Here is a 72,089-nt window from a genome sequence, read left to right on the forward strand (position 1 = left end):
TTTTATATATACTCATAAGTAGTGTTGCGATTTATAGACCTACAATCTTGTGTATAATTGTACATTAATTATTTATACTGGTATTACTATTGTTAAATCAAACCAATGTATTTTAATGTATTACTGATAAAACTGAATATAATATAATAATATTTAATGGTATTTTATTTCAGTATCGATGTAAGGTTAAATAAATTAAAAAGTGAATATCTATAAAAGGAAGTTAATATATGAGTTAGTATTAAGAAACTTTGCCCGTAAACTATTTTTGATTCATGTAGAGAAATAAAAATAATGTTAATTGTAAAACTTTAAGTTTATTATAATATAACAAATCTTGTCCAAATCAACAGACCTATGGTTAGTTCGTCGGCGCCGTGACGTCACATAAATACGTCATCGGCGAGCGCGCGACTCTCGGCTAACACGCCGGAGTTCTCGTCCTCGAAAGTGACCATCTTGTCTCGCCGAGCACGCGCGCGGTCGCCCAGTGCGTTGACGCCGACTGCCACCAGTTCGCTAGCACCTACGCCCGTGCAACTCAGATTGAACTCGCTCAAACTGCGTGGCACGAAATACTCCACGCATCTCTCCGCGTGACCGGCAGACCGGCGAGCCGGGGTATTCCTTTGGAAACTCTCCTCGCCGTACGCCGATGATTTTCTTCGCGGTAAACTGTTGAACTTAGTCGGGTTCGCACTATCAATCTTGAAGCTTACTTGAGCCCGCTTCTCGTGGCAGTTTATAGACGGCACCTCGGCCGTCTCTCTGTGTCAGGAGACGACGGCCATGGAAATATTTTCATCGCATTTCTCTACACTATGCACTGCGCGAGTTTTAGAGTTTCCTGTACAGAGGGCGGTAAAACCGCGGAGAGCCGAGCTCATGTCCTCTTGAATGAGATTAAAACACATAGCTACCACTACTATACCCACTAGAATATATATACAACACACGCCTATGGCGATGTCCTCCGCCTTCGCGGACACGGTGCTGGCGTATAACCCAGGCCTTAAATTTCCGAAGCCTATCGTCGCGAGACTCGAAAAGGAAAAATAACATCCATCTATTAAGTTCCATCTCTCCGTCGTGTGAAATAAGAACGTACCTAAAGCTATATATAGAATGATTAAAAGTAAACTAAGTAGGATTGGCACTCGCGTGTGGTCCCGGCACGTCCAATGATAACCTCCATTTAAACTGTCCAGATTTAAAGCGGCTTGAAACGGCGTTCGCCTTTGACGATCGTAAAGTTTTTCTTTTCTATCACAATCGACAAATTGCTTGCACTCGACGCCAGGCAGAGAGTATCGGCTCAGGCAGTCCGCTTTTGAATGAAAGTCACCGCTTTTAAGGCGCGCTGGGCAAAGTTTGGAGTAGAGAGAGCGGAAACTCCTCGCTAGCGCCTCGCCAATAGTCGACAGGTACAGCATTATTAGTGGTATGCCCACACATGCGTACAGTATCGCCGCTACCTTGCCTACTGACGATTTTGGAGTTACGCTTCCATGTCCTGAAACAAAGGTACCTTTTACTTTTATTGTCAAAGCTTGTATAATGTAATAAGATGTACTTGCAATAAAATTAAACCAGTTCCTAAATTCTAACCTAAAGTTTGATTGCTTCATTTTAATAACTTATTTATCTTTATGTTGGTTTGTGCAAAATATGATGAATTGTATTCATTCTAAATTTTAGATTAAATGAAAAAAATATATAGATATACAACACAAGCTTTTAGTTTTTCATTAAATAATTAAAAGACACCAATTTACAATAGGTTAAAAATAATTGGTGAAATAAGGCAAACAAAAATATTTTTGATTGAAATTTCGAGTAACTTTTCATTTTGAGTACTCACCGATTGTTGTGATCAAAGTAAGTGCGTAAAGAAAACTGCCAGCAAAAGTCCAGCGATAGTCTATAGCGTCATAGTGGGTCGAGATACTCGGTGTGTCTCCAGTCTGCATCGATTTCATTAGAACCCTTTGAAAATCCATCAACTCTTTGGCAGCTAGCTTCGTCCAATTTTCTTTATAAAGAATGTTTAGGTCTTCTGTTATAGACCAGAGGCGTTCGACAGTTCTCGAACGGAGGTCGCCACTCTGCGACTGACTTAAATTCGGTTTTGATGCTGCAACTGATGTCTCTTCTGGTATCGAGTTGCCTTCTATAGCAAGAAATAGAAACCCTCCGAGCAAGTTGTAGGTTAGAACCAGAAAACATATCGCCAGACAAGTGAGTGGTGACGCGCGTCTTTTGTGAGCACATCTGCAGCAGAACAGCCGTGAGTCTTCTCGGCGTGAGATAAAACAGCAATTGGGTTCGTCGATTATGGACGGTTCGTTTTTTCGGAGAGCACGCTTGGACGAGTCCCGGCTGCCGTCCTCTACCATGTTGATCATTGGCACATAGCTTACCGCACTTTGTACTTCTTGTGGTGTATTCGCTTCTTCGTTCTCAACATTCTAGATACTCGTTACTCGTTGGAAGCTGCTGGAAGGTCATCTGTAACAATGAAAATAATTTAATTATTTTCTTTGTTTATAAGACGCATTTTAATTGGTACCTAAATCAAATTAAAAGAAATTATTTCTGTTCAAATAAAAATTTAGAAATCTTCGAAACGCAAATCGTAAAGGATCATAAACTTAAATAAAAGTACATGATTCAGAATTATTTTTCATGTCAAAAATCACAAATTAAGAAATAACTTATGTCGATTTGATGGTAAGTTGATATTTAAACTGGAACATCGAACAGTTTGAGTATTCAAACAAAGAGACATTACAGACCCTCGACCGAGATCATAGCGTTTATTAAGCTGTTAAACTATAATTACGCAACCAAAACTATACAGCTGTGCTATTATTTCGGATATCTGACATTCCTATAAAGATAGAACTAAGTACTTAATATTATTATTCATTAATCAAGAAGCCGCGTGAACTAGCTTACATAATCTGTCTTAAATATGATATTATAGGTGGATATTAATAAAAGGGAAATAAAAAAGGGATTTTCTCGTCTTAATTTTTAATCAAAATTAATTACGCGCAATGTTTTTTTATATAAATTAAAACTTCAAGTCAATATTTGAAACAAGCTTGAAAATTATTCTCTCGTGTAAAAACAAAAGATAACTCCCCAAAAATCCTAAAATAATATCTATAAAACAAAAACAAACTCGAATTGGAAACCGTTGATGCAAAAAGTTATGTCTCCGAGGAGCGTGTTCTCGACTTCATAAGCGATCCACGTATTCAGGAGCAAATCGAAAGTTACATTATAAATCGTTGTTATTCCACATCACGGTACGAGCACTAGTTTATGTTGTAAGCAGCTGTGACAAACATTTTAATAATGCACGCGCCTCATGTGCGACAACCCAGATTTAGAGTATAGAGCTCCAAAGAAAGATGACTCGTTCCGTACTGAAATATAGATCCCAATAACCATATGAGATATAAAGAATTACACCATCGAATTACTAATACGCTATACACGATAGAGGCTTGAAACAGGAGGAGGGATTATGAACAATAAAGCTCCCCGACTGTCGATGCATCCACGTAGGCAATCTTCAAACAATATAGTGCTTATCTTACATACAGTTATAATTAATGCTTGTGATGTGAGTACAGCACTTGTCCAATGTACGTTAATGTTATTGTATAAATAGACATTAATGTATTACAGTATAAATAGATAAAAGTGAGCAAATTAAAATATAAGTAAATATATAGACAAGCGCGGGTAATCTCTGTGGAAATTTATTAAATATTTTTCAATATTTTCGTATTAGGTACTAGAGTATTAGAACGAATTAACTCGTAGTCAACGAGTTTACTCACACGCGCTACAGGATTTCGTTGGGAGACTTGCAAAGTTTATCCGTTATGATATGACAAGCTGTGTGATATAATTAAGAAGAAGTCATGATTCCACTCCACTCTAGATGAGCATAAGCTTATGTAGAGTGGAGTGGATATAGACTTGAACAAAATATTGCTGATTCAAACCCAGATAATGGCAACTCAATGTGTTTGATTCGCGTTTATAATTCATCATTCGTATCGTGACGGCGTGGTAAGATAAGCAAAAACTTCCTTAATGTCCAAATCATCTTCCTAAATAGAAGAGGTCTCAGCCAGCAGAATGTTTTCAGGTTGTTGTTTTACTTTATTCTTGGGTAACCCTCGACTATTTCACTAGAGTTAGTAATATTTTTAAAATTTCTATTTGATCTTAAAGAGGATGACAATCTTATTGGAGCGAGCAAGCTTTGGGCGATTGAACTAGGAAAAGCAATTAAGGGGAATTAGTGGGCAGTGGAGTATGAACGATTGCTTGTAACGAAGTTGTGGGGACGATCCGCCTCCCTCTCCGCAAACTTGACAGCACTCGTAACTGCATGAATATGTATTAAGAAGTAAACTTGTGTGAAGTTTAGGTTCGGTCGAATGTTAACTCAATCTATGCACTGGTTATGTGGTAGTTTTTTGTGTCCGAAATAAAGAATTATGTATACGTAATAAATGCAATACTTAAATGGATTAATACTTGCTAGTCATGAAAGAAGCTACTAAATAATAAATATTTTATTGTTTTTTTTTTTTATAAGGCAATAATAATTCAAATGACAACTATAGTCTTCGGGAACTCCTCTAGCTTAGAAGCCCGCAATGGTGAGCCAACCGTCAGTACCGGTAGCATGCGCGAACGATCCTGCGATGCCCCCTGAAGAGACGGAATAGGTACGGCTGGTTTTTAGTAAGTATGGGTAAGTTGGGGCGCATCAGTCGTGCTCAGTACCGGCGAGTCCCATACGAATTTATTAGCAATCAAATTTCTCGAGCCTGTCGTCTCTCACTCATCTCATCAACTCACTCATCTAATTTACGTAACATATTCCACTAACTAACCTAACCACCCACTTTGCAAAAATATAATCTAAGAGGCTCTAGTGAAAGTCTATGATGATGTTTAACTTGGTCAACCCTGTGACATTTAGTCGGACGTGTAATCAAACTAATCTAAGCTCCTTCGATATTATATCTCAAATCACATACACAGGTCTGCAGTAAATTGTGTAAAATTTGTAGAGTTTCTTCTGAAGCGCGTTGGTGAACGCACCATTTACTATTTACCAGTAAGTTAAGCTAATTTGAAAACATTGAATATCAAACAATACATCGTTCTAAAATGATGACCTGCATGTAAGGCAGGAAATTGGGTCAGTATTTTAAACTTACACTGCACTGACAGATGCGATGAAAATAACACAGAGTTGTAGACACGTAATTTAATATTGATGAAGTATTCAAGGCAATGTAAGCTGCAGAATGTTAATGTACACTCGCTCTGAAAACAGTAGTTGTTCACATGTTTCCGCTTTCAGCGCGTCTATTCAGTGACGTATATTTGAAAGGCGGTGCCTTCGGGCAAATAATCAAAGATGAAAAGGTTTCCTTCGGAAACGTGTCACGCTTTCTCTTATGTTTTTACCAACTAGAATACCAATAAGTCAACTTTCTTGTCTTAATTTTACGACCGAGTGAGACTAAATTGAGTGTTGTAATTCACCTCAAAGGGTACATCAGAAAAAGACATTTTCCAACATAATCCAATTACTTTAGACTAGAATGAAAACTGAAACATACGTGTAATGTTATTAGAGATTAATTGTATAATAATGTTTTTATACTTGCCGAATGGGCATAAGGTGTAAAATATATTTTTGGGATATTATTACATCGAATGCCTAGTTAGTCTAGTGACTAGTTTGTTTGACACTAGATCATCAAGAACTAGGTTCGAAGGTTCTGTCTCTATAATAAATATTATTAAAATTGTTGTTATTTTTTTTCAATTACAAAAAGCCTGAGGATGAGACCACTCTTATCAGACTGTAAGAGTGAAGATACAAAGTGCACAACAATATCGCCCCTGCCGTTGGCTAGTTTCTGCTTTTAAAACTATAGCTGATACACTTTTTTTTATATAAGATTTATTGATTTGCATAATATTTACTATTTATTAATTTTACTGTGAGGTATTTTAGAGAAAGGTAATATTAGCAACTGAATATCAAAATAGTTCAAAATTAAGCTGTATATTGTACTAATAACTAACTTTACTAATAACTAATATTTTGTACTAATACTTTCTTTATTGTATAAAAATAAAAATTTGAATGGGAATTTTCTCGAACCTTCGAGAATTAGAGCGTAACGGCGACTCTCTTTATTACTATCAGTCGTTTTATTGGATATGGTTCTATCACGATTGTAAGAGATTCAACTTTCATACCATATTCCATTACCATTAGCACATATTTTAAATAAGTTACAGTGATACCACTTTTCTGATCGTACTTTTGACTCATAACCTAAGTTGATTCAGGTTAGGTTAATTGGTGTACTTGGTGGTAGAGCTTTGTGCAAATCCGTCTGGGTAGGTACCACCCACTAATCAGATATTCTGACGCCAAGCAGCAATACCTGGTATTGTTTTATACCAGTTTGACGGGTGTGTGAGCCAGTGTAACTACAGGCACAAGGGACATAACATCCTAGTTCTCAAGGTTTGTGGCGCATTGGTGAAGTAAGGGATGGTTAATATTTCTAACAATGCCAATGTCTATGCCAATGTCTGTCTGTCTGGGCGGTGGTGACCACTTAACATCAGGTGGCCCATTAACTATGAAGTAAAAAATAAAAAAAATGTTTTGTCTTTGCTACAGTCAACAAAAATGAATACCACTTGACTATGTGGTCTTTGCGCTCTACCTAGTCAGTACCACTAGTACATATGGTGTGTAGTACTCTAACTAACAAATGCCACGTACATATATAAAAATAGAACAAACCTAACGTAATAAGGAGGTATGTGTTTCGTCAAAACTACTTTTGACCGACAAAATAAGAGCTCCGACTATAATGTTGTATACACAAATTTTTAATACAACGTAGGTGTAATGTAATTACTATTATTCTATATGTAATGTAATTATTATATTAACGATGTTTAAATCATAAGTACGTTTTCGAAAGCAGTCGGTGAAATGTTATTTTGCAATAACGACGACCCACTCGTATAACTGAGGAGTGTTTCCTCAACGCTCGAGTTGTGCCGCGCTCGTGTTTCAAATTTCTTATAAATTATCCGCGAGAGTGGTTTGCATTATACTTAAATATTACATTTCTCCTTATCGTGGCTTGTAACTAACTGTACTAGCTATCTCATTTGACTCCGTCTGTTATTGATTGTGTTTCAATCAAAAGCTTAAAAGGAAATTAGTTGTGCACTTATTAATAATAATGTATTATTATAATATAATTTTTTCCAATACAGTAAAATCTCGTTATCTACTTTTAGAAAATAAAAAGCAAAGTATCTAAATGTCCCACTGCTGGGAAAATATAATCTCTGTTCTTAAAGTAGAGAAAGAAGTGAGTAGAGAAAAGTTTGTTTGTTTGTTTCAAATCGAGCTTAAATCCAAGCATCTGTGTCCACAAAGTATACTTTTTAATGAATTTATTGAATAGTTTTCGTGTTATATATTTTTTTTAATTTGTTAAATGTAAAGTTACATGTTGGGGTTTTTTATTTTAAATTTATACCAATCTCACAAACGCCCTCTGTTTGTATGCAAGCGGGAAGCAGAGGAAATAAGTGTTTATTTCTAGTATCAATTGTATGATTATCAGCGCTTATGGCATATTTTTGTATATTCTTCCATATAAACAATATCATAAATACAAAATGTATTGAGTTTAGAGTCAAGAGTAACATCTACAAAGACTGTCGACTCAACAAACTCAGGTCTTTTATTCTTCAAAATAACCGCCGAAGATTGTAACTTAACTTTCAGCACAGAAAATAACATACGTTTAGTCTTTTTTTCATTTAGGACTAGATTATTTTTATCAAACGAACCTAAGACCTGCGACAGAGCTTTGCTCTCACCGTTGTTTATTTTTCTGTCAAGTTTCAATATTAGAAACGTATCAGCTGCAAACAATGTGTCGCAAGTCTTATTAACAAAAACGTTAAATCATATACATATATTAAGAACAGCAGGGTCCCAAATTTGACCCCCGTGGAAAACCCATTCGTGTAAGAGGTCCATTTGATTTTGCCCAGTTAATAACAAACTTTAAAATTATTTAAATAATATATGAGGAAATTAAGTCTAATTCAGGGTTTTTGATTCCATAGTATTTAAGTGTTTCTAAATAAATGTCATGTGTAATGCATTCTAAAGCTTTTGTGATTAGTCACAAAAGACTCCAATAGCATTCCGTGATCTCTCCCAAGTATCTGAATAAAAGATACACACGCATTAGTGATAGAACGACCCTTGCTTAATCCAAACTCTTTAAAAAGCAAAAAGCTTGTTCGAGTTTAAATATAATTAATTGATTTAGCATAATTGTTTCAAAAATTGATTTAATATTAGCAAGGTTGAGCTCGGTTACAGTTATTTAAGTCCTTTTTATAGACTTAAATAATGGAATTACGATATTCAATTTAAAAAAATCTGAAAAAGTACCAAATTCTTCACATTTATTACAGACTAGCTGTGAATTTAAGTTTTTGCTGTTTTTGAATTTAAGTTATTTGGATATTGTAACGTGATTTTATTTTTATTCTATATATAATTCTAAAATAAAAGTTACTGCTTAAAGCCTAAGTTACTGCTTATTACATCCGCTATCTGCCGGTGAAAGTCCCGTCGAAATCTGTTCAGCCGTTCCAGAGATTAGCCGGAACAAACAGACAGACAGACAAAAATTATAAAAAAAAATATTTTGGTATATGTACCGTGTTTTCATACATATGCCTTTGTAAAATTGGGTTATTTTAATATTACAAACAGACACTCCAATTTTATTATATGTGTAGATAAAAGATAAGAAAATAGCTCGTTCATAATTTTGACTAATAAATCGCTATGTCGCCGTTTTTTTTATATTAATGATTCTCAGTAACGTAACGATTAAGTAAGCCTAGGGCGTTAAGTTATTTAGTGTTGTTTACAGAAATATTTGGAAAATATTCATAAAATTCGTTGATATCTTTTACGTCTTCGTTCGGTATAGTCCGTTTATATTACGGGATACTTGCTCTACATCAAATTTCAGTTTGTCTGATTTAGATTTTGTAATTATGGTATTAATAAATTTAGGATTACGGTCATATTTCTTAAATTCGTTCGTACCATTTATTCTGATAACTGGATTTGTTTACTTTGTTGGAAGGTGTTACAAATAAAATTTCTAAATTTAAAAATGTTCTACCTACTGAAACACATTGGCCTCAAAATAAATAAATAAACTTAATATACTAAATAAAATAATAACATCTAAAGGAATTGTAGTGCACCTGTACACGTGCACGCTGCGCTCGTTCAATTTGAGTTCGTCCTTCAAACTATAATGGAAGTGCGATGGATGTGAGGAACCGAGTTAGCGTGGAAGTAATGGATAGTGGCTATTAAAGTACAGTCAAAGGCGAATGTTTCCGAACGCGGATATTTGAGCACACGAAGTCGTCAGGCACTCGCGAGCGAACACGAGGTGTAATGATGCTTTGAGAACTCCTGCAACAAGTTCACCGTTAGCCGCACCGACTACAGAGCGACTGCTTCCCTTACATTGCCTTTATTTAGATTATATGGAAGTTTGTGAAGTAACTTAAGATACTAGCTTTTATGTTACATTGGACAAAACGCGTTAGAAATAATATTAGAATTAACTTCTTGACATAGAAAGAGATATTTTTCACTAAATGTAGTATGTACATGTTTTGTATGGGTTATGTATATGTTCTGTTTATAATATTTAATAAAAATAATTCCATATCACATAGAAATCGTGCAATGTTATTAAGCTTTATTTATTTTAATAATATAACAAACAAAATATATTTTAAATTTTATATTCGATATAAAAGCTATCGAAGCGACGTAGTAATCGTATAAAAATGTTAAAATAATATGCATTTTCACCCTCGTTAACGAATTGAATATTTCAACGAAGTGTTTAGACGTAACAAGCTATTGTTCACTTCGCAAAATATAATAATGTCTCCGTAGAGTCGAATAAAATAAAATAACAAATAAAAATGTTATCAAAATATTCGCTACTATAAAATATAAGGATAGATTGCCTGAGGAAAAAATAAAGGGGGAAAGAACAAAACGAAGCGAGCGGTGCCTCCTCCATCGACTGCTTTGTTTGCGGCGGGCCTCGGCCGCTTGAAAGATATCGCTATTCTATCTCGAACGCATTGTCTCAACATCTTCGCGGAACTTTCCGCGAGTGACGACGGAGTCGCTAGTTTATCGCACTGTCCAAGACGATACGAAATGACGCCTCTCGAAGTGCGCCACCGCTCATGCTTACATTGCGTATCGTTTGTTCTGTTTTATGAGCCATTCCAAGTGTTATACGAGACTCGACATATTTCAAACTGCATGAGAGGAAACATTTTGCAAGGTTATTCATATTTTTACGAGGCTCAGGAATATTTTATTTCACCATTTGAAATTTTGACTACGAGGAAATATAAAAGCAATTTTCTCTGAAGTTTTGGACAATTATTGTAATTACTTTTGTCCTGATGTTCTCTCCGGTTAGACGTCATTTGATTTCATTATTCGTCTCCGCTAAAAAATAGTTTCTACTGACTGCAGCACGCGGCTCCAGCCAATTCGATGACTTTGCATTACAAATACAATTAAACAAAAAATATTACATGCGAACAAATAAAATATAAGACAATTTAATTATGTTGTTCTTATATATCTATATATCTATAGTTCTTTCAAATTATTGAATTTCTTACAAATAATTTTGATTCATTCTTAAAAATATTAATCTTCTTTTATATTACTTAGTTACTAAAAGAAATATTTGATTTTAACCTCCTAAAGCGACGATTCATAACTGCCTCTTCTTCATAAAAACTCATTCAGCTTTTTAATAAAGTATATTGTGATTTGATTTAATAATTTATTTACAAGCGATACTATATATGTATATGTAGTATTTTTCAGAGCTCGGTCGTCATTCATCATCATTGTCAATAATGTATCGTCAGCTTCGTGTCCTACATTTGCCAACTCATATCCCTTGTATGAGTCTGTCTTACTGCCAAGGCGTACCAAATGTCAATACATATTTCACATCAATACTGCAAAAATCGTAAACTGTTTGAGGACACAATTGGCTTATACAGCAATGGAACTCATAGTCGTTTGAGCTTGTTTAGGAAAACAACGTTTTCGTTTTTAACACTCGTGAGAGACATGCCATGTTGTAATCAACATTGCGTCGAACATCAAATGTTAGTTAAATTAATAAATAACTGAGTTACATGGGCAAGGAATTTCTCGAAACTCGTCAGACTGTAACTGGAAATTCAATATCGTCGGCATCTTAATTGATGGCAGTCTAGGATCAATCTCAAATCTAAATTCGTTGGCAATGACGTAGCGGGCTCGGGCCTCGATTGCTTGTTTAACTTCAAGTGAGAACGTCTAATCGTATTCATTTGTGACTTTATAACATCTTAAGATCTTTTTTATTTGAATGCTTAAATACTTTTCATATAAATAATTCAATGAACAGTATGATTAGTTTGCAAATTTGTTATTTGGTATTTGATACTAGCGACCCTAACGACATTTGATTTTATTTGAGCAACAGTTACTTACATTATTATATTAAATATTATCATAAATGCTTAGATGATAAAAGATACTTAAATAAATAAAATGGTGGACTATCCGAATGGACAGCGTCGTTCGGATAGCGGGCTGTAACAGAATAACTTCGACCTTGAGATTTTAAATACATGTTTCACAATAAATTATTATTCATATTTCTCTCTTAATATTTTCTAGCGCACTTTTCATTTTCTTTATGTATATATTGCACCGGTCAGCGAGCGCGGATCGCTAGGATAATATAAACTTAACATTGACAATCGTACACAGCAAGAGTTGAGGTTATCTAAATTAATTGCAGATAATGGAATCACCCGAGTCGATCTCGGGCGCGGGCTCACGAAACCTGATCGAGAGAGTCTCTAATGCCTCTTATACTAGAAGAACTAAAGCGATTAATAACTCGTTAATCTGTTAAACTTATCAGATTACATCGAAGCGAAGCAGCTCTCTCTACCTGCGAGGTGACGCCTTGCTCGACTAATGACGTTTTTATCACTTCGAGGTACGGATGATGGGAGAGAAGGAGAGGTAGGAGGGAGGCGACGATTAACAGACAGGTGGACTTGGTCCGCCAGAAATTCGGACAGCGTGTTACGCCTAACTTTCTCTCCGCGCCAATTGAATACTAATCAGTCTCGAAAAAAGAAACGAACTCTGTAATAATAAGGAGGGAATGAATTTTTATGTAACAGGAAAATTATTTATATTTATTCGTTTCCACGGTTTGTGAGACTTTGAATTTATTACGCTTTTTAATTAATTTCGTTCGTATCGCAATGGCGGAAGGACTATTTTGCTTAAATCATTATTATAATGAAATTATCTAATAACAATTACGTTGTTTTATTAAAAAAATTAAGTGCTAAAAAGATTTAATTTTCATAATAGAATAATCCTTTTATAACAAGTCGCTTTTGTGGTGCACGTTGTGTGGTCACTAAAGCCCGTCAATACAGTTTAATTTTGACACCATCAGTATTGACAATGACACCACCTACTACGGTTAACATTATGCCCCTCCAGCTATTAAGCCTCATAAAATCTCATTGAACGTTATTATGAGATATCGTATTCACTGTTTGGTGAATAAATAAAGAAGGATACCACGCAGATGAGCTCGTGAGTTTGTTTATAAATAATAACGGAAGATTATTAAAATTATTGATTACATCGGATTGTGACCGCCGCTTCTTAATATTTATTAGATGTCTAATCTCATTTAGATTGGGGAAATCGTAACGATTTCCTGAGAAAATGTGAAACTCGTAAAAATACATACATTACTCCTGGTGGTAGTTTGTAGTCAATAACACTTTTTTGGGCGACGTCTACCAACATGAACCACCAACAAACACTATTGCTTAATTAAAAAAGAATCTTGCTTGCGGAGCTTATTAAGGTGAACACCGTCCCACGAGCTTTACAAGCTCGTCAGTCCTTTGTAATGTCTGAAGGCTTAAATTATTAGAAGAAAATATTTACAGTATAATATTTTGTATCAACGATACTATAGGTATAAAATTTGCGAGTGCCATATTGACGCGTTGGCATGGTAATAGAATACATCAAATATTGAAAAGAATTGCTCCTCTGATATTATGAGATAATTATTTGAATATTAAGGTTTCGTACATTCTGGACTAATTGTTTTATATCAAAAAAAATATTCAAGTTGTAATAATAAAAAAATAACCCATACATGAGCGTTTTGTGTTCAAGAATATTATAAAAATAAACTTTTTAGATAATAATACACTCTGGGGATGAAACGATCACCGTCAGGCCATTTCAAAAACTAATCTAAATATGTTCGTTGGAAACAGCAACTGCTAAAAAAAAGTTAAAATACCCGCTAATTTGCTTTCGCTGGTTCTTTCCAGATGTAAAAGGTTTGTTAGACGCGGCGCATCAACTGGCGCGCGCTGAGGATACGGGCGACTCGTTTGCTGTGACGGCGAATGGTATGACGCTCTCTTATCCCGTCCTGCTCCGTTTACGCCGCCGCTCCCTGCTCCCTTGTGTGTATTTGGCGCGTATACGATATACTTAATAATATTATAATAATGAGAAATATATATCTATTGTAGTTACAGAACCATGGTTTAAATGTTACTCGATACTTATTTGTCGTTTTTCTTTGATTATAAATTATTTTGTTAACCATCAATTTTGATATTTCAAGGCAGGGTGAGAGAAGTGACGGCGACTCAAATACTGAACCTAAAAATCATAATTTCACATTTCACACTCATCCTTAAAACAGAAACTCACAATTGTACTGAATTGAACAAAAATAAGCATTGCTATGTGGCTTTAGAATATATAAAATAATAAACCTAACTTTCGCATGTCATACGATAGTTTGGAACATTGAAAATCGCCTTTCTGGATTTTCGTCACGAGGGTTTTAGACAACGCACTTGTATACACTCGCGTAGTACACGAGACCCGACCCAAGATAACGGGCTTGCGTGTTAGTGTCGCCTATAAGAGACAATGTACGCTATTTGCTGATGATATCGAAACTGGTCGTTAAGTAGATGGCCCACAAACACGAAGAAAAACGCACACCCACACCACACGCACACTTACGCATTTTTGTCAACGTTTTATTTGAAACTTTCAGTAAGCACTGTACGAGCTATGTACATACATTGTTGTCGAACATCGTGTTATCTTGTTTTATGTTTTATGTTCAAATATGAAAAATATCAATCCGTTAATATTTTGTAATAAAATTAAATACCTTTAACAATAATAGTAGTCTAAAAAGGAAGGAAGGAAAAAAGTCTACAAAATTTTATTCAGTATTTGTTAACTTAGAGATTTAGATTTAGTTTTTAAACTACTCTCAATTACAATTATCACGAGAATTATGTTGGATATGATGAAAACGTCCTATCAACTGATTTCAGACGCAGCGGCTAATAAATAAAACATATATATTTTTTAATTTAATTCAGACCACAATGAAAATATTATTATAATAGGTTCACGTAATAAATGCAAAAAAGACCAGCTAAAATTAGCAGCTTCAGCTACAAAAGTTATTAAATAGCATTTGCAAACTACACCTTTCTTAATGAATACTGCGCTGAAAGATTCATATTCCCGTCCAAGTAATCCCACTAAATGGAGATTCTACCCGGAGAGTATTCAGAAAATCAAACTTAATAGTCGACTTGGAAGCATTTACAAGACATATCGGCTACTCTGAAACTATGTCGTAGGGACAAGTTTCAATGACTTATTTTAACTTTAAATCTGATTACGCCGTCGAGATGTACAGGGTCTTTTGATGTCTGACCATCATTCTTATATATTTTAAAGTTTAATTTAATTTTAAAACATTTTTGAAATGGTGTTTGTCGGAATATATTATATTCGTGAAAACCTTGAATGAATCAAATTAAAATGCTTCTCCGATAATGTATGTACCCGGAGAGACAATAATTTCAATAACAGTGCGGTGAAGTGTTTGTAAATTATAATAATGACTTTTAAACGCTCGAACAAATAATACAGAATATTAAACCGTAGTATTTGAGTTCGACCCCCGATCTCATAGGAGAATAGTCAATTACGCAAGACATATCATAGTGCGTTCTCTATTTCCCAACTGATGAGGCGACAAGCCCGACCCGACAAGAAAGAATTCAGGCGCAGGACCGTCGGTTTTAGGTGCTTACCTAGACACGAGATTGTACTTCCAACTTCAGGCTTCTACTGAATTTTTCGACCGAAAACATATATATATATTATATATATATATATATGTGTGTATAATGTTTTCGGTGTTATATATATATACATATTAATTAATCAGCTCATATAGATTATATCAACTGATAAACAAAATCACACTTACACCGATTATAATCAACCAAGCAAATATAATACAAACATTATCGACTCTCTGAGAGCAAACTATTTGTTGTCTGAATACAATTTATGACACGACTGACTTTGTAGCATTAATCGGGTTACTTATTAAGCCGAACAAAATTCATTATATTTCTGCAACCGTCAGATATTATAAAATAATGATAAATTAAAACAACGAAATTATAATGAATAAAATAAAATTATATTCTGAATTCTATTTCTCATTCGCCACATATTTTTAATTACTTTTCACCAAAATTGTTGTACTTTATGCGGAAGGCTGTTCAACTGACCTTTACAAACAACGGCCGTGTAATTCTCGACGAGAAGATTTTAGAATAGTTCCGTAATTTGTACTGTTTATAGATATATGTAAGTTGTATTTTAACTTAAGCAGTTCGCTATTTTTATGCTTCGCATTCGCATCGTATTCGCAATTAATTTTAACAACTTTAAGCAATTATAGAAACCTTGCGCCGTCAGCACAACAGTTACCCATTTTCCTTTCGTGGAGACGCTCACACGAGACTTGGTACAAATTCGACAAACGACGTAAAAAGTAACGTTTAGCGTGATGCGATGCGGATGCGGCGAGCGACGAGCGTCGTAGAATTGCAAAGCAGGCATTTACACGGAAGCGGCGCGCCGCCACGCGTTACTTGCTCGTTAAATCTGTATTAAACCCGAATAATGTCGACCGGTTTTGTCGAATATGTATGAAGTTTTTGATATTGTAATTGCTCACAATTTTGCGCGGCGTAATCGCCGTTTTCAGGACTTATTCGTGTTTGAATTCAGAGGGCAAAATATTAAAATGTATAACGACTTATTTAAGTTATCAATGCTACCTTAAAATTAAATAATGATCTCGTACAATAATATGATTCATAAAGTGCGATTTAATGTTTTAAGAATAGACAAAGTTCTTAGTAAATAGATTTCTTTGGTTCTGAGCCAGAGATTTATTTTTTCTCCCGTTATCGCATTAAGCCAGCTCTATGAGGAGGAAACGATTAGTGGGCAGGTGTACTCGCCGCGGACTTCGCTACTCGTTACCTACGTGCGACCTACTTTACCATTCAATATCCGCAATATGACCGAAAATCCGTGATTTAGTCTTGCTTCACAAGCTCTTTTACGAGCGAAAAATTTAAATCAATAGTAGTACCTGCAGATTGCTAAAATATTTCCTTTTTTGATTTATTTTTATATCACAAGTTTGTACTCGGTCACATAGCATAGCGGTCTTGATTTGTCCGAGCAGTGCACCGAAGCTGTGTGTATATTTGCCGGAAAATTGTAATTCTGTTGCAACTTTGTGGTGTAAAATGGGAAATATTTTAATGTACTGAAGAATGCCTGCACATTTTGTAGTTTGTTATGCACGTTAATAAAATATTTGCACCGAGCTATGCGAAGTATTGTTGGTTGTGCAAAATACCGGCCGCTCTTCCGCGTTCTGTATACAATTCTCTGAAAATGTTATTCGTATAGCTTTTGCAAATATATTCATATTTTTTGACAATGTGGCCTGAGTTTTGCACGACATCGTAGCTTTCTAGAATATTTTATCTAAATTTAATTCAGAGGATTTCTTGCAAGTCAAAAAACTCAAAAGGAGTAGTTTTCAAAAACATAATATGACAAAAAATAAATTAGGAAGGCTGATATGGCAAGAAGGTTTGAATAAAGCTGCTAACGGCACGGCACCTTATTTACAGCGCTACAGTCGCATTTTTTAGTATTTTTTTTTATATTATATAGGTAGGTGGACAAGCACATGGGCCAACTGACGGTAAGTGGTCATCACCGCCCAGACAATGACGCTTTAAGATATATTAAACATTTCTTACATCGCTAATGCATCGCCAACCTTGGGAAATAAGATTTTATGGCCCTTGTGCCTGTAGTTACACTGGCTCACTCACCCTTCGAACCAGTACAGTACTGATTACTGCTGTTTAGTGGGTGAGTTGGTGAGCGGGCGGTACCTACCCAGACCGGCTTGCACAAAGTCCTAACAGCAAGTAAACATAACAGCCAGGTCCTGTTTGGCGGTGGAATAAATGTTAAGTGGTGCCAAATAAAAGAATTGCAACAAATATGTATGTATTTACCAAATATGAAAACGTGATTGTGAGAAAATATGTAATTTCATATTTAGAGACAGAGATATATCATAGCTCAGTGTTTTTCCGCTGTGTTTATGAATACACATGTATTCTATTCTGATGCCTTTATACCTAAAACATGCCCTTTAAATTGAAGCCACGAGACCCTTTACATAGTGTAATAGAATAAAACTATATAAACAAAATTAAATATATCCCTTTCGTCCCAAAACGTCCCTTCCGTCTCTTAGCAGTTCTTGCGAGTCAGCAGTCATCTCCATAAGGGCTGTTAACGCGTCGTGAAGCGTGGTTGTGTGAGTATATTCAACACATGTGCGTAATATCTAATGTATGTATATGGTATATACGAGTAAGTGTTAACTGACATAACTTGTCGGTGTGAGATGTGTGTGTGAGGGTCGACTCGGGTAATTTCCCGATGACATCGAAAGCTGTTTAGGAGATAGCTTTTACACGAAAAAGAAACATAGGCAAGTCTGTACCGCTGTTATATATTAGAGGAAAGTTTCTTGAAACGAGACTAGTCTCCACACCACATCGAACATATTAAATAAGATAAGCCACAGAGTTAAGCTTTTTTATATAATCTCAGTAGATTATGAGTTTGGATTTCTCAATAATATTTTAAATGGGATCTAAAATGCATGAAATATTATTTCAATAGAATGTATCTTGGCAAATCATTACATACTTGTAAGTTATTAGCTTGTCCCAAATCGAATGTAATAAGGAAAAAAGTATCTCATCAGTTTTTAATTACAATATTTCAAAAGAATATTTAAATTTGGTAAAATTATATCAAGTTTACTACAACAATTGTAATCTCGTAGCATGTGTGCTACATTCGTAGACGTGCTACAGCGGTAGAAAATATCACGGATTCTTTTCCTCAATTAACTATATATATATAACTGTTTTAAGAATACAAATCACTGTCAGTTGTATGTTATTATTGTCGTTCCAAGTATTTGTTTAATTAGCAAAACATTAAATCCAAAGCTAACTCGAGTGACTGTAAACAGCTCGGATTAAATAAATTACTCACATCCAGAGACTACGTTGCTCTAACTTTGTAAGATTTGATTGTTTTTGGTTCAGTGTAAGTACAATTGATATTTTTAATTTATGTAGTTCAGTGTGACGGATCCGAGACTTTCCTCAGAAGGAAATATATATATATATATATATATATATGTGTGTGTAAGTGTAAGAGTAATGAAATAGACAACTTTGCTTTTGCACAAATTTGTGCAAAAGCCCCCAGGACTTGATATTTAAATATACAATTTAAATTTAAACGGAACAGAAGCATAAACATTTTGTTATTATACACTTAGTATCAACAAGGTCTGAACTCAATTACAACTCATACAAATAAACAACTAAAAGTTGGCAAGCGTTAATTTTATCTCGCGTCTACTACTCACTAATTACGTGCAAATGTAAACTGTGTAAGTTTTGACGTGATGTCAAGAGAGACGACGAACTTACACAAAGTTGCTTGTTTGAAAAGGCTCCTGGCAAACCATTCAGAGGTATCGCCCGCTCCTGCCACGGGAAATGCGAACTTACGTGAGTCGTGATTGGGTCAGAAATATAGTAACGAATGTAAAGTTAATATTGTTATAAACTTAGGCGTGTATTGTAACCGCTTGTCGCGGGACTCAGGGTAAGGCTGTACGTTCATACTATTTGTAAAATAAGGCTAAAATCAGACTTTAAGTACTTTTCGTATTTTGAATAATGTAATACGATTATGATTTAATTTACATAAATATTATATATTTTAAATTATAATTATTTTTAACTTCAATGAACGTAATAATACAACCGCTGGAAAACATATGTACTTTCGAGTAAAACTTTTTTTATACGGATAATTGACAAAAATCAACAGATAGAAATTAAATTAGCTACAGTTGTACATACAAGACAACTTAAAAGTCAACGATAACGAATACCTCTTGTTCAATAACACCAGTATATTTTTTCACATTTATTTAATGCAAGCTTTAAAATGACTAATTGGTAAATGTGAACTCGTACACGATTCCCAAGGAAAGATGTTTGGATGTCGCGGAGTCTGACACGAAATCACTCTGACCTAATATTATTTAAAGTTTAAGTACTTTCTGTAAACTAATGAAGATATATTATGATAATAATATTGCCAAGTTGCCAAAATGGCCCAGTGGTTAGAACGCGTGCATCTTAACCGATGATTGCGAAGGTCCAAAACCAGGCGAGCAACACTGAATTTTCATGCACTTAATTCGTGTTCATAATTCATCGCGTGCTCGGCGAAGGAAACATCGTGAGGAAACCTGCATTAGTCTAATTTCAACTGAAATTCTGCCACATGTGGAATAAGCTCAAAACCTTTTTCTCAAAGGTAGAGGAGGCCTCAGCCCAGCAGTGAGAGATTACAGGCTGTTACTATTTTTTTCTTAATCTTATTTTGTCTTCAAAGACAAAGAAGTTATTTATACAGGCACTTTTGAGTCTCGATAAATTAGTTTTTATTTGCTTAGTTACATCTTAAGGGTAGAACAGTACATACTCAGGGATATTCCAAACATATTTCAGCTTATATCATCAAAATCGGGAAACATAAAAACATTAACGAGAAAACAGTTTTTTAACAGTTCCATTTACAGAAACTTATTGACAATAAAACTGAATGATACATTATTATATTTTCAGATAGATAAGTCGACGTAACATAACGAACGCAGTTTTAGCAAATTGATAAGCTTGACTAAACTTTGCTTAAGTCGTTCAGTAAATACCAACAACAAAATTGTAACATATTTGTCACCAAATAGTTTGTATTTGTTTTGTGAACCAATATTTCGTGAAGAATAAACTCCTTTTAGATTTTGTTTGTTTAAGATTTTCTTACTTCTAAGTTTTAGCGACAACCGATGTATTTACTGGCACAGTTTGAGCAGACGAGTAATCGCTAGATGATTATCCGCACACGCGGGCCTTAAGCGTTATTAGTCGTCCTGAGTGTATCCTTCCCAATCGTAACAACTACATAGGAGTCACTATAGAGCACAATTATTACCGTATGCTCAAAAACAAGTTCACTTTCTGTTTTTTCTGTAATCTGATTCGATAGGAGAGAGTAAATCCAAGACCGACGGCTTCACGTGCCTAGAGACGCACAGAAGCACTGTCAACTCCCACACTACAAATATTTAATAAAAATTCCATAGTATAAAACAAAGTCGCTTACCACTGTCTGTCCCTGTGTATGCTTATATCTTTAAAATTACACAAATTATTTTGATACGGTTTTTTTAATAGATAGATTGATTCAAGATGAAGGTTTATATTAGTAGATAAACACTGATCATTTTAGAGGTTTCTAAAGTGATGTCGTAAATAAACCCCTTTTTTTTATTTTCACTTCAAACGCTGGTTGAACCCTACACGATAGATGAAAATAATTTACTTTCAGTATTGTACTCCCTAAAAATATCAACATTAAGTTCGCGATGGTATTGAGTCTATCTCTTAGGGATAACCCACATAACCATTTTTTATCCTTTACTTTTTAAGAGAAATAAAAGCTTATTTTCGAATCGATTTCAAAGCAATACAGCGTTAATCCTTATCCAATTAATTATATATATAATTATAGATCTATATGGCCCAGCGAGTAATTTAAATGAACATTTTCGAAGATATTACAGATTTAAAACGCAGTTTGGAAAACTGTGAACGTTGTAAGACATTCTGTAGTATATTTAGTATCAGCATTGCACCCGTGCGACTTTCGACCCGGAGCGGGTCAAAAGTGTAATAATAAAATAACGTTACAGATTTCTTTAACTACGTGATTGATTTGTGTAAGTCGGAGAGACGGGATGCACATTCACTCGATGTGCGTATACAGCTGATACCAACGCCTTTTGTTCGACATTGGCTGCCAAAATTGGCTGTGAAATGTTAGAATCCACTGAGTAACGACACAGCATCTGTTAGCACTCGCACCGGAACAGGAACAGTGAAATTGAATTGTCGATTCATTGGCTTTGGATGCCGACGAACTGATTCCGGCTCCCTTTGAACGTTGAAATTTTATTAAGATTAGTATTGATGCCGTCGTTTATTATAAATCCAAATTAAAAATATACTTGTTAAGTAATTCTGAATCTTCTGAATCGTCATTTTATAAAACAAGTTAATATAGTATTGCCTGCCTGGTTTACTCTTATTCAGCGCTCATATTGTTATCTATTAATATAAAGAAAATGAAATGAAATGAAAATCAACAAAAACTCCCAACTTCGATCCCTTGCTATTTAATTAATATTTAATTAACGATATTTGTAAGATTTTCGAGCACTCTTCGGTTTTTTTATTTGCAAACGACATGAAAATCTTTAGAAAGGTGTCTGGCCTTTGGGATTGTCTGTTGTTACAGAAAGATCTCAACAGCTTATACAAATATTGTAGCGATAATCTCTCTTAATGTTAAAAAGTGTAGGATTATTTCTTTCACACGTAAACGAGTACCGAACACTCATGAGTTCCGTCTAAGAGACGAAATTGTTAACCGCGTTACTGTGGTGGGAGACCTGGGTATTTACTTAGATAGAAAATTAACTCTTAAATTTCACAAAGGCCATATTGTTGCTAAGGCCCATCGAATGCTTGGCTTTGTATTGAGAGTTGGCAAGGAAATCAAAAATTTAGTAATATAGATATATGTTCATGTTCCCTTTAAATCAATTAATGTTAATACTGTCTTATGTTATAATTTTTATTAATGTTTTAAATGTTTCTTCACTAATATAAATCGTTTTTTTATCTTTGTAATTAATTGTTTCAAATCTATTTAACTCTAACTATTCTCCTTTTTACAGTAACTATTCTCGTCCTTATTACTTCCTGCTTCTAATTTGTATTTGATATCAGTGGAAACTTGATGGGCTTATGTGTTATTTTATTGTTTCTTTCATATTACTGTTCTATTGTACCGTTTGTTTCCCGAAAATATTATATTATATTATATTTTATCTTATTTTGAAATTGATGATCACTACATAGAAAGCAATGTGGCTTAAGTATTAACTGATTACGATGAAAAGGATTCCGGTGTCGTCGGACCGCAAGTCGCTCTCCTTGTTATTCAGACGTGAATGCAAATCGCTTCGAACAATCCTACCATTACTCATACGTAAAATATTAAAAAGCATTTAAAGCATCCGCGCTGGCACTCACTGTAAACGCTAAGCTGAGAGCAAAATGTTGTAGGATAAGTTATAAAAGGACTTGTGATAAAACGTTTAAACGAAACAGGAAATTATACTCTCATTCATATAACCGAGTATGCACTTTCGTATTTGTATGAAACTTTCTGATAAATAAAACTTTTATTGCTCATACCTAATATTCTGAATAATACCAAGTATTGTTTTTAGCGATGAAGTGACGAGTGGGACACAAATCGTTATCACCTGTCGTAAATAGAATACGTAAAAGGGATGTTCTCAGGATTGCTCAGTGCTGAATGATGTGCATGTAATTGTGTACAACGCGTTCAAAGGAAATTGTCCGCCAATTACAATCGTTATTACTATCATCAATAGTTTTTAATTATTTCAAAACACGTATTGTTATTCTTTGTGTGTTTAGTATTACGCAGTTAAATTAACAAACATATATTCAATATTGTGATCGTTTGATGTTTTTGATAGTGTCAGTGATAAGGTCCGGGGGGGGGGGGGGTAATTTTTAGAAATATGACATACAATAAAGATAATTTGATTTCAATTTTGTGCCATTGGAGTTATTACATTTTTATTATGTAATAATTAAATTCATTAACAATATTGGTATTTTACTTATCCCAAAAATGAAAAATCCTCTATAATATTCGGATTTAAAACTCTTTTCCTAAAATGCGCTCCAAAAACACAAAAGATTGTCAATATAAAAAGTTTATTCGTGGAAAATCTCATCGAGAGCAGCAGGAAGGAGCCGACGATAACGCATTCACTCGTTAGTGGTAATGAAGCGACGATGTGTCAGCCCACATTCACGATTCACGCGAATATAACCCTTGTAACTATCGCCACAAGAACCGTTATACTTTTCATTAAATGGACAGTGTGTAGGCTTTTAACGCATGAACTTAACTATTTACCTAATTTATTTGATGGTTTTGTAAAAAAGAAAATGGAGCAAACTTAAAAGGAGCGCTCAAAACCGTAGGCTCTCTGTGAAAGAAGTTAAAGTCCACTAATAGCGCTGCGAAAATAGAACAGAATTACTCCACAAAAAGGTTTTGAATACTACACCCGCCTCGGCGAAGTTTTCCATTTCCATTTTACTCGTGTGGGCAAGCGACACGTATTTTTTTCTATGAAACTATTGGCCGAGTTCGTTTGCATCGTGTGGAAGGAAAAAATAAAATTGTAGGGCACGGACTAACAGAAGCGCCGGTCGTGAGAGAATTTGAGGACTGAGACGATACAGCCTGCAGACACGTGGCATGGTGTGTGAGCTGATTGAGCGTTGTACTTATTCCTTTGACAATTCATTCATTCATTTAACAAATAACGAATATTACTCAACATAACATAACGAAAATGATTTTCATGCAAGTTATTTCAATTCAATTCAATATAGTTCATTATATAACGCTACTTGCTACGTTATAAAGAGTTACTACTGAGTTACTTCCCGTATCTCTCGGTACAGTAGAAGCTTCGAATCTCTGTAACTTATTTCTAATTTTATCACGTTAATAGAAAATTTAAAAGCAATTACATAAACCTCCTTGAATACATTTTATTATTTATTTTTCCGTGAAAACTAAGGTCAATTCAGAGTCAAATAATTGATGTTTGCCATTTTTAGACCAAGTTAAACATTTCTACTGGAATTGTGAATATGTTCGTGACTGCAACTGTGCTCGGTAATTAACCTGCCACTCGTGTGTAACGTCTGACGTAATAATTACTGATCCCGCCTGTAACGCCTCGAAAAATGGACTTGAATTGGATGTCTATTCTTTTGAAAATATCGGACTTCAAAAAATTTCTGTTTGCTTATAATTAAACGTTTTAATCGACTTGTTAACCAAGATAGCTTATAATTAGCCTTCAGCTCCCGTAGTTCTAGAGGCAATCTCAAGGATTGGCCAATAAACTTAATGGCCCCGTAGATGAACTCTACTCGGTCTTGTTGGATTGTGCGTCTCATACAAGAATGAGGGGATCGACAGGGCACTTGTATTTACCCACACAATATAACGTCCTTCAGTTGGCCAGTTTTCTAGTTTAGTGAGAATTGCATCAGCATCATCATCAGAGACAATCAACAATAAAAAAAGCTTTCCGTCTCGCATTTTTAAATTTGGTTTAACCTTCATAAATAACCAGTGTTTAATCGTTTTTATAAATCAGAAGACACATTGAGATTTAAATTAATACTTTTTTTACATTTAATGACAGACTTATTTTGAAAAAAGCTAAAAAACACAAAAACTCAAAAAAGATTCACCTTTGCATAAAGCATATGGGAGTTAAAATTATCGCAAATAGTCACCCCTATCACCTCCTAACGGGAATACGTCTAAATACCAATAGTCCTGTGTAATAAAGAGAAAGAAATAGAGAGAGGGACAGGTCGCATTTTGCCTTACGTGACGGTTTCTGCCTGTTTACTGTAATATAGTAAGGCGCGTAAAAGAATCTGTTTCCAATAATCACCAAAATAAGTTCACAATTCGCTAAGACATGCACAGCATGCATCCTTTTTGTTCTCTCAAGGTCGCTGAGTTCTCAATGTCGTTATTTCCAACAGCCCATTGAACGTCGCTGTAGTTTTTGCTAAGAGCGCTCTGGAGAAGCACCCACTTGTTGAAGTTGAGTTGTATGATATGGGAACTTGTTCCAAACAAAATCACTTTAATAGAACAGATGCTTATAGTATGCCGACGAAATTGTGACAATAAAATTTGTTGTAAACCAATCCAACGTATGCACATGATGAAATTAAGCTTAATAACAATATACCATCGTTTTGTAAGTAATAATTATATACTACGACTCGCGCCTCACTTCAAGCAGGATGGTAGTGTGTCAGAAACGTTCACGCACGTTCCAACAATAACTGCGCAAAGGTATAACTTGATCGGCTGAGAGATATGTTAACAACATCGATCGAAACATAAACTTTCAATTTATAAATTGACAAGTGTAATTTTATTGGCAGTAAACAGTCTGTTCTATAACAACGGCGACATTGTGGACACAACGAGTGGAGGTTATTGAACTAGCCGTAATGTTGAGTTGATTCAGTCGCTGTACATACATTAGAAGCAAAATTACGTGCCATTGTGATGTACGAGGTACCATTTTGCCGACAAGGCTCAAAGGCCGTGGCCCGTAATGACATTAATTAAGTCAGCTTGCGGTCTGACCCACCTGCGTGTCGTGGAGTGCACGTGACAGCGGAACATTGTCCTACTGAAATTACTGCATTATTATTATCTGGAACGGGTATATGGACGTTTTAGCAATTTAATGTACTTATACTTATAATGTACTACGGCAAACTAAGATACTGCCTGCATTGATTTTAAATTAGAATTACAAAATATACTACTAGTACTGACTTGGTCGTGAATACGTCATGTACATTGTACATGTTTACAGTACAGTGGTTATTGTCGATATAGTAAATAATTTAGGTAAGATACAATTTCTTTTGATTTTCAGAAGTTAAGAACTATTTATGAAACTATCTAAAATAGTTTTGATAGAAAAAACCGCATTTGAGGTACCTTTAAACTAAAAACATCCTTTGTTCCTGTTTCAACACTAATAACCTTCCGGAGAACATTACGACGGATACAAGCGTGATTCAATTAACGGTTAAGTAACTTCCACCTTTAGAAGCATTTCCGAGCGCCGCGACGTCGACACGATAACGCAAAAAATCGCAACTCTCAGCTCGCGCCCGCGGCTTCGTTAACCCTCTCGGTGTAATTTATGACTTCAACGGAGCATTCCTCGAAACGGATTCATTCATATCCGATCGAGAATGTGTATAATACTATTATAATTATGTGCTCTGTGTGAAACTTGAACTGCTTAGAATGAAAATTCCACACACAGATCTTAAACCTCGTACGCACTAAAATCAAATTTTACCTCAGTTTGGTGAATTTGTTCTCATGTACAAGCTGCTATAGCTCACTATTACGTCAGAATACAGGACCCAGCGAGGATGACATACCACGAGTTCACATGATGCTTAGAAAATAATTAATCTAAGGGTGTGTATATCGCTTGCTGCGGTTGGAGCTTCATATTAATATTTTTTCAGGATACCAAGGAATAGCTGTTAACTATTTTATTTAAAAATCAATAACAATAGACAACCCTACGATGCCTGGATCTAATTACATTATACTTATTTAAATATATATGTCATCCATATCGAATTTATGATCCGCGTCCAATCATGTCAATTACCTATTAACTCTGTTGAAATTATAAATGTGAGCGAATGAACAATTCGTTAATATTTATTTTCAATTAAACGAAAACAAACGTATTTGACAATTTATTAAGGATACTATTTCCTGGGGGATATTTAATATGTAGCTTTAATATGTACTATGGATGTTGAAATATGAACAACTTATAATGTTACGAGTATGTTCTGAGGAGACTTTGTAATGCGCTCGTCACGGATAAAGTTTTTATGTTTTAGTGGAAATAAAAAATCCAATGAACGCCATCTTGTGTGGTGGTAAGAACAAGAATTAGGTTAACACATTATTCTGAATCGGTGACGAGCGTTGAGGGAAATTAATGAGTTAACGTGATTGTCGTCTACGAATGTGTACAAAAATATTCTTAAGGAAATGAAATATATAAAATAACTAGCTGACCCGGCAGACTTCGTACTGCCATAATCGATAAATAAAAAAGCTAAACTTTCGTATAAAATATTTTTTCAAACAAACAATAGGAATTCGTAATTAATAAAAAAATAAATGAATATAAATGAGGTTTTATTATTATTATTTTCAATTAATTACATGTGTAAGTATATATTACACATGTAATTAATATATCATTTATTATTATATTTTATTTTTGGACTACTGTATTTGTCACAGGGTTACAATGTTCTACATTAATGTGAGTTTCAAAAGCTTTAGACAATATTGGCGAGTATGGCACAATACAACGATTGTCTACATCAACATTTTTTCCTTTTACCCTCACAACTACCAATCGACCATTGTCCGCAACTGATCGCCGACGATACAATGAGTATCCATCATTTCCCGTGATGGTTTCAGCAATCAGGTCTCTTGGAAATCGCTTGGAACACTTGCCGTCGACCATACAGTTGAAAACTCTGCAAGGTATAAACCTTGCAGAGTTTAGATACAGATAGATACACGGGTATCATGTGTTTGGTAACTACTGCATGCAATTTTGGGTCAACTGTTTCATAGCATTTATAATTAATGTATTTTTCTGATCGAAGCTGTCTTTGGTTCAAACGGATGTATGTCAATCGTTCAGTCTCAATTTTGACATGCATATCAACTGCAAACTGATGGAAAAGCACCTCAGAATATGATAGTAATAAGATTTACTTTACCTACACGTGTCATGAATCTTTATGAATAGAAATTCATAGCAATAACTTTTTGTGGGCACCTGTTTGGCATCAGCACCTGTTACTTGTGTAACCATTTTTATATTAAAATGGTACCCATCTTCCCCCTGCCAGACGATCAAAGGAGATTGTGACACATCATAAGTCCTGTGTGTTTCAGACACATGTTTCAAATCATTATTCCGACGATGAAGCACAATATCTCTAGATTGTAAATTTTCTCCTACAATGACATCATCCACTTCGTCAATGGTGAGCGAATTAAGCCTCCTTGTGTGTCATCGGCCTCATCGGCATCGGCTCATCGGCAGGTGTTTTGTCAGCTCGAACGACAATATTATGGCTTTCGGATGGCATTCGATCCAATGCTATTTTGAACATGTTTACTAAATTGTTGTTCCGATGAAGAAAATATTGTAATTCATGGACAATGGTTCTCTTCACTGTTGGATTGTGAGCACAACGCTTACCAACTGGTATTGTAACATCTTATAATATTTACCAATTATTGTCATTTCCCCAATTTTTACCGATTTGTCGGCACAATAATCTATTGCTGGATCACAGTGGAATGCAGGATTACAGGAGCACTGAGTCTGCGAGATCTCTCAATTTCATTATGTTACTAACATTTAATTTTATACGACTATTTTCTCGATCTGTCTCTTTCTGGTCATTAGTACGGTTAACACGTGAAGTAGCTCTTCGCATATTTGATTGACTGCGACGACCTAAGTCAGCTCATGTTCTCCTCAGCATCGTAAAAAAAGTAAGAAAAATTCTTGCGCACTTTCGTTTTTCAAAAATAAAGAACACTTTACGTTATTGTAAAACAGAGGGCAAAAATACTTTCGGTTAAGTTACTTTCGAATTCAAGTTTAAATTCAGAGTATACTTTGTTCAAGTAAAAGTCAACTTACAAGCACTTTCGAATTGTCAACTAAAAGTATGTCGTGACGTTACTCTAAGCACCAGCGAAATGCGGGCTCCGCTGAGGAAGCCGGCAAATATTCTGAACTCTCTTTTTAAACTCACGCCCCATTATTTTAGAAGTTAGTGCTATTATTTCTGAGCTGAGGTAAAGTTTAAATTAATGTTACGACGGAATATGATTATATATAATGTGACTGTCGTAAACATAAGAAGCTTAAATGTATATTCTGTCAGGCTCAAAAAACTTTCCGCTCAATAAGCAAAAAACCAGTTCGCAATGCGTCGTGGCTTTTCTCAATTAGGTGCGCGCTTAGCGTCGCTGGCCATTGTCATGAAAACCGCGACACGTTGATCATTATGTGGTCTTTTTGAGTTAGTGACAATTTGTTTGGCCGGAATTCAACGCGAACTTGCTAAATTCACTTCAATAAGCAAATTTTGGAAGTTGTATGACGGCTTACATTGCAAGTTTGTGTAATTTGGATGACAACGTTGTAATGATTAACACCTCTTAAATAAGATCAACGACAAAGTTTTCACATTTAATTTTATACTAATAACTATTTTTTTACGTTCTCATAATTAGTAAACTAGGTGGTGAGCTAATGATGACGGCGCCAGGGGTCAGATAGTGAAGTTCTCCAGTATTGCGTCTCTCGAGTTTGTGTCTTATAATATATAACACATGATAACGAGGGCCTTATGATGGAGCTGAACGAGGAGAGCGGAACTCTTCAATAGCTACTACTAATAAGCCACTTAAGCAGGCTTCCATCGAAATAATAATATTATATAGTAAAAAAAACTTCATATTTATTTACGATCTTTAATGTGGTAAAGTTATTCTAACACTAACGAGGAAACATAAAACCACAATTTAATCCTTTGTTAGTCACTATTTTTTCTACTTTATTTTTTTGAATACTTTAAACGCAATAATGTATTTTCATTCAATACGTGACGTTTTGATAGACTTGTTAGTTCCAAATGTCCAATGACTGACTCGTTACAGCGATCACACGATTCGATTTTAGTCGATCGACACCAAACTCGAAAGCTGTTCCAACCGTCTGAATCGACTTTCAATTAAATTGAAGCAACGAAATTAGGTTAAATAGAAGATTGCAATCTTTCTATTTTATGTACTCATTTGTTGCTTACAATAAAGTCGCATGACCATGGAACGGAAGACGCAGCGTGGGTGGGCCCCCATAAGGTGGTCCGACGACCTGATGAAGGTCGCGGGAAGCCGCTGGTTGCGGGCTCCACAAGACCGGTTGTTGTGGCATTCTTTGGGGGAGGCCTATGTTCAGCAGTGGACGTCCTTCGGCTGAGAGAGAGAGCAGAGCCCTTATAAAGATTGTTCAACTGACATCAAGATGTGAAAATTTCAATATTTTTCAAGAAATGCTTATACTCTATTAGGTGCCATTCTTGAAAAAACGCCATCCATGTACTCCGGCAGACGCTTCGTTGTTAGATAAAATAAACTTGCCGACGTAATATGTCAGTTTTGATGTATTTATTACGTAGTAGAAGTAACTCGCTAGAATCGTATTCTTTTCATTGATAGTATTTTACAACATAGCGACTATTTACATTATTATACTAGTATCCTACACGTTCACCGAACTTTGCTATATATATGTGTCACCTCCTGTCGTCGGCAATCGTTATGGAGCACACAAATGTTTCGAGATGAACGAGTTTGTGAGGCGCGACTTCCGACCTGCTGGAAACAGATTATTTACAAACGCTTCCAAATATTTCTCGATGAGAAGTATCTTCTTAACATTTCTGTTTAACGACGAAATTTCTTTAAAACTTATTCTACTTCTTGTGATTTTACTTATTTTTGAAGAAAGCTTTACTGAAATTAAATAAAGAGCCACGGTGTTAAAAAAACAAAATTGTTATATAACTCGTGTGAAGTCGGAACGAAGCCAGTATCCGGTAAAGTGAAAATTATCAATAAGGACTTTGAACTTGACTGTAGAAAGTATGTGGGTATGTGACGTATAGCTCTCTCCCCCCCCCCTCTCTCTCACTCTCTCTCTCTCTCTCTCTCTCTCTCTCTCTCTGTCAGCTTACAACTATCTCTATACAATAAATAACATGTTCCATGTCCATCACTGCGTGACATATGGGCGGATTAACACACGTACAAATTTATATAATTTTATTCTTAATTATTATTAACGATTTAATATGTGAGTTCAGAAACAAGTTAAGTACTATTGTGTTTTGTACATAAGAGACAATCTCAAGCTATCAAGTTACCATCGTAGTATTCATTAGCTCAAGTCAATCCAAAGAGTTGAGTGTGATATGGGTAACTTGGCGATGTTATTTAACATCAACTAAGACACGAATACTTGAAGTAGTAATTGAAAACTTGCAAATATTTAAGTAAAGCCGTCCTTCAGACACCGGGGCTGATGACTTGATGAGACTAGTTAAATGTTTCTTATTTCAAATAGAGCGAGAACTATTATATTCTTGGAACAGCTTACATTATATATACAGCATATATTAATTTTATTTTTTAATTATACTAAAATTGTCAAACCAAATTTTCGTCAAAAAAGAAAATTATATAAAGAACATCACGAGAACAACGCGCTCCAAAATCGTCGAGTCATTTGTTTTTGCGCTGCAATGATTACGTCACGTCCGCCGCGCGCTCTGCTGAGGTCCAGCTCCGTTCAGTAACACGGCGGATCACAGTAACGTACGCGAGGAGCATTACTTCGCACGGCGACATGATGGTATTGTCACAAGCTATTCGTGCCTTGTATTCCGTTACCTCGGAACGGCAATCTGACCGCAGGGAATAAATTAGCATCGTCTTTATGTGTTTTCCGGCCCGACTTATAATCGAACCCAGTCATACAAACCAAACCACAGGAGACACGCAGAGCAGTTTTACGAAAACGGCCGCTTATTACAGCAAGCATGTATGAGTGTGTTATTTTTGCAGTGAAATTTATGAATTTAATGAGTTAAAAGTAAAGTTTGCTCAAAATAAGATAATAAAATAATATTTGTGTTAATTAATTTCAACGTGTAAAAATATTAACGCCATAAATCGACAGCTTTAACTTCGCATGAAGTCAAGAAAACTTCATCCTCTGTCTCTACACGTACGGTCGCGACGTGCGATGCGTTAATCTTTCTTAAGCAATTTGGCAATTTGTGCTTTGAAGCTAAACGAAAATTAATTTAATTAAACATTACACTTTAAGTTTCAACTTGAAAACATCTCGTTACTTTGAAATGTTTCGTTTACATCTCAATGTCTTCCTTTATTGCAAATGCAAATTTAGATATATATTCATGTTTCAATAATGTAAATATATAATAATATATTTAGCGAAGTACAGCGATAGGGAGCAGAGGCCCACCAATCATTGCCCTTCAGGCATCACAGGCACGTTATATTCAGTTCGGACGAACCTCATTTCGCGCGCGTTACAAACGAGCTCTGCGGTAATTTATCGCTAAATTATATCATCTGTTGTAATTTATAACTGAATAGTGTTATCTACGCCGCGGCGGGCATTTCGTAAACTGGCAAATAGGCTTAACCGTGATATATCGCCGTAATATAGCGGGCTGCTTGGTCCACCGTCGGCTCGATCATTACGCCAAATCTACCTAATATAAACTCGTTCTCGGTCCTTTTATTGGATTCAGTTAAAAAGGCGTGCGACTAATCATTCAGTGTCAGCAATAATATTCTATTGGTATGTCGCCAACGAGAACCGTCACATTGGAAACGCTGATCGTATTTGAACACACCTTACACCTTTCTTCATGTCCTTAATTTCTATTAATAATTCATCTCGTGCTCGGCGGTAAAGGAAATCAAGTGTTTTCGACATAACTGATCTTACAGTTTGTATCTGACTTGCCATCAGATGGCCGATCTGCCAGTCCATGAACATGCATGAGATATTAAAAGTATGTAAAATGATGCCTCGGAGTTTGTAAATCGATTTAGTTACAGTAATCTAACGAGTTTATGCGAATATCGTCCGAATGGGTTTACGATAAAACTGACTGGCTTAGATCCATTATTAAATCTAATCAGAAATAAAAATATTAAACATTCTTAAATTTGTTTTGATCACTTTTATTTTCTTCAATCCGTGCTATTTTAAGATGTAATAAAACTAACTTATATAGAAAAATTGTATTTGTCGAAACTGATTTATAAAACCATCATAGTTAATACTTCGTGTATTAAATGGAATCAATCCAGTTCCTCCTGCAACAATGGAGTTTCCTTTTTCAGGTACTACGAACCTTCGCTAAACTCAATTTTTTATGATTAAAAATCCTTTACCGGCATGCTGAATTTATACTTTCTAAGCTGACTAGAACATAACCATAGAACTTAAGTGCCTAATATATAAAAAAAAAACCTTAACTCTAGAGTTGGTATAATCTCAAATTGTCGAAACCAAGTTAGGTTAGGTAGTAACGGTACATATGGTAAAAGAGAAATACAGAAGCGAGCCGAATTCCGAAAATTAGAGCTAGTCCGAAAGTGCTCGCTGACCCCGACCAGACACCTATCGCCGCTTTGTTGCAGCCTCACTTTGCTTCTATTGTTTTTCAAAGTGTTGTTTAACGCCTTATGTGTTCTATTTGAAATATGTATGTATATTTTTAAAACTGTCAAGCTAGCCCAATAATGCTTAATTATTGGGCTAGCTTGACAGTTTTAAAAATGAAAGATTGATGAATGAAGAATTTAATGTGACAAGTCAAACTTATGCAAAAATCTTTCTGAACGAGCTTCTACATAACAAAGCAAAGTCATTCTGAAATTTAAAATTCTTGAAGGATTAGGTTGTGTCAGATGAAATTATACATGACGTTGCCTTTTCACAGGAACTGTAATTTCACATGGTAGCTCACCACAGAACACGAGCGTATAATGTCAGAAATTGATAAGCGACGTGGACTGTAATAAGTACGGCATACGAGCATAAATAAGAAGCCTGCATCAAAATAGCGCACCAGCGTAAGTCGGTTTTCAATATTTGACGATTGCAATACAGAGTAGGTTTTCACATAATATCATTGTTGTATTGTAACTCACAGGGAAACTTATTTTAATTATATATTGAGGAGAAAAATCGCAAAATGTGAATATAATATTTTAAGCCATATTAATGTACCCGCAGTCCCAACGATTCCATCAAACATGTTTGGAGACCACTAAATTCAAATCATCGAATAATAATTGATATTTTATTTTCTCACTATCTCGTTTTATTTTCAAAATCTTCAATAAAGAATGAGTCCGTTTAAACAAGCTTGAACAATGTTGACATAATAATCTTGATACTGCGATATTGGGCCCATATTAAACAATATTAAGTATAATACGGCCGCACAATGAGCTGGACTGTGAATATGGATAAGCTCACGTTGCGGGTCTCTTTTAATTACTGTAAGCTTATCGTAATATTAACGCTACACTTAGCGAACATAACTGTCAGCAATTCAAATTGTTAGCGGAGGTGAGTCGGGGTGAGGTTGGCTCGAATGTTGGTTATATATGCCTTGATTGTATTTTCCCCTGTTTTGCTGAATTAAATAAAGTACGAAATACGCATGTAATAAATGGAGCAAACATTACCGTAATAGGACCAAAGCTTACCAGGATTTCCCTAGAACTTCGTTTGAGATATGCTTACAATGAAAGTTTTAAATTATTCGTTACATTTTTTCGCCCAACGAGAGAGGTTGTTTATCGGCCTAAAATTAACATAAAGGTGTAAAGACGATCGTTTCACCGATAGTGGGGCTTTAGTGCGGGCCCGTGAGACTGTGTAAAGTCCGCTCACATTTTTTTATGACTGGTAGGCGAACAGGCAAATACGGACACCTCATGATATAGACATTGTCAATGTATAAATATTTCCTGTATTAACCATTTCTTACATCGAAAATGCGCCGCCGAACTAAGATGCTTCGTCCTTTGGGCGTGTTACACTCACTCCGTAGGCTAACTCATCCTTCAAACCGGAACACAACAATACTAAGTATTGCTGTTTTGTGGTAGATCTGATAAGTAGGCGGCACCTGTCCAGGCGGTATTGCCCAAAGCCCTACCAACAATCTAGTCAATAGTTGTAGTCATTCTGTTGACAAACTTCTGCTGATACTGCTGTACCGGTTACAGTAATGAGTAACTCATTATTTAGAAATATTATAATATTTTTTACAGTACCATTAGCCATGAACAAAGAAACAAAATTTACTATCGGTGGCCAATTGGCTCGTTTGCCTCGTTACATCGCATAGCTTCTAGTATAGTGCAAGCATAACGATGTACGGACAGCACGAGGCGCCGCGTCAGCCGGCAATCGGACACTTTTGATTTTCACAGTTTCAAGTAAATTAGTTAAGAACATATTTTATTCATTCCGATTGTAACCTCGCGCTGCATGAGACACTTTAGTATTAATTAGTTTAATTTGAAATAAATAATTTTATAAGTAATTTTTTTTTCGGTCCGTGATAATATCCTTCTTAACTGCCTTCAAAACGTTGGTCCAAAAATGTATTAAATAATAAAAATGAAAATATCTTTTGTTTGTTTGTTTTCCTTCATTCACTCAGACGTCAACACTTACGTAATACTTATAATTCCAAAGGTAACGTAATAAACTACAGTATATACTTAAAAAAAAAAATAATTGTCTGAGTGGAATACATAACACACATCTACACACGACGTAACCCACCGCTTACTAAATGACATTTCGCACAGGTAGTCCGTATGGAACTTAGGTGAGCAATAAGACGATTTTTTGAAAATTAATTCCTAAAGTAGGTTGTATGGGGAAAGAAAGCTTTTATAAAAATACTTTATTTTTAATATGAGAAATATAGAAATCGAAATATTTAGCCTTCACCTTGAGGCTGAAATTTAGTTCAAAAGTTTGTAGGTAGGAAACTTCTACATTTTTGAAGTCAAAAATATGTAAATCGATGTTTAATATCCATCCCATGAGAGGGTTACGTGGGGGTGAAAATTAATTTGACACCCGAGGTAAAACGAGGGTACGGGCAATACGGGCCACCACAAACTCTAATACTCGTGATAATTCGGTGCTTTTTCTAAATAATGTTTCCGATGGGATCCCACAAGACACGCCCGAACTCCCTTTTCTAAATAATGCTGTCCTGAAATAATTTATAGTCCACGTTCACGTGACGTCGGAAAAGTGTTTATTTTATACATTTTCATATTTAGAACGAATTTTAGAAATATGACCATTTTGGCAAAAATGTTCGCTTGAATTTACGATTTGGATAAGTAGTCTCGGATATATTAAAAGATGTTCGAATCAAAGCGAAAAATAAATAAGGCGAGCGTGGAGCGGACGATGCGATGCGGTGCAGCACGTATTTATATACTATGTGTAAGAGCACCGCGCGCTCTGGCTGCGCGCGGGAGATCGCACGATGCGATACTGAGCATATAACATAATATTTTATCACTAGATTTATAAGATATTTTCTAGAAAGGTAGAAATACATGAAGTCACAATAAAGCCATATGTAATTAAAAATAAAATAATAATTAAGAAAACATCGAACAAAAAATATTAGAAACATCTCGTGCAAACCGAGGCACATTATTTAATAATGACCGATGCATACATAATAAATGTCTTCCAACTCGACCAGACCTAGGCGCTTACTGCGTATATATTAAATGCAAATCCGAAACCCACATTTACATTTGAAATGATAATGATTATACAATTTACCCGAACGTAAAACATGATTCGCCGTGTGATTTTATCGTTGTAATTGTATCCTTTGATATAATGGAAGGATTTGAGATTGTCGGTCGCGGGGCGCGCGACGCCGAGCATTGATTGTGTGCGCGTTAAATGCGGTGTCAGTCGCACGCCGCGGGAAATACGCGCCGTCAGCCGCCGCCCCGGCTCTGCCCTACACTACACTACACTACATACACTACTGGTACTGTACTCTCTATACGTATCGTAGTAATGTAATTCTACTGATATTATTACTTTATATACGAAACGGACGATGCTAAACTATCTAATATTACATACATAAAAACTTTATAATATGAATGAATTGTGCGTCTCTAAGTGATTTCCAAAATAATCTCTCACACCACATACATATCTCACAGTAAAAAATATATGTTAAAAAATGGCGAAAATAGTAATATATGCAATATTTAAGAATAAATCATTATTACCTATATCACTAAAACAATATCTCGTGAGTGGACTTGATGTTTATCTCAAGACTCCACTTCCTCCTTCTCTTTACAGATGAAACTCTTAAGTGTATACTCATCATACAAGACGACTCCAATACATTAATCTCTCTGAATACGAATATAAACCGTAAAGTAAAAGGAAATACTCCGAATATTACAATTTCAAGTTTCTCATAACATTAATGTGATGTAAGGCGAACTGGAACGTAAGCATAAGTAGAGTGAGTCAAATATTAAGGTCCCGTTTCTGCCTCATCCGAGTCTGCGCCGGCCTTTGTTTCGTAGCTAGACGTTTTTATAGCAAAGTCAAGTTAAAATACAACGAACGAATGAGACCCGCCGCGCACCACGTGGAGTATAGCGCAGAAGATCTCAAGATAAATTAAATATTGTTAATATACTTTAATGTTCACCACAAACAAAAACACAGAAATCTTAGGATTAAAAACAAACAAAAATAATGCTCAAAACTAAAATATAACCAATATTTTTATGTATTGTACAATGGGCGGACTTATGGCTACTTAGCCATCTCTTCGAGACAATCCAAAAGATATAACGGAAGGATTGGAGAATATATTGTATGTATATAATAAAATATATTGTACGCACAAATGAAATCTGATATAACAGGACGACCGGTCCTCGACAACATCTAGCGGCGCGAGGCGCTTAGCCAAGTCAAACGAACACTTAACTCGTGATGAAACGCCCAACACAATACAATAACGAAAATCTAATTATAGACAGTATGAGAAAGTAACGGAAAACAAGCAGTGGAGATATGATAATAAGTAAATAGAAATACAAAAGAATTTAAATCATAATTTTAGCTGACTGACGTTTCTTCTGGTTTTGTGCTTGATTGACGGGAAAAGTTTTTAAACTATGTATGTTTTTCTACATTTCAAGTACATTAAATCAATTAAAAAATACAGAATCGATCTCCATTAAATTATTTTTACAGCAGTTTGTAAAGTATCGTGTAAGTGAGGCGAAAAAATTCGTCGATCGTAAAGCACTCTCTGGTGCTCGACATTATTAGTCCTGCAATCGTTATCGTTATTCTTTTTATGTATACTTTAAAATTATTATCTTCCTCACACACTAAAAAACAATATAGCCCACAATAAATTTTTTTGACATCTCATTTAAAAGCTCCCATCTATTTACCTCATATGTTGTAAAGATCAAATTGTAAATCAAAGTCAAGTCAAAAGTCTTTATTCAGTATAGAAGTGTTACATTTGCTTATTGATAGTCAAAAATCTACCACCGGTTCGCAAATAAGCGCCTTGGACCTGAGAAGACCCTGCGAAAGAAACTCAAGGATTTTTTGTCACTTTTTCAACGATTGTTTTCATAGTATATTTTCGTTATTTGAAACATCATCTCATTAGATGATCGCCTCTGGGCTGTTGCCCCAGCTGTGCAATCAACAAAGAAGACATTAGTGTTGTAATATTCTTTAGTACGCAAACGCGCTTCAACCAAGGTTTTTTTGGATCCTATTGTAAAAACGTATGCATTGCCCCACTAAATAGTTACTGAACCTGTTACTTACTGCTACTGTACTCTGTACTTGGAGTAACAAGTTTATGCTTGTTGCCATTATAAATGGTATGAGCGTCACAATTTCTGGGAAAATCATTTATGTTTTTAACTACATACACAACATTATCAAAATCAAATCGAGAAGCGACAGTAATTATTTTAAATTATTTAAATTCACGTCTTATCGAATCTTTTAGGTCCAGGTTATAAATTGCACGAATAGCCCTCGTTTATAATCAAATGTACTACGGTTAAATAGTGCCAATTCTATCCGTTCTCCGGTAGAAATCACTTACAGTAGGTAAGATTAACATTTCCAACTCGAAGATTCCGGTATGTAGTACAGAGATGCACTTCGGAAGCAGAAGATATTAATTCAACGCTCAATACGGCCGAGTTCGAGAGCTCGTGAGGCAGTCGAGGAGCAAGTTTCGAAGTCGCTCCCTCTTCAACGATGCCAATGAGTCAAATAGCTCTCCACTTGGAAGCCCAGATACATTCGCGGATTGAGAAGTGGATTCCAGTTCCAAGTGTTATTTAATATTAGTTACATTCAATTGCATAAACGAATGATGCGTCGGAAGCGATATTAGTTCGAAGCCGTCGAACAAGTAGAAGTTAAATTCTGCGGAGTAAGTCGTAGATCAGTTGATTCATCACCGGGGAGAAAAGAACATCACTTTCCAAAGGCTCCATTAGCTAAATCGATTTCTCGAATAAAGAGACGTAAAATGCTCAATGGACGAATTTGGCGGTGTTGGCGGTTGAATGATTAGTTATGTCGCCCCGCGCATTGTTCCCATCATTAATTATGCTCCGAACAATCAGACGAATGCGTCGAAACGCCGACAATGCCTAATTGATACATCGCCGACGCCTCGAAGATCAATCACTCCAAAATTTAAGTATTCTGTAAAGTTTTGTCAGATATTCATATAAAAAACTATTCGAAAGGAAATCTATTTTAACATATTTTACAGACGTCCCCTACATCGACTTCCAACAGCCAAGAAAAGAGATAACTGACATTTTACAAACGTTGTAGGTGAATGCTCTAGCTTAGAACAAAGACGATAAAAATATATATTTTTCAAATTTAGCGAAATAATTAAAGTTCATAATTATTGCCGCATAAAATATCTTTAATAATTGAAAATTATTTCTAATATCTTTAATAATTCAGTCCGGATACTTTTAGCATAAGCGGGGCCGAACCGTACCAGAAACTTAAGAATTTTGTACAAAATAAATCCAAGAAAATCTGCTGCAGCAAAATTGTAATAACTTTAGCAAATTTATCCATTCTACTAAAATTATATTTTATCCGTATTTTTGAATGCTTTTCGCAGCTGCTGCTGTAATGCCACCTATTGCATTGATTATAAGGCAAATTTATGCTTTATATCAAGTATATGTATGTACATGTTCCGCGACAGCGTTGTAATGTTTACACTGCAAGCGAATGAACAAAATCTGCCGAATGAAAGTATATATTATTCAGGGCGGCGCCATCCCGCACCTGACTCTTCCTGAAGTCCTGTTGACACCTTTTATTTTATTGATTGTAAACAGTACCTGACTTTTGTAAACAACATTTTTAACACATGTAATTAGTATATTGTAATATAATAAAAATCCTCCAGAAATAAAATGATATCAAAATTTTATAATTTTATCATTTTTTAATCGGAGAAGCTCCACCTCAAACAAAAGTCTTCTTGAAATAATAAGTGATTTTATATAATAATAATAATTATATTAATATAATTTTCATGTATGTATTCCTAGGATTTTTAAGTAGAATATTTTTAATTAAGTAATTATAATTAATAATTATTAAAGTATGACCATCATTCCCATAAATATGAATGGATTTTTAGAAGATGTCTTTTATTTTATTTAAATCCTAACTAAACATAAATGAATATAGTATTTCAGAGTTTTTGTTGCTAATCGTCATAAAACAAATAAATGAATCGCGTGCTTTTGTCAAACGAGTACACAGCTAAATCTTGTTGGTACTAACAAACATCACATGGACGGGATTAGTTAGCTCTTAAATAAAATCCGAGTATTAAATTTCCTTAACTGGTCTAGTATAATACTTTATCGAATGTAATATTTATAAATGTATTGGCATTCATTTTATGTATCGCATCATTTCGATAAAGATTAGTTCAGTAATAAAGTCAAAATGTAATCATCAAAATAAAAACTTCCACTGGTTCCGAAAGAAATAAATTGAGAAGAATCGAAGAAAGAAACTCTGCGGGACGTTTTTTATCTCTTCTTCTTCAACAACTGTATTTACAATGCAATAATATTTCTATTTGAAACGGCCTGGAGGCGATCGTTTCTTTATGTAGTTCTGTTATAATTTAAGATTTTTGAAAATAATATTACATACATTAGAAAAAAAATCCTAGCGCTCGCGCAAATGGGCCCCCGATGTTAAGTGGTAATTCCGCCCACGGACATTGGCGTTTTAAAAAAATATTAACCACTCCTTATATCATCAATGTACCACCAAATTGTTAGCTAAGATACTCGTAATATGTATCTTGTGCTAAGTTACACTGGCTCACTCACTTCTCAAACCGGAGGCCGTCAATACCAAACGGGCTTGCACAAAGCCCTCCCACAAAATCATTAGTTTTATCCTTTCACACATATTTTCCTTGGGGTCCTTTTGTGAAAGAGCCCAACTTATAGTATGTACGTCAAATTTCTAACTTTTTTTTTTTATTTAACGAACATACCGCACATTATCATATTATAATATAAATAGAAGCGACAGTTGGTATTTTAATTTCTTAAATTTGTTTCTTTAAGAAACTTTGGCTTTTTATATAATGTGCGACCTTTAGACCTTTTCTGCAACACAAGGGTCGGATCCCTAGAGCAGAGTTCTTTAAGACATTATACTTCGAAATTAATTAAAATAAACAAGGCGAGCCGTTTCCACATTAGTCAGAAACCTAATTATCTTAACCGAGTATATTGCTGAGCTCAGCCTACACGGCAACTCCTCAATCGGAGGAGCCCATTGCAACTTATAATTTAATGATACCAAGAAATTTTGGAATGTCAATAAGATCTGATGGTTCCCCATTATGTAATACACATTTGACACATTTGACATTTGCAGGAAAAAAAAATTATACATTTACTTTTTACTATTTAAGAGTTAACATAAGGATTAATAACATTAAGTGCTTAAATATATACAAATATGAATTAAAAATAGTTACTGTGTAAATCTTGACCGCGTGGAATGGTGGCAAGAATGCTAGCAGCATTTCCCCGTTGAATCGCAATTCCGATCCTCTGGGCTAAAAACAAACCAGCCCTCCTGTTACCAGTGGAGGCAATAAGGCAAGGTGTTATACTTTTGATGAAGTTTTTTTCACCATTACTCCAAGGGCCAAGTGTTTCGAAAGCAAATTGGAAAAAAAAGTAATTTAACATAAGATACGAATATGTTTTTTGCTTCAAGTTTTTCCGCAGCTGCACCGGCTCTTAACATTGTTTCTCGGATATGAGACGGGGCTAACGTGTCAACGCATGTAGCGTCCCATGCAAGGGCCCGTCCTCGTTCCCAGGGAACCAATTTTAATTCATCGGGTTCTTTACCATCAAATCAATTACGACAAACTCCACAAGGCTCAGTAAAAGCAGGAACGTCGATGATTCAGAAACCCGTGGCGGAAAAGCCTGCCTCAACTCCTTGGACAAGAGAGACCATGTAAACCGAAAGAGTCCACCTCCTTCACACAGGGCATCTGAGCTCAGAGCACATCGGTGTTCCCAGTCGGAGACTAATTGATATGCGGAAACATTCATTATCTAAAATTGTCCCAAGATTTTTAGAGGGTAATGAATTCAACCAGTGACTTGACTCTTTAGTTGATAACGATAGAAGCCTGTCACGGTTTTGGGCACTTGTTAAATTTTGTGACAAACTGTGTAGTGTAACGTGAACCAATGGCGAATCCCAAAGTTTTCGTTTTGTAACTTCCTTGGGGATATCATCATTAGGGCACTTTTAAAATTTGTGAACAAAGGCCTAAAATGCTTACAGTACAGAAGAAAGAAAGGCCGGAAGGGCAACACTTGAAATTTTCCTCATGCCGACACCACCAAATGTAATGGGAAGTGTAGCTTGAGTCCAAGAATACTCATCAAGAGATAAATTTAGTTTTTTTTTTCTAAAGTTTTTTTAAGGATGGCATTGATTTGATTGGTAAGACTAGGATATTGAAATAAAACTAGTTTTTAACGGATTTAATCGCGTATATTAATTATTTTAACATCCCGATTAAGACTAGGATATTTCCAGATTGGGCTCCCGCTTAGAATGTACATTAATTTTGGAACAAAAAGGCAATGTTTTAAGATGGTATAAGCTATATGAGAATTTAAAATGTCCAATCTGTCAACATTGTCCGAAAATATTTTAATTTTATCATTAATAATAAGCTCTATGCCTTTAAATTTGTAACCTTAACAGAGATCCTCATAAATCGGCCGTTTTACAAGTTTGCCTCATAAAATGGTTTTTTTATTACTATTCCATATTATTATGAGACATATAAAAACAAAATTACAAGAATTTTAGCAGTTTAATTTGGATATAATGTAATACATTTAATTTGACACTTAAGAAAAGGATCTTCTGATTTTCTTGCCTCCTCTTTTCTTAATCACCGGAACTTCATATTTAATTCATTCTGTAATATGACAACCGAAACGTGCTCGTAAGCGGGCTAACGAAATGGCGGGGCTCGAATAACGTATATTTTGATGTCGAAAATTAACAAGCCATACTCATTTTTCGGCGTTGTTTGGTTTTGGTCTTTTGGTTTGTACTTCTTTAAATCTATATTATTCAATACGTTAAAATAACTTTCCAAATGAGAAGTTAAAACATATTATGGGCAATTAGTATTCTCAAAGATCAACATAATATGGAATAATACTAAAATATTTTCGATATTGAAGTGATTGACATCGCACCCGTGAATTCTCGCCGCGACTACGGCATTCCACGAAATTCTTGATTGACACGATCCCCGTTTAGTCGCTGGGCCTCCTTCGCAATATGTTGGGGTATGAGAGAAAATTTTTGCTTCACACAAAAAACGATACGGCGATTTTCCTCTCCGGCACTCGCTAATAAATTCTAATAGATATTGACTCGGCATCGAGGGTGTGACGAGGCGGTTATCAATCAGTGCGAGGAGGCAGATCCAGGAAGGGTCGTGGGGGGGGGAGTGGTCACAAAGAAAGGCTCTCGCGACGGAAACGCTTCGACGGTAATGACGTCAACATAATAACGAGGGCACATCTATGGCCCGGTAAATGCATGGCGACTCAGTCATTAAGGGCGTTGTGTGTATCTACAGTGGTGGTTTCCGATAATACTTACATATTTACTTATATTACTTTTATATTATACGTATATATTTTTCACAACACTGACATTACGATATTAAGAATAAAGTTTCAGGACAGGATTCAGTGGACAGTTGGACTGCATTTCCTAAGATAACTGTAAAATATTACATGAAAATAGAAATAGAATTTAAAGAATAAAATTTAAACATCACTTAGAATACGCAACATTGCATCATTGTGATATTTATACTAAAAAAGTTATTTTATGCCACAAAAATAGAAGAAAAATAATTCTAACTTGAATATTTATATTTAAGTAACAAACAAATTAATTTCATTTGTTTTTCTTGAATAAATCAAAACAAGTATATGTATATTTAAACCATAGGGTTACGACGGTAAGAGAAGAATAGCGTTGTAGAAAAAATCTTTGAGTATATTTAGCAGCGCAGAGATAGGTTGACAAAAGCGAGTTCTGTTATTTAAATAAATTGTACTAATCAGATAGGCACAGGGTAAATTATTTGCCCTGTGCGTAGAATCGGACCCGGTAGCTTCAAATATTAATTTGAGAGTTAGCTCAACGAATAGAACTTGTGAATCTTAACCGAAGATTGCGGGTTCGAGTCCGGGCAAGCACGAGTTTTCATGAGCTTACTTTTTATATATAAATAATTTCGTGCTCGACCGTGACGTGTTTCGCTCTGACGAATCTTTACCAACCTTTGCTTTTGAGCAGCCGTGGAACATTAACAGGTTATAAAAGTGCCAAACACATTCTGTAAGATTCAGTATTTAAGGAATCAAACTTACTCTAACCGAAAATACCTGACATTTCCTGTCGTTTCTATTGGATTAGTCTTTGCACGATATCAGATTATGCAAAGTAATGAATATACAAAGTTCTGCGCTCAGTAAATATTTGAAGTATAATTTGTCTACGTTCAGAGAACTTTGCTGTAACTGAAAGTCTTCTTAATGTAAATAGTTTGTAAAGTATTTAAACAGAAGGAAATAGAGAGCACTTGACGAGCTCCAGGCTTATTAAGGTAAACAAGGCTAGTGTCGATAGACAAACAGGCGGCGAGATTCACTCGACATTGTTTAAACTAGCGGCGTCAGCATACAAAGGTGGCACTTGTTTGCCGACAGAGGGACGGAGGGGAATGTGGAGTGAACGAGTGCGTGATTGTTGTTGACGGCGGCGTACCGGCGCTCGGCGCGCGTAATTACACCGAATTAATTGCATCTAGTTTAGTGTCCACGCGGAATTCGGGCGCTACGAGTATACACGAATGTCTTTATTTATAGTTAGGCCTCGTGTCGCCATAATTAAAGTTTACTCCTCAACTGTTACCAAATAAAAAAGAAATGGAAATGGATAAGAAAATGAGGATCATTTTAATATTAATAAGAAAATCTTAGTCTGCTTTCGATTCGACCAACCCACTCTGTTCTAATCTAATTTCCCATTTGATTCCAATCATAAAACCGCAATAAACGTGTAACAAATGTTAAGGTAAAGTTATAACAATGTAAGCAGAATATGCCCCGCGCTAATTTTAGCTTATAAATAATTGTGTACTTTTTGAATAAATATATTCAACATTGTGAATATTGTATCACGGTTCACTCATTCAAGGCGATGGCGATATAGATCGAACAGTGAAGCGCAGGATTAACATAGGGTGGATGAAATGGCGGAAGGTTACGGGAACAACTTGTGACCCCCGTTTTCCCCTTAAACTTAAGGGAAAGATTTATAAGACCATGGTCAGACCTGCTGTCCTATATGGATCAGAGTGTTATGCCACAAAAGGGATTAATGAAAGACAACTGCATTAGCGGAGATGAGAATGTTGAGAAGAATGTGTGTGCGAATTGATAGAGTAAATAATGAGTACATAAGAGGAAGTTTGAAAGTGGCACCGATAGCCGAGAAGTTATGTGGAAGGCGGCTATCATGGTATGGGCATGATATGCCGAGGAATGAGGAACATATTGTAAAGAAGGTCTTGAGCGTGAACGTGGATAGATATATATGAAGGGGACTACCAATGAAAAGATGGATGGATTGTGTAAAAGTTGATATAGCTGGAAAGAACGTTACTTGTGAGATGACTGCAGATAGGGAAGTATGGAAGAAGAATACATGCTGCGCCGACCCCAAGTAAATTAGGATAAGGGCAGGAGGATGATGATGTGAATATTTTTTATGCAATACTATGTATACCACCATCAAGTGGACGCTAAGCCAATTATGTTAATACACAGAGTTCTGGTTTTTATTACTAGATAAAGCTATCACCGATCCCGTACTAATGTGTAATGAACTCATAAATAACATGATATATATTACTTCACCAAGTGTCGTCTGAATTCTATATAAATTGCTACCACAAATACCTTAAAAGAGCATCCCTTTCAAAAGGTTTTGGCTTATTGAATACGCCAGACTTCTTTTGTACATCTACTCAAATTGATTTGCATTGACTTAATTTTCTTCAAATAAAATTCGAGGGGCAGAGAGTCCGACGAGAACCTTCGACTGAAAGTCATTTAGGAAACGATTTTTATCGGCGAATAAAGCAGTCAACGGTCTGTTTGCTGTATGAATTCGATTTATTTTCTGTCCGCTAATCTTACGACCGTCCTTTTAAATTTAAATGACGAAATAAACACGATGGAGTGACAGAAGCTAAGACGAAAATATGAGCGATAACGAACAAGGCGAGGCCGAGACCTACCGTAACGAATGGTTATGGTTATGGCAGTAATGATGGCCCCTGAGGTATTCGACGGATACCTTTATCCTCGTAGCGATAAATTCACGTGAGTTACGTAGGTCGGGCCTCATCGCTCATGACAGCACCGACCGCATCCCCTCACTGCAGACTACAGACTACGAGCCCGGCGAAGGACTCATAGACTCATAGAATCAGAATAACTTATCTGTCAAAGTCAAAAATCTGTATTTAATATGTGTTACATTTGATTGTTGATAAACTATAAAAATCGGAAATTATCACCTCGGACCTAAGGATAACCGGCGGAAGAAACTCAGCGAATGTAATCTCTTAGCCGGCCGTTCTCAGTACTCTTCTGATAACACAACATAAAACAAAGTCGCTTACCGCTATCTGTTCCTGTGTATGCTTAAATCTTTAAAATGACTCAATGGATTTTGATGCGCAATTTTTTTAATAGATAGTTTGATTTAAGAGGAAGGTTTATATGCATAATACATGCACAATGTAGCAGAAAAACACTGACAATTTTAGAAGTTTCTAAAATGATGTCGTAAATAAACACATTTTTTTTGCGCTTACATTGCAATTGCTGGCTGAACCCTACGAGATAGATCAAAATAATGTACTACAGTTTTGTATATATCTAGACACGCGGTAGCGTGTCAGCCAAGTTCTAGTATAGCAGAACTGGCGTGCAGCACCGTGTGTAATATTACACGAACCATTTGGAGCCTCTTTTGACCTCCTCATAACTCAAAAACTATTTGACATAAATGTGTCAAATTTGGCTCATATATTGAGACTCGCGAGATACATATGTGTTCCAAATTTCATAAACGCATCTCAAATCGTTATTTAGATATTAACGTCTAAAAATCGTCATTTTTATCACTGACTGACCTATAGATCAAAACTATAACCTACTTCCAGGTGACCTAGAAAGTTGAAATTTGGCATGCAGGTAGATAATTAGGCCAATATAAAGGAAAAAATCTGAAACTGGAAATTTTTTATCATTTTATTATAATTTTTCATTTTATTGGGTCTATAGGAACACTTATATACTTAGTTCCTGTAATAACTGTAATAAAAAAATGATGTAAGAACCAGCAATCAAAACTTATGACAGCCAGTCTTAATGTGGATTTTAGGGTCTTCACGTGAATATATAACAAGTTGAATACCACCCTTAAGTTTTTTAAATCCAAATATTTCCGTTTTATTACTTATTAGTATAGCCGACTTTGGTATTTATTACGTTATTAACTAGCATTTAGCGCACATCAATGGTGCAAAATCTATATATATACTTTAAAAAATAATAATAATAGGTATTTCGGTACACGGCGCGCGACGTGATGCCGAAGCAGCGGGATAGAAGCGTTGCGATTAAACCTTAACGCGGACGTGTCTCAGCGAGTGGCAACCGCGCTCATAAGAATTATTTCAATGCCTTCCGATGGAAGCTGCCTAGTCTATTCGACTGCATATTTTTTGTTTGAGTATACTAGTATACAACATTAAAATAGGTTTCGTGAGACTGTAGTAGAGTATGTATATCGTAACAGGAATGTTTTATGTTTGTACTCTAGCGCTACAAACGGGGATCTTTATTGCTTTCAAGAACAGTATCGAGTAAGCATGCTGATGTCAGCAAAGGACTGGTGAATGGGTCCAATGGAAAAATAGAGAAAGTACATTGAGGACGTCGACAACAGCAATAGCGCACGTAAAATAACAATTCAATTTAAATATAATTTAAGTAAAGAGCAGGCTTACGATGGCCTCTCTAGAGTTAAAAACTTAGATGGAGTACATCTTATCAATTTAGGTCCAAGTCAAATCAAGACACAAGAGAGCTCTATTGTAGAGTACAACCGTCTGCGCAAATTATACCACCCCTACTTGGGCAAATTAACTATAAACAGAAAACGCGTAAAAAATATCCGGACACTGAATGGGCAATTCACTCGAATATTTCAGAGGTACCTACAAGAAAAATAAGAACGTATCAATAAAAAGACAATTATACCCCGTAAACATAAGAAAATAGAATAGCTTAACAAAAACCATTTGGTATTAATTTTGTTATTAATAAGTACCTACTAATAATTTATATACAAAAAGTAGTGATATCCCATCAAAAACATAAATGTAAAAATGAGAGCCAAGTTAAATATTATAATATATACCTTGGTTGTTGTCTTCAACGACAAAAGAAGTGAGATCTAAATTTGTGCCAAGTTAAATAGTCCTTTCTGAAATTTTATTATAACTACATAAAATATAATTTCTTCTTATAACTTGGGGTAATATATTGTTGCCTATAGTCTGACTTGCTTTAGTTCTCATATACAAATTATATTAAAGCCTTCGTAAGTTCTAAGCCTGTTACAAATGAATTATAAACACAAATTAAGCACGCAAATATTCAATGGTACTTGTCTGGATATGAACTTGCAATATCTGGTTAAGATTCATGTTTTCTAGTGACTGGACCATCGCAGCTCTTAATGTACGTTAATACTAACTGAGCAATACTGAGCTGTCCTCCATTCTTCTTAGATGTTCTGAGTTATAATTTGTTATTCTAAACACAAACTACAATTTGTGTTTATAAACATATAAGAACTAGCCAAGTCAGACCTTAGGCAACAATATATTACCCCAAGTTATAAGAAGAAATGATATTTTATGTAGTTATAATAAAATTTCAGAAAGGACTATTTAACTTGGCACAAATTTAGATCTCACTTCTTTTGTCGTTGAAGACAACAACCAAGGTATATATTATAATATTTAACTTGGCTCTCATTTTTACATTTATGTTTTTGATGGGATCTATTTCTTAGGGATAACCCACAATAACCATTTTTACTCTGTACTTTTTGCGAGAAATGATGGCTTATTTTGAAAGCGATTTAAAGCAATACTGCTTTAATCCTTATCCAATTAAATACCTTAAATACATTGTGCATTTAATATAGATCAATATGGCCATTTACAGCATGTATTTTAAATGAATATTTTCGAAGATATTGCAGATTAAAAACGCAGGGATATGGCGGTTTGTATTATCTAATGACTGAAAAACTGTGAACGTTGTAACATTCGGTAGTATATTTAGTATCAGCATTGCACCCGTGCGAAGCCGGGGCGGGTCACTAGTATTATATAAACGAAACGATCAAACTGTTACAATATTGATTATGCTCAAATAAACGTGACGTCATGAAGTTATGAGAAAGCATTATTTTCATAGCGTTGTACACGGTAGCTGTCGGCAAATGTAACGAAAGTGTCATCGGTGAGACGAACAGGTGTAAATATAAAAGTTCTTTCAGCAGCCCGCACTCTTACAGACTCCAGATACTTTATTATCAGCATTAGTTCCACTACAATGCGGGCACTGTCGCGATCTCTATCTCTAGCTGGTATGAGAACGTAACCAGTCGATGTGGAATAAACGAGGCGTATGATAATTTAATATAAGGAGGTATATATTTAAGCATATTTTTATGCAAAACAATATTAGATTGTTACTATTCATCTGACATACATCTGACTTCAAAGTTTCACACTCTCCGCAAAGCTATTACGTCAAAACGCTTAGAGGAGAATTTGGCTGTTCGCTCATTTTCGTAGCGTAATCCAAACCAATTATAAATATCAAAAACTGATTTTCTTAACAAAACTCTTCCGTCTGGGTAGACGCCACCCACTCATCACGTATTCTACCGTCAAACAGGCATACTTAGTATTGGTGTGACCAAAAAAGAGCTGTCTTAAGAGACTCCCTTAATAAAGTAGGTATACTTACAGTTGCATGAATACAACCATATTATGTCTATTCACAATAACATAAATCTTTTCGAAAGAAACGTTGACTATCATTGTACAGACACGAGGAGGAAAGGTAAACTGATAACACGTAGTTTCCGACTTCGCAAAGTTAATACATCCTTCCTGGGGCGCGGTATTCGTTTCTATAATAAGATTCTACAATTACTTTAAGCTTGGCGAATTAAAAAATTTAAAGCTCGTGTCACAAAAACATTGTTAAGTGAGGGAAATTACTCCATACAAGATTATATTAAAGATAAAAAGACATGGACTTAGTAATTATTGATTTTCATTATATCCTGATATATGAAAATTGAATTGTACTTTACTGATATACTATTTAAATAAAATTATGGGAAAGAGTAACTACTTAGTTTTCTCGGTAGAAACTACCTTCCGAACCGGCGGTTGCTTTACCTTTAATTGAACACTTTAACATGAACTTCAGTGCTTTTATAAGCCTACTTGCATAAAGAATATTTTAAGTTTGATTTTTCGTATTTCTGGTTTGAATAGTGAGTGAGCCAGCGGTACTACAGGCATAAGGGTAAAGTACAAAACCACTTAGTCCCTAAGATAACGGATCATTGACGATGTAAGAAATAGCCAATATTCTGTAATCGATGGCCACTAGCGTGAGGAGCTCCTAAGTAAAAATAATGTAATTGTTGCACAATGAATCCTTATCAAAGTAAATAACGCCTGAAAAAGAATACCGTTTATATATTGCAACTTGTTTTGAGATATGTATTTCAAGGTATTTGAATGAGAGCCGGGCGAGCTTACTGTACACACGATACTTACTGGCATATAGTGCGGCACTTGTGAATCTCACCTCGATACTACAATTTGTGAATCACTATGTATGTTAGTATCACTCATTGCTTGAAATAGACTTGTAGACATTAATGCAAAGTCGGGATAGGTGTGTAGCTTGATGTAATGAAAGTATGAAATATACGAGTAATAAGTCGAAGTCCAAAATTTAATAAACATAGCGTAGTATACTACAAACTATTATAATTAAATAAGTTTTTATTTAATCTACGATCCCATCAGAAATCCTATTTCACTGTAAAAGCGTAACTAAATATTTCGCTTTTGAATTAATTTATAGTACAATTACCTAAAAATATTAAACGTTTCATACAATTATATCACGGTCAATAAAGCCTTCGCGGTTTTAATTTGCCGAAAGGATAATCCGATATCCCATGAACAACGATTACATTTTATAGATCGGATTATAGAACAATAATACGATGTTCATTATAAATGGAAGTTTACATTACGCGCATGACACAAATGGTTTAATTTCGTAAAAACGAACTCCGACTTGCGGTTGCGATACGATAATATTTGAACTCGTAACTCACATCCCGGGTTGGTGATGTGCTAAAACTCACTCAGTGTTCCATCGGCAATCGACGAGCAGAACCGCACATACCGTCATCCTCGTAGCACCACATCGACTACGCGAGGATTTATAAATACCTCTTACTCGAAAACGGCTTAGTTCGTCACACGTCTGTTCGTGTTCGTGTATGTTTACAATAGAATATTTCCTAAGGAAATAGGTTTATTTAACAAAATTAACAATGTGCAGAGCGGTCCCTTTGCCATGAACATTTGTGATTAAACGCACAAGTAGCACATGAAATTCTTTGCATCAACCCGCACTAAATGGAGATCAGTTGAAAACCTTCTCCTTTTCGAAAGTCGAGGTCTCGAAGGTGGTCATTTAACATTTTACAGCATAAAAAGTTAAATGGTTCCTTAGCATGTGCGTATAGTCAATTACTGGACGAGGGACGGTGTTCGTGTAATAACACGCACAACGGAATGTTATTTGAACGCACAAATATATTTTTATTTCTATTTCATAAATTGCTTCCGTTTCATTTTCATTGTATTTGTACATAGAATAGCTCAAATTTAAGTATAAGCCCTGACCTAACAAATCCGGCCCCGAGTTAAATTAAATTCTCAATAGAGATTTCCGAATAGCCTCGCTTTACACGGCGCTGTTCCCGTTCCGCACTTCCATTACAATACGAAACAAATTTGTTCTCAGCTCTGTATAAAGAAAGATTTCACTAGAATTACTTCCAACATCCTACAATAACGAATCCACGTACACAGAGTCAACCGGCTAGATTGTGTATATTGTGTGCGGACTGCGGACCCACATTATTGTTTGTTTGTTCGGCTCCGGCGACTAAATGAAAGCCGACTAAATGCACCGTGAAACAATGCATGTTTTTATTTTAAGCAACTATTAAACTCTGTAATAAAGTTTAAATTGAAAAAGGTAAAGTAACTCGCAACAAGCGAACATTGCAACCGTCCACTAGAGGGCACACGGGCGACCGAATGTCGTAACATCTATCGGTACGGGTATGGGTAAGTCGTTCGAAGCATATTCAGACATCGCATTGTATACTCCCAAACTAAAAGTATATTTTTCAAAAATGTTATTAGAAATGATACTATTACAGTTAACATAATTAGTAAAGGATAATTAAACAAATATAATTTGTAAAAAAAATGCTTTAAAATAATATACTAAAAACGAAAAACAAACTCCATGCATAAACCGACTACTTTGGGCTTTTGTTTTAAATAATTGAGTGTTTTCAAACGTTTTAGTTTGAAACTACGAGGTAGTCATTTTGGATGACGGCTTTCGACAGTTTTTTTTTTCGTAGGCGATATATATAAACATTCTAGCACACGAATATGTAACAATCAAAGTGTTTAGTCTACAGAGCTTCCGAAGGAAGTAGGCATAAATAGATGTCTAAGATCGAAAAACATTACCAAAATAAATCAACGAAACTACAAAAAGTGATCTTAAGTAGACCAGCAGGCCAGGCCCAGAGGGTGCAGTGTGGCATCGCTTCAGTGATGTGAGTATATAATGAAATGTAAACGTAATTAAGTACTTACGAGTGAATCTTTTGAAAAATAACGATGACAGCTTACGAGTAATTGACTCGCATACGTAAAAAAATAAATATTCACCTTCATCATTCTCCCAAGGTTTGTCTTTTTTCCGACGCTGACAATTTTTTTAACATTTATTTCAAACTTACTTTAATTGAGGCTTAAAATTAAATTAATACAAATATACTAGTGATATATTCGGAGAAATCGTCGGATAAGATAGTCAACTTTACGACAAGGATGTTCCCGATATCTCGAAGTGCTGACATGAAGAAGCAATACAACTCGAATCGAACGAACCGGACCGGTAAGAGATCGGACCCTAATAAAGCGAAGCGATTCTCCGTAGGCCGGCGATAGCTGACCTACCTGTCGCACTCCATTACGGCTTGATAACTTATTTATTGCCCACCCGTCCGCCCGCCGATCGCCCGCCACCTAACCGCCTGACCGCTCGCCTCACCGCTCGCCTCACCGCTCGCTTGAAACTTATCTTTCAAGTATATTCAACTTTCATAAAAATTCTCACTCGTAGTACATTTTACAACTTATAACAAGTTTGCAAAATGTCATTTCCTGCCTTTCAACACAACTCATGTATACCTTTTAAGTGGCTTTGAAGCATAATGTCCTAATGTTGAGTGATGCTTCAGAGAGTAAGCAATTCGGAAATTTACTGATTTAGAAATTCGTCATATTTATAATATAATTAATAATATAATATAATTTGGTTACATTACCCCAGGAGGGTACCATCAGCGACTGCGGTGGAGAATCCCTCTCTGGGCATCCATGCTCAGGACATACACCACCTGAGCAGGGATGCCCAGGCTGCCCTCCGAATTCTGGGGGGGGCAATTTTGCGCTCGCCACTGTTCGGGGCAAGCGGAGCAGGCATCATAAGGCAACCCCTACCACCCTCACTGTGGACTTCTGCAACATAAGGGGACTCAACTCGAACTTGAACGCCGTCCACTTTCACCTTGAGACGGCGAAGCCGGCCTTGCTCTTTCTTACCGAGACTCAGATATCTTCTCCTGCCGATACGACTTTTCTTTCCTACCCCGGGTATAAATTGGAACATTCCTTTGTACCACGAGCTGGGGTGTGCGTTTACGTCAGAGATGATATCTGCTCTCGACGCCTCGGCAGCCTTGAAGGACAGGACCTATCAATTATCTGGCTGCGTGTAGATTGTGACGACCATCCGCGAATCTACGCTTGCCTTTATAGGTCCCATAGCGGTAATGCCGAAACCGACCGACTGGTTGAGCACGTCCAAATGGCTACAGATTCCGTACTGCAGCAGATCCCATCCGCAGAGATCGTTATTCTTGGCGATTTTAATGCCCACCATGCCGAATGGCTTGGATCGCGCACTACCGATCATGCGGGTAGATCTGTTCTCGACTTCGCTTTAGCATATGATTTGACACAACTAGTCCCCTCGCCAACGCGAATACCAGACGTGGAGGATCATACACCTTCCCTGTTGGACCTTCTGCTGACTTCCCATCCGGATGGCTACCAGGTTATCGTCGAACCCCCTCTGGGCTCGTCGGACCACTGTCTCGTCCGAAGTACAGTGCCGGTTGCGCGTTACTCACGACCTCGTTTCGTGGGCTGCCGCCGAGTGTGGCACTACAGGTCAGCAGATTGGGATGGGATGCGGTCCTTCTTTGCATCCTACCCATGGGGGCAGGTTTGTTTCTCGCCGGATGATCCGAGTGTTGTTGCTGACTCTGTTGCCGATGTGGTACTTCAGGGTATGGAACTATTCATTCCGTATTCTGCGGTCCCCATCGGTGGCAAGTCCCAGCCCTGGTTTGGTCGTTTCTGCAAAACGGCTTCACGCAGAAAATGGGAACGCTACCAAGACTGGGCTAACGCATCAGCGTCTCGTGATGTAAATACCAGCGCAATCAGAAAGGAATATAACTCTGCCTCTAGGTCCTTCAAAAACGTGATTGCTAAGGCGAAGACGGAGTACATTGGCAGAATTGGCGAGAGACTGGTGCGCCTCCCTTCAGGAACACGTGCGTTCTGGTCTCTCGCCAAGGCTGTCTTAGGGAATTTCTGTCAGCCTTCCTTACCATCTCTGCACAAGGACGGTGAGTCATTGGCCCATACAGCGAAGGAGAAGGCTGATCTTTTAGGCTCTCTCTTCGCAGCGAACTCGACTCTGGATGACCGAGGAAAGTCACCACCAACAATCCCGCGGTGTGATACCACGATGCCGGAGGTTAAATTCCGGCAAAGTGCAGTTCGTAAAGCACTTCTTTCCTTGGATATTCATAAGTCGAGTGGACCCGATGGCATCCCTCCAATCGTGCTACGGACTTGTGCTCCCGAGTTGGCGCCGGTCTTAACGCGTCTTTTCCGGCAATCCTATGCATTCGGCGTCGTCCCGAACTCCTGGAAGACTGCTTTGGTGCATCCGATCCCTAAAAAGGGCAACCGCTCAGACCCGTCCAATTATAGGCCTATAGCCATCACCTCCTTGTTCTCCAAGGTAATAGAGTCCATTATAAACTGCCAGCTCCTGCGGTACCTAGAGGAGTACCAGCTGATTAGCGACCGCCAGTACGGTTTCCGTCGGGGTCGCTCAGCCGGTGATCTTCTAGTTTACCTTACTCATAGATGGGCGGAAGCAGTTGAGAGCAAAGGGGAGGCATTAGCAGCCAGTCTGGACATAGCGAAGGCCTTCGATCGCGTGTGGCACAAAGCGCTTCTTTCGAAGCTTCCTTCCTATGGGCTTCCCGGAAAATTATGCAATTGGATTACCAGTTTTTTGGCAGATCGGAGCATCAAGGTCGTTGTCGACGGTGCATGCTCTGACTTAAAATTCGTCAATGCTGGTGTTCCACAAGGCTGCGTTCTATCACCCACTCTGTTTCTTCTGCATATCAATGACTTGTTGCAAATCAGTAACATTCATTGCTATGCAGACGACAGCACCGTAGACACCTCATACACCGGCCGTGCTAATATTTCTCGGGAAAACGTCGAAGAAAACCGGAACAAACTTGTATCTGAAATCGAGTCTTCGTTAAACAAAGTCTCGAACTGGGGTCGGCTAAACTTAGTTCACTTCAACCCCAAAAAGACGCAAGTTTGCGCGTTAACCGCTAAAAAAACACCATTTGTCGTATCTCCACGATTCGAGAACATTCCGTTAGCCGCTACAGCTAGTATCGGAATACTTGGCGTTGATGTTTCGAGTCTCGTTCAGTTCCGCGGTCAATTGGAAGGCAAAGCCAAATTGGCATCAAAAAAGCTTGGTGTGCTCAGCAAGGCAAGACAGTATTTCACGTCGGCCCATCGTCTAAGACTATACAAGGCGCAAATTCGGCCTCACATGGAATACTGCTCTCACCTCTGGGCGGGTGCTCCCCAGTACCAGCTCCTTCCATTTGACCGTATCCAACGTAGAGCGGCTCGAATTATCGACGATCAAGCCCTTTCCGATCTGCTTGATCCTTTGGCTTTGCGTAGAGATGTTGGATCGCTCTGCATCTTCTACAGAATTTATCACGGGGAATGTTCCGAGGAATTGTTCGAATTAATCCCGGCTGCTGAATTTCACCTTCGGACATCTCGTCAAAATTCCAAATATCACCCGCACCACCTAGATGTCCGAAAATCCACAACAGCGCGATTTTTAAGACATTTTCTGCCTCGCACAACCACTCTGTGGAACCAGCTTTCGCCGGCGGTTTTTCCGAACCGATACGACTTGGGAACCTTCAAGAAAAGAGCGTACTCTTTCCTGAAAGGCCGGCAACGCACCTGCAAGCCCCCCGGTGTTGCAGATGTCCATGGGCGGTGGTAGTCACTTTCCATCAGGTGAGCCTCCTGCTCGTTTGCCACCTTATGACATAAAAAAAAAAAAAAAAAAAAAAAAAAAAAAAAAAAAAAAAAAAAAAAAAAAAAAAAAAAAACCGACATCTCCGTCGACAAGCCGTCGTCTCAGTGGTAACCCGACTTTCTCACTTCACATTATTCTCTAATAGATATCGTATAAATTGTTTCTTATATATGGGCAATAGACATGCAGTTTCCACGTTACATTAAACTATACCATTAACGGCCCGAGCGATTGGTATTTAATTAATTTTATTTGAAACGATTAGAGATTAATTTTTACGAGAAACGACGTTTAGATGAGATTATCTTACAAATTAAAATTATATACATTAATTAGATTTTTTTAATAGAATCAGCGTCGTAGTTCTTTAATAAAAAAAACAATTTCGATTCTTAGTGCTGAGTTAAGCTTCAATATATTTTATTAAACTATTAAAATTGAAACTTACAGAAACGTCAGTCGCAGCGCAGGCAACACGAGACTTTCTCCGTCTCCTAATTATCACTCTTAGGTACTTTCACAGAAATAAATGTTTCAAGTTATTATTTCCTAAAACATCTCGTCTTATGATATAAAAGTTCTCAATTCTATACGAAACAAATAACCATTTTTTGCGTAAGCCTATTCATGTATCAACAACTTGTTCTACATGAGCACTTCGAACACAGTTCACTTTTGTACAAGAGTCGTATTCCAAAAGTTTAGTCGGGCGCATGTTGCGTGCCTGCGGCCGGCGTCGAGGCGAGACTGCTGCTCCGACGCGCGGCCGCCGCGGACGCGGGCCGTGCGGCGCACTGTACGCGGCGCTGAGGCTGCGCGCGCACGCTCCGCTCGCCGTACGACTATAGGAAAAGCATTTCTTTGTACTATCATAATAAATTACACATCAATCAGATTAGTCATCCTCTCATCGAAATGAAGTGCGCCGGCGGTTGACCTTGCGCGCTACCATAGATGGGCACGTGATTAATGCGAGCCTCACTAAGTGCTCGCCGTGTGAGCTTCGGAGCTCAGCTGCTTAATCACTATTTTTAGAATATTAATACCAATGTTTTGTAAATTATAAGATAACAATATACATTACTTACTGTAAATTTTACTAGTGTGCGATGGAACCAAACGTGAAGCTGAAAGGCATTTCGAAGACGTCCAGAGGAATCTCTGCAGACAACGTTTTAATCATAACTAAAACCTCATTAGAGTTTCTAATAAATATTTGTTTTATTTGGAACCCATAATAAAACAAAAGTTAATATATTTATTTATTAGATTCAAAAAGGTTTTATTGTAAAATTTTACACAGCTGAGAAAACAAAAAGCTTAAACCTTCAAAATAGGACCTAAATTGAAACTTTACTGAGTAACAAATTGTTTCTAACTTTGCCGTTTCATAGATTCATATCATTTGTAAAAAATACATTGGTAAAGAAGGCATATTATTCGATACAAGATTATGTAGATGATAAAAAAGCGTGGAGTTAATGCTTGTTGACTTCCAGACAGGAGACACAACATACGTATACAATTGTATTTAACTAACATTACTGTATTTTTAGATGATGAAAAAGAGTAACTACCGAGTTTCTTGCCGGTTCTTCTCGGTAGAATCTACATTCGGAACCGGTGGTAGCTTTACTTTAAATAGTTTGCTAAATGACTTAGTACTTGTAAAAGCCTAGTTAAATAATGTATATTTTGATTTTGATTGATTTTGTTCGACAGATATTAGAAGTACTCAATAGTCGTTACTATTGACTCGTTTCCTTACCATTAGTATTACATTTACTTATACATATTTTATTGATTCTTTTTATTATCATATCATTCAAATATATAAGTTAGCAGTATATATTCAAAATTATTTGAGTATCTAGTCTTATCAAAGTTAGTTCGTTAAGATTCATTTTTTTAACAACGATAAAACATGTATCACAAATTATGTATTAGCTTCGAAAACTCAAATTATAATGTATGTATGTACAGGTACATAAAGATGCGGGCGTTTTTACAACTACTTGTTTTTTTGCTTTTCAATCACACCATGTAATAGTAGTCCGTACCAATGAACTCTTATTAATTTAGCAGAGTCTATTTTTAAATTATATCTATTTTTAATATAAATAATATATTTATTTTAAAAACAATTTGATTTATCGTTTAAAATTAAATATGCTACTTAAAAAACGAAATAGAAAAATTCTAACTTCAGTTGCCGCAACTATTAAACTTTAAAACGGAATATACATCGCATGTCATTACCGGCAGCTGACACGGGATTAGTGTCGTAGCGACTGGGATAAACAAAAATAATATTTCGGGTTAGCTCTCGTAGCTGTGCACATGAAAAACATATAAATTATTATTTCGAAATAACACTGGAATAGATTTTGTAGTGCACAATCTGTAAACGTCATTAATGTGATCTATATATATTGCTTTCTCTTTCTCACCAATGTATTTTGACAGCATAGCGAATTTCAATGATTTGGTATTCTATGCCAGGCGAAGAAAAATAGTCACAAATGGAGTCTTAAATTACAATTAGTTTAGATTTTTTCATTTAAGAGGACTACAGCAATAATTGTGTTTTTTGTCAGAAAAAAATTATGTAGACATATGTTATCGACTACAAAATGACTGAATGCTGAATGAATATAAGAATACATTCACCAGTTATTATTAGTCCGCATTATACGATTCGTCACGTGTAACATCGTATACCATCACGTATGTGTATATGTATACAATCTTAGCTGGAGAATATAATATGTCTGTTTCAATGTGCAATATAGCCTTAGGTATAGGAAATGTTTGTTTAATGACCGGCCGACACAGTTTGACGTGTCAGCTGCAAGCGTTCTTCTGCTATAACAACATGCTGCAACTTCACCCTTACCTAGTAGCCAGTAGCCAGCGGTCCAATATGTTGTAACACACTCCGACAACTTCGCCAAGACTTCAAGTTCAGTCTTGCAACTGCGCAATCACCGACTATCGTATTTTCGTCGGATGAACGAAACCCTATATCAGACTTAGGGCGTGTCCAATATAAAACACACTGACATGATATTCGGTCCACTTTTGACGTGGCTAAATTTCATCGTTTGAGCCGCTAAATAGATGGAGCTTAATTTAACCTTAATGGTAGAATTAAGGATGTGTATCCAGCCACTTACAGTTTAAAATATATTTACAAACTAGTTGTCGCCTACGGCCTTGTGATGTTATAGGGGTTGATCGTGAGTTGATAGGCAGAAAATAGCCCATGTCCTTTCTTGGTGTTCAGCTTTACTTTTTATGAAATTTCATCGAAGTCGGTAAAGTGGTTTGGCCGTGAAAGAGCATCAGAGAGACAGGCAGAGTCACAGACAGACGAACAGAGAGAGTTTTGCATACTCTGTTCCGTATCCAAAATGTCAAACGAAAAATGTTTTCCTATTCTAATCATATGAATCAGTTTTTGTTAGGTAAAACATTAAGCTGAACCTTCGGCACTTAATTTGTAGCATAAAATGAAATAGGATATTTTACGACGCGTGTAGACTTGTTTTATGTTCTTTCCGAGGTTGTGTCACGAAAAACATAAAATGTCTATAACAGACTTTTCTGGGGAAACTAATGCGTATTGTAATGGAATTCTTAGTGAAAGGGCTTGAACACGCGCAAATTCTTAGAATTCATTTAATTTTTTAAAGTGTATCTTTACTAAAATTCAAAATACGTATTTATACTATGAAAATATGACTAGGCATTCATTTAGAGAACCAAGGAATAAGTCCTGTAGCTCTCCGCCCTTAGGCAGATTGTTATTGATCTTCACATGATGTCTCATGTCAAGATCAATATAAAGAGATAATAAAAATAAAATAAACGAAAAAAAATTACAAACGTACACAAATAAAGAATAAAGCCGTATTGACCCTTTCCTCTTTTTAAACTTTGATGCGTTACAATTACGCTATGTCATGATATTATTAATTAAAGTTTTACAAGGGTAGTTAATATAATAAACAAAATAATAAACATAGTATATTTATTATACGAGTAGCTACTGTCGAAAAAATACTGTGTATTCATAAATGTCGTTCAAATGTATGAGGAAAATATAAAACACGCTTTGACTTATACTGGAAAACAATTCAGATCCGTGTCTCAGATAAATAAACAAACGATGCGCAATTAACTTAGATAAATAACGGCAATTCGTTTGCTTCGAATTCCGGCCGCCGCCGCACCGCACGACAATTTAAACGATTTTTTCGGAGTCACGTTATTTAGCTGAGGCCGCATATGGTCGGTTCTAAGTAAAGTATCTTTTAATATGATAGCTAAGCTAACGAGTGAGATTTCTCAAATTGTTTCAGTCGCTCGACATTAAGTGGGTGATGGATCTGACTCTGACCTCTTGGGCGCCTATTGTCCTCGCTCCTAGCATTAGACTTAGACTAATTTACATGGAAGAGGAATATTGATTTCGTAAAAATAAGCTAGTATTTTTTTAATACGAGGTTTTTTGTGGTTTACCTGATTGGAATTACGAATTACGTATTAAATAAATGAATAAGTGAAATGAAATATTAAATTAATATAAATAAATTGTTAATGTTATTCATTTAATCAAAATTTAAATATACTTTACGCATGTAGGCTTTTACAAGCACTTTTGAATCGTGATTTAACAGACTATATTACGTGAAACTACCACCGGTTTGCAATGCAGATTCTACCGAGAAGAACTGGCAAGAAACACAGTAGTAACTCTTTTTCAACATTTAAAAATACAAAGTCATGTTAGTTAATACAATTATATACTAAAACTACACATTTTGTTTTTTGAGCGTTCAAAACAAAATAATTTACTGTGAACCAATTGTGTATTTGTTGCTGTTCTGTTCACTGTTCACATTGTCATAATCAGTATTTTTACTGATGACCTCAAAAATTAGTGAAGTGTCGTTAACAAAAAACACTTTATCACAAATACCTTTAACATAGAAAGGAAGACCCAAAATTGATCCTTGTGGAACACCACTCACAGAAGACTTTATTCCATTAATGAAAACTAGTTGGACTCGTTGCCTTATGTATGAAGCAATGAGATCAAGATTTACCTTTAATTTCGTAGTATTTGAGCTTATAAAGTAGCGTCTCGTGTTCACAATCAAATGCTTTAGACAAATCACAGAATACTCCAAATGTATTCTGTAATTGTTCCCAAGCATCGTAAATATGTTTGAGAAGTGCTGTTCTCGCAACGGTTGTCGAGCGACCTCTTGTAAAACCGAATTGTAACCATACTCATACTTTCATACTCACTGTGAAAAATAGTATTTGTACCGAAATGGACGAGAAGTTGATTTAAAAAAAAAATCTATATTATTAAATATTTCAATTATTTCTTATTATAATTTCATTGAAATAATAATAAGAAATAATTGAAATATTTAATAATATAGATTTTTTTTTATGCGGCCGAGATGGCCCAGTGTTTAGAACGCGTGTGTTAGATTTTTTTATTCAATTTATAATTAATAATTACAATAAAACCAAACAATTACCTTAATTAAAATATATTTATTCAAGTAGGCTTTTATCGTCATTTAACCAACTATTTTAAAGTAAAACTACCACCGGTTCGGAATGTAGATTCTACCGAGAAGAACCGGCAAGAAACTCAGTAGTTACTCTTTTTCAATGTCCAAAAATACAATCATGTTAGTTAAATACAATTATACTAACTTTGTATATATAATACTAACTTTGTATATTGATAATTGCAAAAGACACAATTCATATATTCATCCATAATTTAACAAGCAATAACAACTATAGGGAAATATTAGTATCATTTTTATACACAAATATTTTAAAATAATAATTTACTAACACTAGCAAAAATAAAAATACATTACGTATCTCGTAGATGTTGACACTTCAGATCGCCACCAAAAGAGGCCGGTAAAATACTTACAAGGGTTATTTATACAAAAATTAAGTGTCAAAGTTGTCATATTACGTTTTTTAATTATGTTATTAAAAACTTTTTATCTTAAATAAATACTATACTGAAAAATAATATAATTTTAATAATATTAAGTCACAATAATTAATTATATCGATAATTTTATACAACTATCTATCACGGCCATACTGACAGTACTTCGTCCACGAAGGACAACTCGAATAAAAATATAATATCGTAATAGTTGACAATCTTGAATAATTGAAATTAATAGTGGAACAAAAATGATAAAGAAGTATTAATAAGCAAAAGGAATAACTGTAAAAAAGTTGTAACAATTTAAAGATTTTTTTACGTTTCATTTTATTGAAACATTAACTTGTTATTTGCACAATTTGTTTTTCTTTCTCATACAATTGCGAGAATTAGATTTTGAAATATTATATAAGATTTGTATTTGAGCCAGATACATAGACATGCCAATCACATTCACTCGCTGCTTGTGAGATATTTGGCACCAAGTATAAGGCCTAACAGCGAAACAGTTGAGCCAGTGACATAGACATACTGATTCCATTCACCTGCTGGGGGTGAGTAACTAACCAGTACCAAATCACGGCCTACCAGCGAGGTTTCAGCCAATAACATAGACATACTGATTCCATTCACCCGCTGGAGGATGAGTAACTAATCAGCACCAAATCATAGCCTACCAGCAACCTACCCAATTTAAATTTATAACTCGAAAAAAAAATAATATAGCGAAAAATGTGCAAATATCAAATTAAAGATTCAATAATAAAATTTTGTAAGAATTGTATTTTAAAAATATAACTTTAATTTTTATTTATAAAAAATAATATACTAATATCAAATTAAATGATCTATTAACAGATGTTTTATGTATTATTGATAACAATTGTCTTAATACTATTCTAACATTAATGTTTTATATTTAATTATAAAAATTAAACAATCATTTTATAACATTTTCTTTTTATTCCAAGTAATAACTTCAGAAAGGGCTAATCGAAATTGTATTTATTTATATTATATATTTAACAATAATTTAAAATTTAATGTTTTATGCGACTTAGTTACATGGCATTTTCAACAGCAATGTTTTCGTCAACCCATTCGCCTGGCCAATAACGCAATTTTTCTTTTGCAATTACAGTATCTCTTAAATTACCGAGTCCTTTTAAAGCGTAACGATCATTAGAAAGAATTGAAGTAATTTCATAGGGGCCCTTAAATTTCAGTCTTAATTTATCATTGGGTCTGTGATCCTGACTAATGTAAACTAAATCACCTAAATTATAGATTATATTGTTTCGCCTGACAGAATCAAAACGATCTTTGAATTTTTTTTTTTTGAAATCTGCTGTAAACGTTGTCTAGCAAGTTCACGATCAGCTTGTACGTCAATGTAAGGATTTAAGCTATTACTGTCGAGAATGTCGTTTAGACGAGCTTGAACAACGGGTATATTTGCTTCTACACCGATCAGTAAGCGCAAAGGAGAAATCCGGTAGATTTTTGGACTGTGGTATTTATAGATTGTTGTACTTTCCATAACCCATTCGGCCAGTCTGACAAATCGTTACATATAGTGCTTAACATGTTAACTACTGTGGCTACATAACGTTCAACCTGTCCATTACTTCTAGGTGTACCAGTAGCTATCATGTGATGTTCTATAGATAATTCTCTAAAAAAGTTTTTAATTTGATTAGAACTAAAATTTGTTCCGCGATCAGTGATAATTAAGGATGGCGTACCAAATATTGTAATCGTTTCTCTTAACTCTTGGGTATTTAAAGTTTTAAGTGGCCTTAACAAACAAAACTTAGTAAAACCGTCAACTATTAATAAAATATATTTGTATCCCTCTCTCGTTGCCGTGAAGGGTCCTGTGCAATCTAAATGTATTGTATGGAATGGAATAGCAGTTTTTTCAATGGGATGGAGAAATCCTTGTTTTGGACCTGAAGGTCCTTTTCTTTCGACACAAATCAAACAATGGGAAATGTATTTTTTAACAAAAGATGACATTTTAGGAAACCAGAAATAATCTTTAATTTTATGCAAAACTTTATCAAAACCTACCTGGCAATTTTCGTCGTGAAATAATTTTAATATACTCAGTCTATAACCCTTCGGTACAAACAATTTCGGTTTTGCATCTGAACTAACTTTATAATGAAGTAGATCATTTTTAATTAAATATTGATTAGCATCCAAATCACCCGATTGTAGTTTTGAGATAAGAGTTTGAGTTTCAGAGTCATTTTGCTGAGCAATTTTTAGCCATGATTGTGAAATATCTCTTTCATTAGAAATTTCAATAAGACTAACCTCACGAGCTAGCTTTGGGTCTGGGAGCCCGATCGGGTTGCGGCTAAGGAAATCGACATGACTTATAAATTTTCCCTTTTTATATTTAATTTCAAATTTAAAATCTTGCATTAGGGTCCACCAACGGGCGACCCTCGGTGACAAATCTTTTTTTGTCATGGTGGATTTTATCGCATTACAGTCTGTAACAATTGTAAATTCAATACCTAACAAATAGACTCTAAAGTGCTTTAGGGCATTATAGATTGCTAACGTCTCTAAATCATAGGAGCAATATTTAGATTCTGGAGGAGTTGTTCGTTTATTGTAATAAGCTACAACTTTATTTTGATTATTAATTTTCTGTAAGAGTATTGCTCCGTATCCTATGGAACTGGCATCGGTATGCAGTTCAGTAGGATACTTCGGATCAAAAATAACTAAGAGGGGCAGAGAAACAAGATGATCTATTATATAATTTCTAGCCGCATCCTGTTCGGGTCCCCATTCCCATTTTTGATTTGTTTTTGTTAATTTATTAATACAAGCCGTCCGTGAAGCAAAATCGGGGATAAATTTTCGAAAATAACTGGCCAAGCCCATAAATTGGTAAATTAAAAATATACTTGCTTGACATAATTGGGTATACAAGAATTTACTAAAGCACTACCTTTAGATTCACTTGGCCTAACACCTTCACGATATGTGCCTACCTAGGTATTCAATATTGTCAACAAAGAATTTACATTTTTTAATATTTACTGTAAAACCATTAGAATCCAAAGCCAAAATTGTTTGTTCTAAATAATCAAGTCCCTCTTCAATGTTGTTAAATGGTATTAAAATGTCATCTATATATACTAATACAAATTTTAAATGTCGTAAAGCTAATTATCTGTTTATCTAATAAATCATTAACTATTTCTTTAACCTTTGGAGCTAATCTATACGGCCTATAATACACAACTTCGTCTCTTTTTAATTTGATTTCTAGTTTACCAGTCTTAACATTTCCAATGGGTTTCAAAACAGACGGATATTTTTGAAAAATCCCTAATCCTTATCTGTATACTATCATCTAGGTGTTACAATTTCTTATTAAAGTCGTCTGAAAATTCTAATTTTTCTAATGAATCAAGATTAATTTTAGGTGGATACTTCCGTACTAAACGAGAACCTAATGAATCTGTTATAATCTCAATATCGGGATGCTGTATAACATTTTTACCTATTAAAAGATCATAACGACAATCGTTGTCCTTAACCACATATATATCTAATTCGATACATAACTGTTTAAATTTAACGGGTACCGTAATTTTCGAAAATATATTTATACTACCTTTACCTATACAAAAAAACGTAAAAACAACATGGCGTTAGATGGCAACCTAATCGCTTTGCTATAGATTCTCTTATTATACTGCAATTTGCCCCAGTATCAATTAATGAATTGATTTTAACATTATTAATAGATACTACTGTTAATTTTGACTGAGGCTGGGTTCCCCTAAAATAAAAACTTCCTTATTATCATCTTTTTTATTACCGTACCGACAAATATTATCTGTATGTCCGGGTTTTCGACAAATAGTACAAAATCTTTTTTTTTTTTTTTTTTTCTGTTTTGCCTATTGCCTAGACATGTCAAGTCCCTCCACCCGCTGCTAGTGGGATAGACTTGCATCAAGCAAAAGACCGACCAGCGGAAACAGATTTTTTTTTTATCGATTACCTCGACATGCTTGACCCAATCACTCGCTGCCAGTGCGTCGGACAAGCACTTTTTTTTTATTTTTATTTATTAACAATCACAACTTTTGTATACTTCAAAATTTCCTTCCTAATCATATATAGAAATATAAATAATATGACATTACAATTTAGGCAAATATGTCATATCTAGTAACAATTAGTTATATGTAATTATTATCATCTAAGGCTATTTTCGACAACTATGTTTTCCAAAGTTCGACCTCCAGAAGGCGCCAGACTCGAAACATTTTAAACGGAACCCCTTAGGGTCTTACCAGCCTTAGGAACAGCCATGCTGCTCCATCGAAATTCTTTTGACGGTTTCTTAATCTTCTGACACCAGCCTTCCGCACTGTTGTCACTGGTTGCTCGATCGTAGACGGGGTGCTGCGTCGTCATCATTACGGTGACGGCCAGATACAGCTCCTCGAATCGCGTTGACGAGACCATTGAAACACAAAAAATAAAAATTAGTAGGTACTTATGTGAATTGCATATCCCACTTCTGATGTTAGATTTTTTTATTCAATTTATAATTAATAATTACAATAAAACCAAACAATTACCTTAATTAAAATATATTTATTCAAGTAGGCTTTTATCGTCATTTAACCAACTATTTTAAAGTAAAACTACCACCGGTTCGGAATGTAGATTCTACCGAGAAGAACCGGCAAGAAACTCAGTAGTTACTCTTTTTCAATGTCCAAAAATACAATCATGTTAGTTAAATACAATTATACTAACTTTGTATATATAATACTAACTTTGTATATTGATAATTGCAAAAGACACAATTCATATATTCATCCATAATTTAACAAGCAATAACAACTATAGGGAAATATTAGTATCATTTTTATACACAAATATTTTAAAATAATAATTTACTAACACTAGCAAAAATAAAAATACATTACGTATCTCGTAGATGTTGACACTTCAGATCGCCACCAAAAGAGGCCGGTAAAATACTTACAAGGGTTATTTATACAAAAATTAAGTGTCAAAGTTGTCATATTACGTTTTTTAATTATGTTATTAAAAACTTTTTATCTTAAATAAATACTATACTGAAAAATAATATAATTTTAATAATATTAAGTCACAATAATTAATTATATCGATAATTTTATACAACTATCTATCACGTGCATCTTAACCAATGATTTTGGGTTCAAACCCAGACAGACACCACTGAATATTCATGTGCTTAATTTGTGTTTATAATTCATCTCGTGCTCGGCGGTGAAGGAAAACATCGTAAGGAAACCTGCATGTGTCTAATTTCAACGAAATTCTGCCACATGTGTATTCCGCCAACCCGCACTGGAGCAGCGTGGTGGAATATGCTCCAAACCTTCTCCTCAAAGGGAGAGGAGGCCTTTATCCCAGCAGTGGGACATTTACGGGCTGCTAATGCTATGCTAAAATTATTTCAATGTGCTCAATTTAATTGGTACCATTTCTGTATTCCATTCCATTTCCATATTTAATAATATATTTAATGAATTAATAAATTAATGACGTTAACGTTATAAATAGTAGGTACCTATATAGTAGTGCAAGTAATAACATTGTTTTAAGAAATCCCGTGTGCAATAAATATTAATATGAAATAAGTTTCAAGAATATTATATTTAGGAAACTCATTTCATTTATATGAAAAAAAGTAAATGTCGCGGCGTACGCCCGACTATGGGACATTCAGCTCGTTGGCTTGGTACAGAAAGGTAGCTGTCTACGAGATTTTTGAGTGGTTGCAATTTTAACTTGGGTAGATATAAGTATTTTTTATTAAGATTATGTAATTAAATGGGAACATGAGATTATATTCTTGTTTTGTTTTGAAATTATTTAATAACGCGTAAGATATTTTTTTTTATTTTTTTTTTATTGTAATAATTGAGAGAGGAAGGTAGAGAGTTGCTTGTCGCTAAAGCTTTTTCCTTACTTGAAGACTTCTGCCAGTTCACTCTACTGTAAGCCGCGTAAACGAACTGCCTTCCAAAAACAAATAACGAATATCTTTTCCATGTTTTATGCACAACTACAAAAATGCTCAGATAAGTACTTCTTGCTTGATTGTCAGCAGTCTAAACTTCTAGCTTCTGACACCGTATCACAGCGAGATGTCTCGAGAACTCTTCTCGACTTTGCCCGCGTTCAGCATCACTTTTACTTGTCAAGGTTACATTTGACGTAAGCCAAGTTGAAGTTTCTATTTGGTCTTAATTACGTTCCCCAATTTGAAAATCATTATAAAGGTCCATTTATTATATTTTTTGTTAAATGAATTCAGCATATAAAAATTAAAACGAAAAAAAAACAAATCTTGCCAAGCCGTAATATCCTGGAGTAAAGACAAAACCGGTTTACTTGATGAATCGACAGTTATACTTGAAGTACACAAAGAGTACATTCCTAACTTTCATTTTACATTCTGAAGTTACATAAAATATGTATATAAATGTATGTCGAATGTACTCCTTTGAATATTATGTATTAAATGAAAGAACAGTCAGCGATTTATCCGCTAGGGCGGTATAATGCAACGACAATATTTGGCAAGACGGTGAGGCCCGGGGGAGGGGAGAGAGGTCATTCAGCGAGTGCTTTTCACTGTAGTGCTTTCATCTCTCACTTATAGCATATTTTTTCTTCACTTTTTATATCTACTATCCAACATAATATTTTTATAGTGAAATAGACCCATTGAATCGTATTTTATATTACGTGACGACTTATTATATATTTTTATAAACATTAGCTGACCAGTAAGTTCATTTTAGGAAGAAGTTTAACTCGTGACTTCTATATTATTAATAAAACTTAATTTTTCCTTAAATTCACCGCAATATTCTCATAAACTGAATCTCGCCGGACCAGTCATTATCACTTGTGCCACATATGAGCTAAGCTCACTTTACGAGCCCTGATTTAATCAGCACCTCGCTTCGAGGGCGTTTGTCTTTATAACTCATTATCTCAGCTCTTTCTCGCACCCTGGTGACTTAGTTACGCCACATAAAACCAAATGAAAGACCCGAGGACGTACGCGCGCACGTGGTGCAAACGTTTTTGTTTTTCGCAGTTCGCAGTTTCGTAAATATTGTTACGACTATGTGTGTCTACTTTTTTAAAGTTGTGTTAGGTATCTGTTCAAATAGCCATTCGAGGCCTAACGCTAGCAGCTATTGAAGCAACGTTCGCTCCAATCATAGTGAGCTGATGTTTGAAATACACTTACTAAACGGCAGCAGGCTGCCGGTGAAATGCAATAAACCACGGTGGCGGTGCTCTTCCCTCGCCTGGCTTGCAAGAAACCGTTAAACAAAAAAAAAATAGTACGCAGCTTGTTTCACGGAAACCTCGCTACCCGTCGAAGCCAATCGCATGGCCTCCACCCCCGCCTTCGCCGCCCCGCGACGCCCCCTCCTCCAGCCCGCTCGTACCCTCGCCCATCTGTTCCCGCTCGACGCTTCCTTCCAGCGAAATGAAAAATTGACTTATATCCGATTTGATTATAGGATTTTAAATATAAATATCTGGGTTACGAGTTTCTTATAGAAGCGTTATCTGGAACAACTTTCGATAGGAACTCGAATATTGTCAATTTGACTTATTATTTAGTGTGATCTTATGTCAACGAATACAATCTCTCGATGTAGTATTTAGTTTAGATTAACTCGTAGTTGTTATTGTTAGCAAAATAAACATTCGTTTGAACAAATCTAATTTAGTTTGCAGTATTTATTATCACATGCACGTATCAGTCTGGATAAATAAAACTCGGAGTCAGTGTTTGATAGTATCTCATAAATATGGGCATATTTAAATAATTTACTTAACATCTACCACTAAAACGCTGCGAGTAGCTCACCTGTCGTCCCACATGAGTTTATTTGCAAACGTCAGCTACATCGAAAGTTGTAAACGTCGCTGCTATGGACTAAGGTAAAGTTGAGAGAAGCAATAAAAGCGTGTTCGATAAAGAGAAACAACGAGAATAGGTGCTAGTGGGGGGGGGGGAGA

At 35.6% G+C, this 72,089-nt stretch overlaps 1 protein-coding gene across 1 annotated transcript; it reads right to left on the reverse strand.

The window, feature by feature from the left end:
• Nucleotides 1–770: 770 nt before the first annotated feature.
• On the reverse strand, nucleotides 771–58,569 carry LOC125071883 (TWiK family of potassium channels protein 7-like). The gene is made up of 3 exons (XM_047682302.1): nucleotides 58,449–58,569; nucleotides 1,862–2,508; nucleotides 771–1,513 (listed from the first exon to the last, which is right to left on the reverse strand). The coding sequence occupies exons 2-3, from the start codon at nucleotides 2,403–2,405 to the stop codon at nucleotides 774–776; spliced, it is 1,284 nt and encodes a 427-aa protein (XP_047538258.1). The 5' UTR covers nucleotides 2,406–2,508; nucleotides 58,449–58,569; the 3' UTR covers nucleotides 771–773.
• Nucleotides 58,570–72,089: the final 13,520 nt, after the last annotated feature.

Source organism: Vanessa atalanta, chromosome 20 (assembly GCF_905147765.1).
Source record: "Vanessa atalanta chromosome 20, ilVanAtal1.2, whole genome shotgun sequence".
NCBI classification, from domain to species: Eukaryota; Metazoa; Arthropoda; class Insecta; order Lepidoptera; family Nymphalidae; genus Vanessa; species Vanessa atalanta.

What these genes read in the sequence shown, in the direction of transcription:
- LOC125071883 (XM_047682302.1), bottom strand. Translation starts at nt 2,405, where the DNA reads ATGATCAACATGGTAGAGGACGGCAGCCGGGACTCGTCCAAGCGTGCT. An exon ending in TACTTTGATCACAACAATCG is followed by an intron (nt 1,514 to 1,861) that starts GTGAGTACTCAA and finishes CCTTTGTTTCAG; the next exon opens with GACATGGAAGCGTAACTCCA.